A 71,267-nucleotide genomic window follows, 5' to 3' on the forward strand; every position below is an offset into this window, starting at 1 on the left:
CACAGCGAAGCAACAGTGTTGCCCTGTTGGGGTCAACATCCAGATGCACTCAGAACCTGCTTTATTAAACGCTGTGTTCAACCATTCCATGACGAATCTGAAGTCCCGTTACCATTTCTTTAAGATTCACTGCTGCCTAGAATTTTTTCCAGATACCATCATATGATGACATTCGAGTGTCCCTGGGTCTGTGGCACCCCGGCTGGCCCCTCACTCTCTGCCTCACAGCATTCAAAGTTGTTTTTGGAGAACTGTTCTCTGTCTCTTTCTTTCTTCTTTGTGTGTGTGTGTGTGTGTGTGTGTGTGTGTGTGTGTGACAGAGAGAGAGAGAGAGAGAGAGAGAGAGAGAGAGAGAGAGAGAGAGGGAGGGAGGGAGGGAGCGCAGGAACATGGGTGCCATGGCGTGTGGAGGTCAGAAGATTACTTCAGGTGTCTGTCACTGTCCATCTTGTTTGAGGCAGGGTCTTAGCACTCACCGCTGTGTACACCAGGCTAGCTTCCGGCTTTCTCCTGCCTCTACCTCCCACCTTACATATGTGAGCTTTTATTTGGGTGCTGGGGATTCAATCCTAGGTCTTCTTGCTCAAGCACTTACTCACCAGCCACTTATCTATCTGCACCCCTCCCCGCCCCCTCCTGCCTCTGCCTCCTGAATATTATAGTGGAAGTGTATTCTGGAAACGTAGCTGTGAGCACTGTGTCTGGCTTCTGGTCCTTGTTTGTTTGTTTTAAAGAATATTTTCTTTTTTATTGTTGCTTTTGTTTGTTTATTTTCTTCCAGACAAGGTTTCTCTGTGTAGCCCTGGCTGTCCTGGAATTCACTCTGTAGACCAGGCTGGCTTCAAACTCAGAGATCCACCTGCCTCTGCATCCCAAGTGCTGGGATTAAAGGCGTGCACCATCACCACCCGGCTTGAAGGATATTTTCTAATTACAGAGATGAATGAGTTCCCCTTTTCTAGGGATAACAACACATTTTCCTTTAAAACTGTTTATTGATAAATATTACCAAAGGGTGCAGCCACCATAACATTATGCAAAGTAGAAGCAAGACACGGAAGGCCACAGATACTCATTCACACTTTCTCTCCATCCCTCCATCCTCTCTCACTCCCTTCCTCTCTTTCCTTCCTTCCTTCCTCCCTCCCTCCCTCCCTTCCTCCCTCCCTCCCTTCCTAGATCTCCTGAATCCCAGGCATGTGGCCAAGGCTGGCCTTGAACCCTCTGCCTCTCCTCCCAAGTGCTGGGATGATAGGCATAGGAGGACATACCAACTTAAGTGACTCTGGTCCCCTGAGGTTTTCATCCACAGAGAGACCAGACATGGCTCGTTGCCTAGGGCTGGGGGTGGGGGCAGCTGCTTGGTGGGAGTCCTTTTGGGGGGGCATTGTCCTTCAGGGGGGCGATAAAAATGTTTTGTAACTAGTTGGATGTGGGGCTTGAACAAAGGCACCCCTACCCGCTGCCAGCCCCTGGTTCACGGAAACATGGTTACACAGTGCTATGTGGAGTTCGCCTCAGTAAATTACGCCCTAAAGACAACCAAACAAGACAGTTTCCTTAAGAAAAAGTATGATTGCCTCTCTAGGCGACTTTGAAGTGAGGTCTGAGAAACTCAGCTAGGCGCTCTGTGCCAGACAGGCTCATGTCCTGGGGAGCCCTCCCTCCTAACCGGGCAGCAGCCTGTGAATCCAGTCCTGCCAAGGACCTGAGGAGGAGACCCTTTTCTTGAGTGTGTGTCCTAACCCCCCCAAGCAGGCCTCCATTCTCCATCTGGAAAATGAGGCCTGCACAACCCTAAACAACCAGAGTGTTTTTATTTTGGTTTTGATTTCAAAACAGAGTGTCTCTATGCAGCTCAGACTGGCCTTGGCTTCCAGACTACCCTCCTGCCTCAGCCTTTCGAGTTCTGGGATTCCGGGCACGCAGCCCCACACCTGTCTCTCCTGAGGCTACTGTCTCACAGGTTGAACCCTCACACAGGAAGTAACCGGCTGCCCGGGCTGTGTTATGAATAATTAACCTGTTTATGTTCTCATTCCATTCTCCGGACAACGCTCGAGGGCTCGACCTCCGTGGTTTCGTATCCCAGGACTCATTCAAATGGACCGGGAGTGTCCATTGACTGACTTTCACAGGAACTCCCAGAATCCACCTCTTCTCTCTATCCCTGGCCCCATCCTGCATGGCTCACCTCCTCCCTGGTCTTCTGACTTCTGTCCATCTCCCATGCCCCACATCTATGCCCCCGAGAGCCCAGTGTGGGATCCTACAGAGGCCCAGTGTGGGCCCTGCCTCTCTTCTGCCCAGAACCTACCCTCCCAGGTCCCCACCTCTCCCACAATGGTAGCTAAAGCCACCCCTCGCAGCCCCCGTGGGTGGCCCTGCATAATTGTCCCCACCCCTCGCAGGGTGCCTTTCCTCTCCTCCTCTCCTCACAGGACAGTTTCTTGCTGTGGCTCACAGACATCAGGCCTCTACCTCAGGGCCCTTATCCTGGCTGTTCTCGTGCCCCATGCCACCCTCTGTCACCTCCTCCTCTTCCCAGGCCTCTGTGTAAATGTCGCTGGCTCCAGCTTTCTCTAGTCTCCCAGAAGCTGCTGGCCTCCGGAAGTCTCTTCCTTAGTAAACCTCTTGGCTGGGGTCCTGGGCCCAACCCCGTGACTCAGAATCTAGACATGCTTCCAGGATGCCTTTAGATTTGAGCCGTCAGCCGTGGGGGCAGGTGGTGCCCGGCAGTACCTGGCCCCGATCTGAGTACTGCTGTGGGAGGCAGCCATGCCCATTCTCCCAGTCTTCCGGGGTACAGGTGGGAAGACAAGACGTTCCCCCCACCCCCACCCTAGGCTCACCTGACTTCACTAAGTCAGCCTCTCACCCCTGACTGCCCTGCCCCAAATGTGAAGCTGTGGCTCATCTGGGCCACACACTGCCTCTTGTCACTGGCCCATCCTTTGCCGCTGGCCAACCAGCCTCCCCCAACCAGAGAAGGCCAGCCCTCTGCTCCCAGGGAGCTTCTCTAGCTGTGCTTCTCTTGGCCTCCAGAGGCCTCTCTGTTCCTGTCAGGCCCAGCTGAGAGCCACCTCCAGCCTGAAGGGGGACCGGGCAATGAGAGGTAACAACACATCAGGCCAGGGCAGGCATCTGTGCTGGGATAACGCTTGGCCAGCGGCCAGAAGGAGGATCTGAACGCAGTGCCTGAGAACAGGGTGGGGCCTCCAAGGCGGGAGCAAGGAGTGAATAGTGGTGTGGGTGTGCCATGTGCTCTGTCCCAGCTCTCCGCACAACTCTGTTGGATCTTGGGTTCCTGGGGAGGCACCTGCCACCTCCAGGAAAGCCTCTCCAAGGGAGGCCCTGCCAAGCAGGGATCTATTCCTGTGGAGCAGGCACCCCTGGTGGAATCTTAACCAGGGGGTCCCCAGCTCCTAGCTCAGGGAGAGAGTGGCTGGCATCTTTTGTACCAAGGAGATGAAGGCTTGGGGCGCCATAGGCCTTGTTCCAGGCCACAGACTGAAGTTACATCCTGCACTGTTCTGGTTTTCTGGATCAGAGGCCTCCCTGCTGTGTGGCAAATCAGCACCACAGTGAAGGCTGCTGACACCAGCAGGCTGGAGCCTTGCTCCTGGTCCCCCCCCCCCCCCCCCGGCCACGCGCTAACCTCTACCCACCCCTTCCTCCACTCTTCTGCCCCTCTTTCACCCACCACCCCCTCTGCCACCCCCAAGTCAGATCTTACCATCACTGTCCTTCTGTCTGTCCACCAGTGCATCCTTTCTTCTCCAGCTTTTACCTGCCGTCCTAGTTAGCTTTAACTGTGGACTTGACCTGAGAAGGAAGCCTCACTTGAGGGATAGCCCAGGTCAGAGAGGCCTGTGGGTGTGTCTGTGAGGGGTTGTCCCGATCATTAACTGATACAGGAGGGCACAGCCCGCTGTGGGTGGCAAGCGGTCTGTATAAAAGAAAGCTAACTGAGCATGGATCTGTGAGTGAGCCAGCAAGCCGCGTTCCTCTGTGCTTTCTGCCTCAAGCTCCTGCCCTGACTTCCCTCAGCGATGAACTGTGACCTGGAAGTGTAAGCCAAAGAAGTTGCTCCCATAAGTTGCTTTTGGTCGTGCTGTGACAGAAAGGGAGTCTAACCTGCCTGCCAGACATCCACCTGCCTATCAGTTCAAACGCTGTATTTCTGTTCATCCACCGTTTTTCCTTTCAGCCTCCATCCATCCTTCCATCCATCCACCCACCTTCTACTCATCTCCCTATCTACTACCATCCACGCATCTCTCCGGCCATTCATCTCTCCATCCACTCCTCCATCTACAAACACACCCATCTAGCCATCAACCCATCCTTCTATCCATCCACCCACTCGCTGGTCCACACATCCATCTGTCCAGTGGCCCATCCTTCCTTTCGACCTTCATCCGTCCGTCCGTACTTCCTCCCCTCATCCAAACACCCCTACTGCACGGCTCTCCCACCCGCCCGGCATCTAGTTAAGCAGCTGAGGAACTTTCCCTGGGACTGCTGCGGTGGAGCCAGAAGGAGCACACCTAATTAGGCCTTTATTTATTTGTTGTTCCAGGAAGGCTAATTGTGAGGTTTGTAAACAGCCTTTGATGGTGGAGAACTACTTAAGAGGACAGTTAAATAAACTGTTCCAGTGCACAGTCTGGCTACTCAGCGGGAGCTGGGGGGCCTTGAGGAGGGCAGTGGGGACACAGCCAGAAGGGAGGTCAGCATATGGACGGTGACAGTGACCGCATCCGCCCCCCCTGCCCAGTGCCTGGTGCCTGCTGGTCAGACACCAGGCTGAGCCATACCACAGGGCTTGGAAACATCACCCTATGTGTGCTCCGGTGCAGGGCACTGAGACACCAAAGAAGGGAGCAGGCACTCAGGACCGTATGCCTGTGAAATAGTCCAGACATCATACCAGGCTAACCCTGTCTGTGCGAACACAGCCATGACAGAAATAACCGCGCATGCTCACAGTGCGCCAGGAATAACTGCGCATGCTCACAGTGCGCCAGCCACTGCTCCCTGGCTGGGGTTGGTCCTGCCACCCTCCGCACTCCGTAAGTGAGGAAGTCCAGAACCAAATAGCCATTTGACAAGACTCCAGTGAGTAGATTTTACAAAATTAAATGTCTGGACACAAAGTCTTGCTCTCAATATGCTGCTCAGTTTCTGTGTGTTTAGCCTACAATGGCTCGCTCGTACACGGTTGGCGAAGCATTTGAAAAAAAATAATTTCCCTCCTCATTTGAATATTAAAAAAAATTCTTTAAACTGTAAGTTGACTATTAGTTTCTTCTGACTTTGTCCAGAGATCACAAAGCTTTTCCCCTGAGGAAGGAACTCTGCCGTGGCTCAGAGAACACCAGCGCTATCCCCAGACGGTTTGTGCTATGCCAATAGAATGTCATTTACCATAGGCGGCAGCTGCTGGGGCTTAGGGCTGCAGCCCGCTGACTGCTGACTTGGGCAGCACACACCAAATGCACCAGGAGCACCGAGTGTCACGACTAACGGAGACTTCAGTGGGGTCTGGGGACTCAGGTCTGCATCTCAAACACTATTTACTGAGCCATGTTCCCTGCCCGACTGGAAGACCAAGAAACGTTTCTCTTACAATTAAAAAGCACATTTTCTTATTTATTGATGTGGGTGTGCATGGGTGCGTGTGCATGTGCGTGCATCTACTCAGGGCACAACTTTCAGGAGCTGTTTCTCCTCTTCCAGTGGATCCTGGGGATTGAACTCCGGTCCTCAGGTTAGCAGCGTGCTCCTTTACCTGCTGGCCCACAGAAAACATGTGCAAAGAAAGATTCACTTGGGCCATTTGCCTTCTGAGCCTTCCATACACCACAGGCCACCTGCCCAGTTGGTAGGTTCTGAAGGGATTTACAAATTCCTTAAATTAATGTGATGGTTGATCTTGATTGCCATCTTGATTGAATTAAGAAATATCAAGTGAGATTGCACCACTGGGTATGTCTGAGGCTGTTTCCAGAGAGGATTAGCTGAAGGGAAAGGCCCATCCTGACATGGGCAGCAGCATCCATTCATCCTAAGGGACTTGGGCTGAGTAGAAAGACACACACACACACACACACACACACACACACACACACACACACTCAGATGGGAGCAAGCAGCTGTTCTCATGGCCCCGGCACTGCTGTTCTTCACACCATCTCTGCCGTGACGGACGGTGTTCCTGCAAACCATGAGCCAAAATAAGCCTTTCCTCCATGAAGTTGCTTTTTGTTGGGAGTTCGATTGCTTGGATGACAGAAATGACCTGACATAACCATGTCCTTCCTGTCGTGGTGTGAGGGTGGGGGAGGGGGCCCTCGGCTCGCTTGGCCCCTACCAGGGACACTGAGTGTGCCAACGGCCTCGGATAGTTTTTCACACCAAAATTCTGTCAACTTTGGGCTTAAAAAAATGACCATAAACCGGGCATGGTGGTGCAGATCTTTAATCCCAGAGTTCAGGAGGCAGAGACAGGGAGAACTCTGTGAGTTCAAAGCCAGCCTGGTCTACACAGTGAGCTCCAGGTGAGACAGAGTCACATGGTGCGATCCTGTGGCCTCCCCAAGGGCTGTTGAGTGACATTGAGATGGCGTGAAGCTGGGCTTGCTCTGGAGACTAGAACAAGGAAGTGAGAGGAGGCAGGGCAGGGTGTGACAGCGTGTTCTTGGGGCTGGTGGGAGCAAAGCTCAGTAAGGTCAGAAGGAGCCCTTTCCTGCCTGTGTCCACACCTCTTCCCCTCAGGGCTCGTTTCCCAGCCTAGAGAAGCTCTGGACCTACAGGAGCCGCAGGTGGCCTGTCTGAAGTTAGAAGGCAAGTGAGGGGCTGGCAAGATGGGTCACTGGGTCAAAGTGATTGCCAGCAAGCCTGACAACCTGAGCTCAGTTTCTGGGACCCACATGGTGGAAGGAGAGAACCAACTCCTGCAAGTTGTCCTCTGCCCTCCACATGTGCTGTGACGTATACACATCCCACACTAAATAAATAAATAAATAAATAAAAGTAATTTTTAAAGAATGAATGAAATCCTAGGGGAAAATATTCAAAATATAAAGATAGACAAAGGATTTGTTTTTATAATATGTAAAGAATACTTGCAGAACAATGAGAAACAAAACATACCCTCTAGAATAGAATAATGGGTAGGGCAGGCAGTGCACACCTTTAATCCCAGCACTTGGGAGGCAGAGGCAGGAGGATCTCTGTGAATTGAGTTGAGTTCCAGGACAGCCAGGACTATGCAGTAAAACACTGTTGAAAAACAAATAAACAAACAAAAAACCAAGAAACAGAAAACAAAAAAACAAAACCAAAACAAAAAAAGATTAATGGATAGTGGGGGTAAAGGGTTAACTCATGGGAAATGGCTTAAAGATAAGCTTGCAAGATGTTTGCCCTTGTGGATCAGGAGAGCACAAATTCAGACAGCGATGTGCAAACATTCCCTACAACTCAGGTCAACTCAAGTAAAAGACAGATGATTCAAAACGGCCTTTCTGGAAGACAGCCTCACAGGAAAACCAAAATGCATGTTTTCTGCAACTTGAAGCATCTCTTCTGTTTCCTCCTTAGAGAGACATCCACCCACAGGCACAAGCCATGCAGCCCAGGGGTACTCTGGGCTCCCGTCTTTTGAGCCTGCACACCTTCCTTACTGGCAATGGACCTGCTGGAGTTTCATGCTCACAAGCATCCCTTGCAGCTAGGTTTCCGGGAGCAGATGTTCAGGGACAGAGCCCAGAAGGTTCGCCAGTCAACCGCGGTTGGCTGACTGACTGACTGGCCCCGAGCCTGGCCTTCCAGCCTCCTCTTCTCACAAATGCCCTATTTTAGCTCAGATTTGTCAGTGAACCTTAGCACGTGTTCCAAAAATGCTGAGGTCACAAGCAGTTACTGGAAGAATCCCTCCACAAGTAAGCCTTCCTGTGTGACCAGAACCAAGGGACACTCTCCAGGTACTACTCCTGTGGGTGAGTGAGATGGCAGGTGTAGGTCTGTGTCCGCTGTGACTGTAGTCATTTGTGTATCTGTGTGTGTGTGCGCCTGTATGTGTGTGTGCCTGTCTGTGTGTGTGAGACTGTGTGTGTGTGTGTGTGTGTATGCCTGTGTCTGTGTGTGTGTGCCTGTGTGTGTATGCCTATGTGTCTGTGTGTCTGTTCCTGTGTGTGTGTGTGTGCCTGTGTGTGTGAGATTGTGTGTCTGTGTGTGTATGCCTGTGTGTCTGTGTATCTGTGTGTGTGTGCGCCTGTCTGTGTGTGTGAGACTGTGTGTGTGTGTATGCCTATGTGTCTGTGTGTGTGTGCCTGTGTGTGTATCCCTGTGTGTGCCTGTGTGTCTATGTGTCTGTGTGTATGTGCCTGTGTGTCTGTGCGTGTGCCTGTGTGTGTCTGTGTGTCCCTGTGTGTGCCTGTGTGTGTGTGCCTGTGTGTGTATGCCTGTGTGTCTGTGTGTGTGTGCCTGTGTGCCTGTGTGTCTGTGGTGTGTGTCTGTGTGTGTGTGCCTGTGTGTGTCTGTGTGTCTGTGTGTGTGTGCCTGTGTGTGTGTGTGCCTGTGTGTCTGTGTATCCCTGTGTGTGCCTGTGTGTCTATGTGTCTGTGTGTATGTGCCTGTGTGTCTGTGTGTGCCTGTGTGTGTGTGTCTGTGTGTCCCTGTGTGTGCCTGTGTGTCTGTGTGTGTGTGCCTGTGTGTGTGTGTGCCTGTGTGTCTCTGTGTGTCTGTGTGTCTCTATGTGTGTGTTTGGTAGGTTCTTGTCAGGAGCTGGTTACGACAAAGGCCGTGAGCATCTGTGCCGGGCCTCCTGGTGCACATCTGTCTGATCACCGCTGAGAGCAGCTCATGTGGTGAGGAGTCACCGTCCCTTGACTGGATCTGACTGGAGTCTCCGCAGGGCTTGCATGGTTTCACCTGACTGTCCAGAGGGTGTGACAGTTGCCTGAGGCAGCACCTCTGCACGGACTCTGGCTGTGCTCCATGTCTTCCCTTTGGAGGTCCTTGCGGGTGTGGAGGGGGCCTCTAAACACGTCCTAGAGTGTGCTAGTCTACGATCAAGGGTGTGAAGCCTGTACCTATGGCTGGTCCTTCACGCCCTGACATAAAGCATCCTGGTGTGGGTTCCGTCTTGTGCTGATTGGACTGCCCGTCTTTGGTCCTCCCCAGTGTTTGCAGTGATCCACTTCTGTTTGGTTACCGCATCTGCCAGGGCTGTCCAGAGACACAAAACCAAAAGGTGATGCTCACATCTGGGGATCTCTCAGTGGTCCGTCTGGCGATGTTGAGGTGTGCACACGTGTGCATGTGTGTGTGATGTCATGGTGTACACATGTGTGCATGTGTGTGTGATATTGGTGTGTGCACATGTATGCATGTGTGTGTGATGTTGGTGTGTGCACATGTATGCATGTGTGTGGTGTTGGGGTGTGCACATGTATGCATGTGTGTGGTGTTGGGGTGTGCACATGTGTTCATGTATGTGTGAATATTGGGTCAAATCCAGTTCAGAGTTGCAAGTAGCATAAATAACCAGGGTGTGGTGCTGGCTAGTTTCACTTGTCATCTTGGCTGGATAGTGGTGGCCAGTTCCTTAGTCAAAGGTGCTTGTTGCTGTGAAGGGCCACTGTGGGTGTGGTTAAAGCCTACACAAATGACCAGCCCAGTGCGGGGGCACACATGTGTTATGTCAGCTTTGGGACGAATGGGACAGGAAGATTGCAAATTCTGTTTTGGGGGTAGTAGTGAGGCCCTGTCCTGAAAACAAGAAAGAAGGAGGGCCTTAGTAGGGTGGAAGGGCCTCATCTGATCGGGGGAGGGCTTGAGAGCCAAGCTGTGGTGTCCTGTGGAAGAGTCAGCCTTGAGATAGTAACACAGGGAACTTGCTAGAGTCTCCAAGCAACTGCCTCACCCTACAAACAATGAAACTACATGAGCTCTGTCTGTCAAAAAATTAATTTAAAACACACATGGGGCCAGGTGCGGTGCACACCTTTAGTCCCAGCACTCAGGAGGCAGAGGCAGGTGGATCTCTTGAGTTCGAGGCCAGCCTGGTCAACTGAGCAAGTTCCGGGACAGCTCACACAGAAAACTTGTCTCAGAAAACCAAAACAACAACAACAAAACACACAGTGAGTTTGGCTCCAGTGAGATGGCTCAGCAGGCAAAGAAGCTTCCTACACAAGCCTGGCGACCTGGTTTTGATCTGCAGGTCCCCGTAAAGGTGGACAGACCCAATCAGTCTTCAGAGTGGAATTGAGGATTCCCATGGAAGGACCTTTCCTGTTTCTGTAGGAACTGTCCAGAGAAGGAAGCCAATGGGAGTTTTAACTAGAGCTTTAACATTAAAAATGATTTTAAAAAATATTATTTCAGGCACACTCCTTTAATCCCAGCATTAGGAAGGTAGAGGCAGGCGATAACTATGAGTTTGAGGCCAGCCTCATGATCATAGAGAATCCTAGGCCAGGCAGGGCTTACATAACGAAACCCTGTCCTAAACCACCTCTCAAAGATTTATTTTATTGTTAATTATGTGTGTGTTTATGTGTCCGTCTGTGTGGGAGCATGTGCACATGAGTGCAGGTGCACTTGGAGGCCAGAAGAGGGCGTTGGGTCCCCTGGAGCTGGAGTTACAGTCTGTCTTGGGAACTGAATTCAGGTCCTCTGGAAAGGTGGTGTGCTGAGCCATCTCTCTAGTCTCAGTAAAAAAAGATTTTTAAAAATATAAAAATGTGTTGTATAAATAAAATGAATTTTAGGTGGAAAAATGTTTAAAAGAAAAACCAAAGAGTCACAAAGTCTCCATTATTCACCCAGTGAAAATCTGCTGAGTGGCTGTTGTGTGCCCACACAGGAGTGGGGGAGAAGCCATGAAGCAGGCTCTGGCCTCCTGGGGATGAGGTCATGGTGCAGACAGGCCACAGAGACAGGCTGACCTTCACAGGAGACAGAGAGGAACACGCAGACTTGGGGGACAGACTGGGACAAAGAGTCTGCTGCTCTGGCTGGCCAGAAAAACCTCTCTAAGGTGACATTTGGGCTGAGCCCCAAAGGAGGGGACAGCTCAGGAAAGAACACCCCAGGGACCAGTTCTGCAAATGCAAAGGCCCTGAGGCCCCACGCTGCACACGCTGTTCCATGGAGGACACGGATGGTCTGAGTTCTTCTGGAATTCAGGTGACCCTGGGAGGCCCCCAGAACAGAGTGGGACCAAGTCCCGAAGGGAAACAAATTAAATGTGCTACCACCAGAGAACGGAACTCAGAATAGGTCAGCAATGGAGGGCTGATCCAGCGTTCTGGAACTTCAGGGGAAGTCGGTGGCCCCATCTGGCTAAGTGCTCAAGTGCAGATGTGTCCCATCTGGAAGGAGCAGGAATAGGGAACTGGGTGGGGTGTTTGGCAGCCACTACATGCCTGCAAACTCCTACTCACTCCTCAGAGCCCAGCATGCATGTCACCCTTACAGGAAAGCGTTCTAGCCAGTTCTGAGCTAGCGAGTCAGCTCCCACCACCTGATCCCTACAGGAACATCCAGTGTTTGCTTCCGTCTCCAGGGACAGCGATCCTGTTTACGCCCCTGGAGTGGACACGTAAGCACAGGGTGACATTCCAGGTCAAAAACAGAAGGCACAGGGCTGCCGCTGTTCCCGAACTAACTCTGCTTATGGAGTCTGTGTCTCCAGGGCCTGGCCTCCAGGACATGTCCAGGCAGAGGGACCAAGTGACATTTCTGTCTACTGCCATCTCTCCACTGAGGTTCTCCGAGGGACACTTGGGTCAAGCCTGCCCTTAAGAGGCAAGAGAGTGCTTAAAGGTACAGAGGCTGTGAAGTTCTGCCCCAGGGCTTCAGAATGAAGGGCTCCACTTAAGCTTTCCTGATATCGGGAAGTCAGTGAAAGTCAAGCCAGACACAATGCATGCTGGGAAGACTTGATCACTGTGTCCACCAAGGAAGAGAGACAGGAGTCCTGTGGTCTGCAGGATGAGAGGGCAAGAGAACGGGAATGCACAGGTTAGGATGACAGACAGAGCAAGGGAGGGGACAGGCAAGCCACCAGGGTTAGAGCTTCAAACACGGGAGAGAGACAAGACAGGGGAGTGGAGGGAGGTGCGTCAAAGTGTGTCCTAAGGGCCTCACAGCCTCGTGAGGCCTCATGTTCACTCACTGCCCACCACAGGCACCTGGAACCTCTGAGAAGCCAAGCCCAGACCACCTCAAGACCACTGCAGGACTAGGTGGTGCCTTGGTCCCCATAGTGCCTTTACACTGTAACCATGTTATCACAGCGAATGCGAGAGAGGACCTGGGAAACTGAGGCACTGTGCTGAAGGCTGTGCCTGAGCCTTCCCGACTCTATGGGGTAGAGCAGGCTTGTGCCTGGATGCACAGGTCCGGCCAGGGAACCCTTGGCTGCCTTCCACCCCTCTCCAGCGGCTCCCTCTACCCCTCCTCAGTGGCTCCCTCTGACACTCTTTGACCCACTCGGCCTGTTACCTTGAGCTGTTGTTTCCCATAAATCCCTCCAGGTCTTTTTTTTTTTTTTTTTTTCAAAACCTCAGCTCACAGACGGATTCCACATCATAAGACGGAGTGGCTTTAGGAGGCACAGGAGTGCTTTGTAGCAAAGGTCACAGCTGTCTCAGGCGTGTTTATTGGCGCTTAGTTTAAATTGCCCCTCACGTCCCATGGAGGTGGAAGTCTTGAAATTACTTCTCTCTAAATCTGGCGCCGCCCAGGCCCGGAAGCTCTGAGTCGCCTCGCATGGAATTATTAATTATGATTTCTTCTGTAATTGTCCACCTGGAGTCCAGGCTGGCAGGCTCTGACTTGCCTGTCCTTAAAGAAGAGAACCCAAAGGCTCCTGGAAATCAGTTGCCTTAGCCAGTGGAACTGCTGTGTGACCTTGGGCAAACCCATTTCATTTCCTCTCTGGGCTTCTTTTCCTAGTTACAGAAAGATATGTGGGCCCCATATCCCTATATCCTGGCCCACGAATGTGATGTAGAAGTAAAAGGTTTTGAGTTTTCTAGGAGGGACTTTTTCTTTTTTCTTTCTTTTTTCCCCCAAGACAGGGTCTCACTATGTAGCTCTGGCTGTCCTGGAACTCACAGAGATCTGCCTGCCTCTGCCTCCCTAGTGCTGGGATTAAAGGCGTGCACTACTACCACCTGGCTAGGAGGGACATTTTCTAAGTTGTATTTTTAATTTCAAACTTGAAAGTGGGACTCTGTGGTAGCATTGCAAATTTAGATGTTCCGGGGAGGAAGAGAGATGGCCACTCAGCCATCTTCCATAGGCCCCCCAAGATCACCTGGAGTCAATGTCTATTCCATAGCCAACAAGGGCACAATGAAGAGGTGGGCACCATGGAGAGCCAGAGTGAGAGGCAAGAGTGCCACTTCCCTTATAGTTCATTGGCCAGAGATGGTCATATAGTTCCCAGGTGCAAAGAGAGTTGGGAAATGTAGTCCCTGACTGGGCAGCTAATTACCTATTGCAACCTCTGTCCTCTGCTTGGTGTTCTCTGTCTGTCTGTCTGTCTGCTTGCCTGCCTGTCTGTCTATGTAGCCCTGGCTGACCTGGAACTCAGAGAGGTCTGCCTGCCTCTGCCTCCTGGGTGCTGAGAATAAAGGTGTGCGCCACCTGATTGCTCTTTTTCTTTAACTGCATTTCATTTGTGTGTGTGTGTGTGTGTGTGTGTGAGAGAGAGAGAGAGAGAGAGAGAGAGAGAGAGAGAGAGAGACAGAGACAGAGACAGACAGAGACAGAGAGACAGAGAGAGATAGTGAGACAGAGAGACAGAGTTCCTTTGCATGCCATAGCTCACGTGTGAAGGTCAGAGGAGAATTTTCAGGAGTCAGCTCTCTCCCTGTGCTGTGTGGGTCGTCAGACTAGGTGGCAAGTGCCTTTATCTGCTGGGCCATCCTGCTGGCCTCAGTGTTCTCTTTTTAAGTGAATTATCGGGAGGAAAGGAATTTTGTCTCCTGTTTATCAGTGAACTAAAACACAGCACGGGATTTCCTACTAGGGAAAAGGTTTATGTCAGGTTTATGTCTGCCGTGTGCCCGTGAGGGCATTAAGTGTGAGCAGAGGATGGACAGACAGAGAAGAGCACAGACACACAGATGAACAGAGCAGAGTGAGAGCCCAGAGCAGACCTGAGCAGATGAGCCCCCATGACTAAGACGAAAAAGCCTGTCAATGGAAGAAGAGAGGCCTTCTGAAAAACAGTGCCCAGGCCGTCGAGCACCCCGGTGGATGAAGATGGCTGGCCATCGAGCATCTCCATGCAAGTAGTTGTGTTGACCCAGACCTCACTCGGATTGAAGTACCAGGGCCTGGGAAGGTTGCTCAGTGGGTAGTGTTTGCTGTGTAAGAACAAGCACCTGAATTCAGATCTACAGTACCTGTGTAAATAACAATGTGTGATGGGGTTCAACAGGAGCCCCAGTGCCTGGGAGGAGGGGCAGAGATGAGAGAATCTCTGTCCTTTAAAAGCCAGTCATGGTGGTGCATGCCTTTGATCCCAACACTCAGGAGGCAGAGGCAGGTGGATCTCTGAGTTCAAGGCCAGCCTGGTCTACATAGAGTGTTCCAGGACAGCTAGGGCTACACAGAGAAACCTTGTCTCAAAAAAAAAAAAAAAAAATTAAATACCAAAATAAAAAAGAAAAGTCCCCCTATAAAGATGAAAAGGCAGAGGTTGAGTGTGGGGCTCCGTGTTAGAGTGCTAGCCTCACACAAAAACTCATCAGTTAAAAAAAAAAACAAAACCCAACTGGGTGCAGTGGTGTGCACCTGAATCCCAACACTCTGAAGTACAGGCAGAGGGAAGAGTCCAGTGAGTCTGAGGCCAGCCTGGTCTACACGAAGCCAAAGAAATAAAAAGCTGAACACTGCGGCACCGGCTTGTCACCTTAGCCCTGGGGAGGCTGAGGCAAGAAGATCACGTGTTCAAAGCCAGCCTGGGCTTCATGGAAAGTTCTAGGCCAGCTTGGCCTACCCTCCGAGACCCTGTTGCAAACAACCACCCAAATAGGAAGTGAACAAGACGCAGAGCAGAAAGGAGGGAGTGATGGGGAAGGGCCCGCCATCCTCGCTCCGGGACTCCGTGAAGTGAAAGTCGGCTAGCACGAGCCACGTATTTGACTAGGTTTTTTAAAAAGACGGGAACTCCAGCTCAAGGACGAGCGAGCAGCTGGAGACTCTCTCCTGTTTCTGGGGTGACAGTAGTATGGTTAGATGTTTCCAGAACAAAACAAGGGTTTAAGAATGGCCTAGAGGCATGGCAGGGGAGCCCTGGACACAGACATGGGATTTGTGTTCCCTCAAACCTGCACCATGATCAGCAAAGCCCGGACAGGCCGTGTCCTGTGGCCACAGGTGACATAGGGATGAGCTTTCTGTCAGGGCACCACTCAGGGTGCAAGGAAAATGCCATTGAAGTTCACAGCAAACACCAGCCCTCGGGATTATGCTGAGCCAAACAAGCCGAAACCAGAGGTTATACACTGTGTGATGCCATTTATAGAGCATTCTAGAAACCACACAATTATAGAAATGGAGAACAGATTAGTGGTTGCCAGGGTCAGGGTCAGGGTTGGGGTGGGAAGTGGGTTTGGTTAGGAGTGGAATGTTTTGTGTCTCCATGGTGTTACTGTAGGGGTCCTGGTTGGGGTAGTGGGAGGCCAGGGAAAGGGCACGTGGGTCTGCAATAATCTTGGAAGGGGGATTTCATAAAGACATGACATGACTCTTTCTGCCCAGGACGTGTTGAGAATCACTGTAACATTAGGACACAGAGGCATCTTAGAAACCTGAGGGGCACAGTGCTGGGGGTGATGGGGCCACATTGTATTCTGCCTGTCTCCTCCCCAGGCCTCAGTTCCCCCATTTGTGGTGAGGGTGTTATTGAAACGCACAGAGCACAGTGCTCGCCTCCTGCAACTGCTCAGGGAATGTACCTGATCCCTTCTGGGCCATAGATCAGCCTGTGACTACGGAGGCCTGACCTCAAGGTGTCCTTGGAGAGCCTCTGATGAATTGAGCTCCGGGGGCTCCGTGGAATCTTCCTCTGTGGAAAGGCTAATGAGAGGGTCCACTTCATGGCCCCTGCCTGCACTCTGGACTCAGGTGTGCGCTGCTGCAGGAGACTTCTCAGGGGCCTGAGCTGTGCAGGAGGTCTCCTCTGTGGTCTGTCCCCTCTGGGGCCATTGAGACCAGGAAAAGGACGACTCCCTGAGGTCCTCATTATCCCAACTGTCATGAACAATGGGTCCACTGTCCCTGCTTGATCCAGGGAAACAGAAGCTTTGAGAACTGGCGGCCTCACTGCTTCTCGGAGCTATGCCCTGGTCCTTTGATTAAAAAGAGCTTCAGCCTCACGGTGGGGTAGTGGTGGCGCACGCCTTTAATCCCAGCACTGAGGAGGCAGAGCCAGGCAGATCTCTGTGAGTTCGAGGCCAGCCTGGTCTACAGAGTGAGATCTAGGACAGGCACCAAAGCTACACAGAGAAACCCTGTCTCAAAAATACCAAAAACAAAACAAAACAACAACAAGCGAGCCTCGCAGGGTTGGGGACACAGCTCCGTGGACGAAGTGCTTGGTGTGTAAGCCCAAGGGCTGGAGTTCAGATCCCCAGAATCCACCCTGGGCAAGCATGGTGGCTGCCTTTAATCTTAGCAATTGGGAGGTGGAGCCAAAGACCCCACCACTTCTCCGCCCCGCCCCCTCCCTCCCCCGCCAGTCAGGCAGGCTGGCTAGACTGCTGAAATCTGTGAGCTCTGGGTCCAAAGAGAAACCTTGACCCAACAAACAACATAGAGAGCGGCCGAGGAAGAAACCTGGGCTTGCAACTTTGGGTTTCCACATGCACATGCACACATGTGCACAAACATTCCCTCTACCACAGGCACCTTTCCAGTTTGCAAACACACACACCAACAGACATGTATATGACACATGCATGTAAAATATAAATAAAGAAATAAACTGCCGGGTGGTGGTGGCACACGCCTATAATCGCAGCACTCCAGAGGCAGAGGCAGGTGAATCTCTGTGAGTTCGAGGCCAGCTTGGTTTACAGAACGAGTTTCAGGACAGCCAGGGCCACACAGAGAACACCTGTTTGGAAAAACCAAAATAAATAAACAAATAACACAATAAAATAAACAAACGTCCCCCTGACTGTGAATGACATCCACATTCCCCAGTCCCTCCTCTGTCCTCTGAGTTCCACCCAGAGGTGTCACCCCCTCCCCATTATGGAGATAATGAAACAGAGTGACCAAGGGGAGCTGGTGGGAAGGGAGGCCCCCCCCCCCCATCGCAGTGAAGCTACTGGGGGATGGCTGTCTCCTCTCTAGCTGTAGCTCCACCCACCAGAACCCCAATATCTCGGGGCTGGGGAGTGGGGGAAGAAGAGACTTTTAAACACTGAGTCAGCAATCGCTGAGGCGTCAGGTTCACGGCCCAGGTGGATCAAAGGCATCTGGGCCTCAGTGTCCCATGTCTGGATCCAGTAGCCAGAGCAGTCCCAGATGGCTGGGGGTGCCATTGGGAGAGGTGGAGATGGGGTTGTTTCCCTCCCCTGGGCTGAGACAGCAGTTGGGAGAGGCTGGAGGTGGTGGTGACAGTGGAGGGAACTTCCTTTTCCGGTGATGGTATTTACTGAAAAGCAGCTCTGCTTTTAGCGGCAGAAGTTCATGGCCCGGCCAGGCGCCTAAGCCAGCTTCTTCTCCAACCGCATGGAGGAGAGCCTCACGGCCGGTTTCTATTTGGTGTCGAAGGAAAACCAAATACCACAGCCCCTGCAGAGGGCAGGGGAAGGAGCTGAGGCCCAGGTGTCTCCAACCACAGTCCCAGGCTTGGTGGAGGAGGGGGCTCCTTGCCCTCAGTTACTGGAAAGAGAGTGGCTGGTTCAGAGTGAAACCTCCCTGACGATTCCTCTTTCTTTTACAAGAAATAGAAAGTGATGGCCTTGTGAGCTAGGGGACTGGAGCCGAGGCCCAGGGCCCCCTGTCCCTGCCTGCCTCCCCACTATTAGCCCCAGGGCCCCCTAAAGGGCTGTCTCTGTCCCACCGTTGAGAATCCACAGTGCACAGGGAGCGGGGTGTGGCAGGTGGTCTAGGGGGGAGGGGCAGGTGGCCAGCAGGACCAGGAGACTCCAGAGAAGATCTCTGAAGGCCTCCCCAGTGCCCAGCCTGGACTCCTGACCTATGCCTGCCTCGTGGGCACTTGCTGAATCTGGCTTTGGGGAGTCTCAGCGTTCACATCTCACCTCAGCCATGTTTTGTCTGTGTGTCCTTGGGTGAGTGGCTTTACCTCCCTAAGACTCTCACGTCTCCGATGAGGCAGTAAAGGGAGAAGCCAGTTTACAGTCTTCCTCTGCTCAGCATTCTTCCACGGCTCCCACCTTCTCTCTGCATGCCAGGCCCTTCCCAGGACGTCCTGGCTCCCACCCTCCCCCCTTTTCAGTTCCATCTCTGCCATTGGATCTAAGTTCTTCTCCTCAAGCCCACAGTGGCTCAACTTCGTTCCCCCAGGGGGTCAAGGGCACCCCTGCCTCGGGGCCTCTGCATCAGCTGCCCTTCCAGTTGCCCTCGTTCCTGAAGATACCCACCGGTCAGTCTTCTGCTCTCCTCTAACTTGCTTGCTTCCTACAGACTTGATCTGTTTGCCCCAGTCTGTGTTTTCCACAGCCGGTGGCCCCACTTGACATTACAGTTTTCGGGGAGACTGTTTCACACGTTTCTCTTGTGAGCGCTGAAGGGCAGAATCCAGAGTTGTGCCCAGTGCAGACTCGCCAGGGTTTGTGGAATGGATGAACATGGGTTGTGTGATGAGGAGGGAGATGGGTGTCGCTCAGCACAGGCAGGAAGCACCTGGGTATTCCCCTGCCTCCTCACCTTGCCTAAAATGGTGCATGGGTTTAAGTCACTTTGAAAGGTGAGGCCGGCAGAGAGCCAAGGCTACCAGCTGGTCATGGCTGAGGCTCTAGTGTGAGCCAGAGGGAGTCCTGGCCTTCGAGACGAAGGCCATGACACAGGACCCAGGGTCCGGCTGAGAGACTCGACCAAGGGACTGTCAGACCCTTGAGGGCCCCAGGCATCTCCTCATCTGTTTTTCCTCACATGGCCACAGCAAATAAATCTCCCTTCTGCACCTCCTACTACGACTGTGTCCTTATGCGGCACAAGGGGACAGGCAGCTGAGCCCAGCTGGGCAGGGCTGGCAGGGCTCAGGCTCTGACCTAACACAAGAGGAACACCGACCCCAGCACGGAGGACCCGGCTCCCGGAGAGGGGCTTTCTCCATGTCGCCTCTGGAGAGTTCTATCTCAGGAAGCACGGGAGCTGATGGAGCCCCGCACCACGGCACCCAGCCAGGTCCTGAAGAGGAGGGACTTTCCAGGGGGGCCTCTTGGCCCCAGCAGGCCTGGCCTGGCCTCAGTTTCCCTCTGTGTGTTCTTAGAGAAGTGCAGGTATCCGGCGGCACAGCCCCACAGTGAGCCCTGGCTTCTCCCCGCGGCCTCACCAGGCCCTGGCTGAGGCTCGGGCTCTGGGCAGAACTGTCTGGGGTGGGCTGGAAGGCTGGGCCGGCACACCTCTGCCCGTCATCCCCCGGCAGAGCTGCCGGTGGGTCGCTCCCAAGGCTGCTGCATGCAGCAGGATGGATGCGGGTGAGATGCCAGAAGGAAGTGCTTTCAGGAGCATTCTCAGGCCGACTTGATAATACTCACGAGGCCTCTGAGGTTCAGTTTGGTCCTGAAACAACTTTTAAAAATGTGAACGAAGCCGGGCCTGGTGGGGCACAGTCTTTAATCCCAACACTCCAGAGACAGAGGCAGGTGGATGTCTGTGAGTTCCAGGGCTACATTGTGACACACTGTCGCAAAAGGGGGAGAGGGGGGCAGAATCAGGGGCCAGCAGCATTTGAAATACTAGGTAAAACGGGCACAGAAGGGTCACTAATAGGGTCACAGGGTGGAGGGTGTCACAACGCCCTTGCAGAACAGCACTAATTGTCCCTTTCTGGTTCCTCAGTCGCTGCTTGACTTAGCTTCTTCTTCAGCTCCTTGTCGGGGTCTTGCAGTTTGAATAGGCGTTCGCTGGACAAAGATGAATAGGAAAGGGTTCCAGAAAACTGGAACATGTCAGTGAGATTAATCTGTCCAAGAAGTAACAAGCCATGCATTGACGCTTACTGTATGCACTGGAGAATCTAAAGGCCGTTTCCCAGCCAGGGGTTCTCAGTAGGGGACACAGGACATTGGGCTGTGAGCCTGGGGGATGAGGGTGCTCCTGGTGTTTCGCAGGGCACTGGATGACCACCATAGGGTAGGTGGAGGGTCTGTGCCTGGGTAGATGCCATCAGGACCAGCTGAGAAGGGGGTAAAAGAGCCAGGTTTCCAAGAGTTTCTGATCAAAGGACTTGCTGTGTGGATGGCTCTGAGGCCAGCTGCCTAGGGAGGGGCCATCTGAGCCCCTTGAAGGGTGCTCGCACAATGGGCCCCTCTGTCTGCTCCATCCCTATGTCCTGCTCAGGATCACAGATACCCCTCTTTAGTCCTGGTGGGATGTCACAGTCCCCGAGGGGCTGATCTCACACTTCAGGCCACTCTTAGCTGACATCCCTGGGTTGCCTGGGACCAGCAGAGGACGTCTCTGAATTGCCATCTGCTATTCAGTCAACAAACACCTTATCAGTATGTCAATGTGGCCCGGATGGAGAGAACAGCTTAGGGCATGCTACTTGACACCCATTGGATGGCATAGAGTAGGCCTTTGGCCTCGATGGTCCAAGGAGCAAAAACTAGTATGGAAGCCTCTGTCCTTCAAGATCACGACCGAGGTCAACATGAATTGAGTGCCTGCTGTCGGCCAGCACGCCAGTGAGTGACCACCTCTGAGAAGACTAGAAAACGGCTACCACTTCCAAGGCTAAGTGCTGGGATGGGAGCCCATTCTCCCAGGGTCTGGCGGTACCCAACACCTTTGCTCTGACTATGCTCTGACTGCCCTAAGCTACACACCAGATCAGAGTGGAGAAGCAATTAGCCCAAGGTCACACAGCATGGGCTTGTACGCAGGCTGTGTGATCCCAGCCCAAAGTCTGCTCATCAGCCCCACAGACCCTTGAGGAGGGTCAGTCAGTGCCAAGGAGTTGGGAGCGGGTGGCCAGCGAGAGCAGAGGTGTACAGGATGAGGCAGGGTGCTCTGAAACAGGGGGACCCTGGGCAGGCAGGAGGTGCTGCCAGCTTCCACCCCCGCTGGGGGCCAACCTGCCGGGAGCCTGTGAGGAGGTGCCCTCCCGCCCTCGCCAGGCTGACAATGGCTCCTGTGTGCGCCTCAGTGTGTGAGAGGCGTTGTCCTCTGGGAGGGCTGGCTGTGGTGGCCCATGTCCCAGGTCGCTTGGCAAGGAGAGGTTCCAGTGCCTGAGGGTGATGTGTGTGTGTGGGTCTGGCCTATGGCTCCTGTGTGTCTGTTCCAGTGTGCCCACGCAGGTCTTGCACACCTGTGGAAGGTGTGTCTGAGCAAGCCTGTGGCTTGGGCCCCTTTTGTGTCTGGGGCTGGCATGTGCATATGGCTGGCTGTGTGTGTGTTTCTGTGTTTTGGTCGTGTGCAGTCCATCAGGTGCTCATCTGCCTGCCTCTGTCTGGAGAAGACATCGGGGTCACCGACAGGCATAGCCCTACATGAGATGCAGCCACCGGAGGCTGGCTCAGTGACACATGAAGGTGTCTTATGACATCTAGCTGTGGGCCAGAGAGAGAAGTGAACTCACAGGGTAGCCAAGCTGTCTATAGCGAGCCAGGGTGCCCTGCTGCTGTGTGATGAAACTGCTGGGGAGATGCAACACGCTCATCTACTCCCCCCCCCCCCAGGGAGCCCATGACAGAGCAAAGTATAGATGCTATCAAATCCAACTTGGGGAGCCAATGGGTTTTATTGGGGTCACTTACAGGAATATGGGTCAGGGGTTACCCACAAGAACAGGAATGATTCAAAGACAGCTGTGTCACCAAAGCCCACCCCAGCATGGGTGACACAGCTCTCGAAGCTGGGAACCTGGAGCACAGTGCACAGCCTGCAGGCAGCTCCACAGGTGGCAGTGTCTGCTGTGGGATGTTCTGTATGGCAAATGTGTTGCTAATTAGTCAATAAATAAAACACTGATTGGCCATTGGCTAGGCAGGAAGTGTAGGCGGGACAAGGAAGAGAATAAAGCTGGGAAGTGGAAGGCTGAGTCAGAGAGACACTGCCAGCCACCACGATGAGAAACAGCATGTGAAGATGCCAGTAAGCCGCGAGCCATGTGGCAAGGTATAGATTAATAGAAATGGATTAATTTAAGCTGTAAGAACAGTTAGCAAGAAGTCTGCCACGGCCATACAGTTTGTAACCAATATAAGTCTCTGTGTTTACTTGGTCGGGTCTGAGTGGCTGTGGGACTGGCAGGTGAGAGAGATTTGTCCTGACTGTGGGCCAGTCAGGAAAACTCTAGCTACAAGTGTCCTTTCCAGGTGCCTCAGTTGGGCTAAACGTCTTCCAACAGCTTGACTGGTCTCAGAGTCTTTGTAGCTCAGCTTCCTTCTGAGGGAGACTCTCAGCTTTTATTTCTTACTCTGGAAGGGAGGGACCTAGTGGATCTGCTCAGTTTCAGGGACTTCCTGAAGTTGTCTTATTTACCCTCCTGCAGGGGCAGCTGCCAGGCAGGATAGAACGTTTCAATCTCAGATGAAACTGTTACACAACACCTGCCCCCAGGACAAGAGTGTCAATTGCCCATTTTGTAGAGGCTGCAACCGAGGCCAGGGAAGAGCCATACCCTCTGAGGCTGGAGGAGGAGCTGGCCCAATATTTCCACCTCAGCTGCCTACCCTACCCAAGAGTCTTCTTGTCCCAAAGTCCTAGTGAGGCCTGCACTAAAGACAGGACTGAGCCCTTTGAAGTCACAGGGCCTAGTTCAACTTTTGTCTTTGCTACTGAATGGCTATGTTACCCAGGTCAAGTCATTTGGCCTCTCTGTGCTGTTGTTTCATCAGCCAAATGGGAATGATGGTTTCACTGTTGCCAAAGTGCCTGATCACTGCCAGCCCACAGCAGCCCATTAGCTTTGGTGCTCTCCAAACTGTCCTGGCAGTGCCCAGTGGTGGTGGCGCACACCTTTAATCCTTGCACTCAGGAGGCAGAGGCAGGAGGATCTCTATAAGTTTGAGGCCAGCCTGGTCTACAGAGTGAGTTCCAGGACAGCCAAGGCTACATAAGAAACCCTGTCTTGAAAACAAAACAAAACTGTCCTGGCCTTGACCGTGGCGTGGCTCCCATTCTCACTGAGGCCTTGAGAGTGGTTGAGAGAAGGCTGACTGTGAGCGGAGTCCAAGGCCAACACAGTGAGTGATGTCCTGTGTGCTCGGGTAATGCAAGGCCAGGCCTGCTACAGGTGTCTGTAGGTGGGGTTTTTGTCGGGACTGCTGGCTCCCCAGTAAACGACATGACACAGAGACTTATTATTAATTGTAAATGCTCGGCCGATAGCTTAAGCTTGTTACTAACTAGCTCTTACAACTTAAATTAACCCATATTTCTTGTCTACGTTCTACACGTGGCTCGGTACCTTTCTTTAACATGATATCTTCATCTTCCTTCTCTCCGCATCTCCTGGCAACTCTGCCCTCCTTCACCCTCTGCACTCTTTTTCCCTGTCCTCAAGTCCCCCCTAACCTCTTTCTGCCTAGCTATCAGTCATTAGCTCTTTATTAAACCAATGACAGCAACATTATCTTCACAATGTACACAAAGATTATTCCATAACGAGTGTCAGTCAGGTGACACAGTGGATGGGGCTTGGAATGTGGTTGTCCACCTGGTGGTGGCTCCCACCATGTTGAATGGAAGCTGTAAGTCTGGTGAGGACAAGTTCTGGCTCCCTCTCCTCTTCTGGATCTGTTTGGGCTTCCTGGGCCAAGAGTTTGGCTCAAGCAGGTGATCTGAGGAAGCTCTCTGACCCTGTCTGAGGGATCCAGGACTCAGTTTACCCACCTGTCCATGCTGACCAGAGGCTTCCACTGTTATTGCTTTAGGGATATCTTGAGTCACTGGGAATATGGTCCAGCTGCCTGTGACAGCAGACGGAGCCCTGTGAGTAGAACAGGTGCCCTCAGAAGCCCTGACTAAAGGTCCCTCAGTTACCTCCCCATGCCACCTCATGCCCTTGCCTTCCGGTCCCTGTTTCAGGATTTCCTCCTCACCTGGTACCCTGTTCCCAAGAGGCACTCAGGTGGCCAAGCCCATGGTCCCCTTGCATCCTTCTTTCTGACCTGTCACTCTTCCTGGCTGCCACATGCTCAGATGCTGTGGGTGGCTCAGGGGAGGTGTCAGGGACTGATGAGGAGCTCAGACTCACTTTTTGATGACCTGCTGAGGCACAGGGCACACCTACAGGGGCCCCACTCAGGCACTGCAGCAGCTCAGACCTCTGTTCCCTGTGACCTGCTTGTGCCCAGCCTTGAAGGTAATGAAAGGCCTCGACAGCGGTGCTCCGCCTGATCTGCAGGTGGCATGGGGTTCATGGTGAGGAGAGAGCCATGAGGCTGGGAGGTGGAGATCACAGGCTAAAGGAATGCCACACGAGGGGCCAGCCTTTTCAGCTCAGTTGCAAGGGGTGAGCGGGTACTACTTGTGCAAAGGACCTGGGATTGCCTAGGGAGAGAGATGTGGTGGGAACTGAGGGAGTGGTGGGGACCAGAAGGGTGGGAAGAGGTGGAGTTCAGGTGTGTTTGGATAGTCCAGGCAGAGACTGGAGAGCTGGCTCAGCAGTTAAGAGCACTAGCTGCCCTTCCAGAGGACCTGGGTTTAATTCCCAGCACCCACATGGCAGCTTACAGATGTCTATAACGCCAGTTCCAGGGGATCTGTCACCTTCACAAACATACATGCAGGCAAAACACCACTGCACACACACACAAAAAATCTTTTAAAAAAATTTTTTTTTTTTTTTTTTTTAAAAGGCAGTCTTAGGAACAGGCTTCCGTGGTGGGGCTGGGGTGGGGAATGCAAGGAGGCCAGCTCAGGGCAGTTAGCGGGACTTTAAGATGCAGGGACTCAGCAGACATAGGACAGTTTGTGTCCTCCCACCTGTCCCTGTGATGGCTCCTCCTCTTCCCAAACTCCGGTCAGTGAGCTCCATCCTAGACCCCCACCTCCATTGTGCTCTAAAATGCTGGTGGCTCCCCACTTCCTCCTGATTAGGGGTGAATGCCTTGGCTGGGCCGGAGAGCCATCTGAGATCCATCTCACCTGCCTGCTGTGATCTTGGCCCCGTGTGACCAGCCAAGGGATGGTCCTTATTCCCAGAAACACACCCTGCCCCCCACTATGTCTCCCTTCTGCTTGCTTGTTCTCTCAGACACTTTTTTGAGTCACACTTATTTATCACCTCCCCTCCCCTGGTGGTCACACAGATGCAAGATTCGTTTCTGGGCCCAGAGAGGGTCTTTGCTGGAGTCCATGTCTCAGCCCACCCAGTCTCTGGAGATGGTAGTGTTGTTCTCTGAGGTGACGCCATCCCCACAGCACACCTTTGAGCCGCCTGAACAGACTCTAAATGAAGACCGGATATTTGAGAGTGCCCCAGGCCATGGCTCACAATGGCTGGTATACAACCCAGCACAGAGTCCCGTTCTGCCGAGCCCCTGAAAAGAAAACACGAGGCGTCTTGAGGCGGTGGCTGTGCTAATGCCAGGGTAGCCACTGTGCCACTGAGGGGAGATGGGTACCTGAGGTCACCAGCCACGCAGGAAAGCCAGCCCAGCCCACAAGCACTTCTAGAAGCTCCTGGATCCAGCTGTGCCTGAAGCAGACTTGTCTGAACACCTCAGAAGCACGCATCAGTACATTCTCTTACTCAGTCTCTCTTTTATTTTTTTATTTCGTAAGTGTTTGGGTGTGAACATGTATGTGCAGTTAGGCATGCATGTGTACTTAGGCCAGAGTCAATGTCAAGTGTCTCCCTCAGTTGGATTCCTCCTTAGTTTTTAAAACAGGGTCTCTCACAGAACCCAGAGCTCCCCGATTTGGCTAGCCTGGTTGGCCTGCAAGACCCTGGCATTCCCCCATTTCTATCTCCCAAGTGCTGGGATTTAGGCACATGCCACCACGCCCAGCTTTTCTCGTGTGGCTTCTGGAACTTAAACTAAGGTCCTCAGACTTGTGGGACAAGACCTCTACCTATGGCCCCATCTTCCAGCCCCTCACTTTCTCTATTTAAAACTCACCCTGGGTTGGATTTCTGGCTCGGCATTTACTATCACCCTGCCCACCCTGCCTCCGCCTCTTGAGGCATTCCCCTGTGGGAATACACTGGGAGTCTATTGCTGGGGAGGCCTGACACTCACCCTACCATCACTCACTGTGGACAATAAGAATTGTCTCCTCCTTCAGTTAACAAGATAGAGAGACAGAGACAGAGAGACAAAGACAGACAAAGACAGACAGACTGACAGATACACACACACACACACACACACACACAGAGAGAGAGAGAGAGAGAGAGAGAGAGAGAGAGAGAGAGAGAGAGAGAGAGAGAGAGAGAGAGAGAGAATGGATTCCTCCTCACACCTCAGGGAAGCGCAGCTCCCAGCAGACTGCTCTTCCAGTCTCTGCAGGATCCTGTAAAGCAGCAAGCTCTTCCTCAGCATGCTGGGAACACTATGTCAGGAGCCTTCCTTCCAGAATGTACCTCCAGATTTCTCAGCCTTTGCATCTGGACATATATCTAGAGCTGCCACTCCTGGCTTTCTCCAAGGATGGCTTCTTCAGTATCCCTGATCTCACCCAGCCGGATGTGAGTGGTACTGCTCGCCCTGACTGTGATAACCTTGAATGTCTCCATACCTCCCAAGACAGAGGCAGCCCTGCTTATGTACCCCAGCAGAGACCTCCTGTGTACTCATTAGATGCCCACAGTCATCAATTGGAGAGGACACCGAGGAACATTCAGGAACTTGGTGTTTCTAGGAGAGCTGGCTCCTTTGTGTAGGGAGAAAGGGAGCCACTGTAGGAACACGGGGTTGGGGTGGGGAAGTGGGGGAGCCTTCAGAGAGAGAGAAAGGGAAGAAGCAGATGAGAAAGTCTGGGTCGTGCTTGACTGCGAGGTTTGGAGCAGCAGCGGCCATTATGAGTCAATGAAGAGAACTATTGGGAGGACGGAGCCCAAGTCTGGGATCTATGTCCTTTCTGATCACCTAAACTTCTGACTTAAGTAGTCCCTAATTCCCTGTAGCAATCTAAACACCTGGTCTACTAGGTGGGTGTTTCCTAACTTCTAAAGCCCCCTTGGGTGGCGCATCTCTCCTGCAGTCAAAAGCACCAAAACCCCGTGGATTATATATATATATATATATATATATTCCAACTCACCTTTGAGGTCACATCTGATTTCCAATTGAGGGCAAAGGGATGTACTCTCCCTACCAGGGAGAAGGGCACCAGAGAAGAGAAGGCTAGAAAGATAAACCAGAAATTCTTTTTGTGAACTATGGTTTTTCTAAACAACTGAGTCTGCCTTGAACTCTCAACATTGCCTCCGCCTCCTGAGGGTCAAGATTATCACCACGCACCACTGTGCTCTGTTTACGTCCATGCTGGGGGTGGAACCTAGGGCCTTGAGCATGCTAGACCAGCAGTGTACCGACTGAGCCACACCCCCAGCCTGGAACTCTGTAGATTTTTTTTGTGGTTGTTGTTGTTGTTTGGTTTGTTTCCTTTTGTTGTTTGCTTGCTTTGAGACAAGGTCTTGGTGTGTAGCCCAGGCTGGCCTGGAACTCGCTATGTAGACCATACTGACCTTGAACTCACAGACCTCCTGAGTGCTAGAATTAAAGACCAGTGCTACCAGGCCTGGCTCGGATTCCGTTTTGTTTTTTAGATTTTATTTATTTTTGTTTCATGTGTATGGATGTTTGCATGCATGTATGTCTGTACAGCACGTGCATGCTGAGGTCAGAAGAGGGTGTCAGCTCCCCTAGAACTGGAACTACAAACAGTTGTGAGCTGCCATGTGGGTGCTGGGAACCAAACCTGGGCCCTCTGCAAGAGCAGCAAGTGCTCTGAACCACTGAGACATCTTTCCAACCTCCACAGAATTCTGTTTTTAACTTACTGGCTCATCTATCAAATACTTCTGTATTAGACTCTGTATGTGTGACCATCAGGAAGTCCCCACCCTTCTGGAACTCACCATTGAGAGATCATTGTCAATCAGGATAGATCAATAACCAGTCTGCCAGCTGATGGCGATCAGGTCCTCTCTGAGGTGGGCAGGCTGCAGACTTCTGGTCTTTTGGGATCAAAGGCAACACGGTTAGGAAAGAGCCCACATGCTGGGCGGTGGCACTTGGAAGCTGAAGCAGGAGAATGGTGAGGTCCTGGGCAGCCTGGGCTACAGAACGAGCCCTTGTTTCAGATAAACAAAGCGAGGAAAGAGAAAACACTCACTCTGCCTCGGACTGGGACATGAGGGGGAGTCGAAAGGACCTCAGTGGGCACTGTAACTCCCTAGCACACAGGGATGTGGGGTCAGTACTGGCCCTGAGTCCTGGGGCAGCTCTTGGCAGCATGTTACCACAGAGGCCTCCGCTTCTCTCTGGCAAGCCCCACCCCACAGGTCTGGTGCTCTCATGGTGGTGGCGATGCTCAGATATGATTGTACACGTCGGCCACGATTGCACCACTGTGTGTCCACGACAGCGCTGAGCTTCCACTGACCACGGGGACGGTCTCAGTGTAGCCTCTCTGCCATCACGCAGCAGTGACGAGAACTCCTGGGATGGGGAGGGCGTCACCCCACACTTCCCCTTTTGGTCCTTTTGAAAATAAACGACGGATTGCAAGTTGGAAGAGCTTGGTTAGTAACTTCCAGCCGCAAGTGGGAAGGGAACAGAGCAGGTGTTCGTGGTCCATCCAAGAAAGTTCCGGAATCCTGTGTGCCTGACAGCAGGAGCTGCTCTCCTCCGTCGCCCACCTCATCTCCGGGGTCAAGGGGAGGAAGAGAAGCCATGTAAGCCAAGGCAGGTGGCAGGTCTCTGGGAACAGGCCTGCAAACCCTACCACCCTCCTCCACTCCTTGCTCCTGGGTCTGAAGGGAAAAAAGCTCCAGGGAGGATGGATCATTAAGGAAGGACTGGATCCTTCCCTGGAGGCCAGGCAGGCACCGTGAAGGGACCAGTGTCCAGAGGGCAAGCAAGGCCAGGGGATCCTGGGGCCTGAACCCTGGCTAGTCTGTCCTGCTCACCAGCCACTGCCTGAGCACCTACTGTATGCTGAGCAGGGCCAGTACCAAGTAGACACACTGTGTACTCTCAGAATGGGGCCTGTGGGAGGGGCAGACAGTGGGTCGGTGACATGCTGGAGGTCCAAGGACCCCCAAGCTCAGTGATGATGTTGAAAGGGTTGGGAGGGCTTGCTGGGGAAGTGATCTTCAGTGGAAAGCTGACAGAGTGGTGTGGAGAAGCCATGTGAGCCAAGGCAGGTGCTGTGGAAAGCCGATGGAGTGGTGTGGGGTCTGGGATGGGAAGCTGGAGGTAACCTAACAGTGTGTACAAAGGCTCTAGGCAGCAACAAGCCTGTCCTGAGCCATAGAGGCCAGTACAACTGAAGCCAGGGAAAGGGGAGAGTATTATGGGGTAGGAGAAGGCCCAAAGAAGGGCCAGGGCAGGCCTGGCCTCATGGGGTAGCCCAAGGACCTTTACTTTATCTGAGTGAGGTGGGAGCCACAGGAGGCTCTGGAAAGAGGAGGCCCAGCCCCAAACCACATTGTAGGAGAGGAGACTGCAGGACAAGGACAGGGAGAGATTAGGACTGTGCTCACAGCACATCAACTGTGGTACACAGCCATGGACCCAGGGAGATGCACCCGAATCAGAAGCACACCCGTGGACCCTGTGCGGTTCAGCCCCTCCCCCACACACCCGCATGCTGCCATGCGGCTGGCATGCACTCTGCGTCCCTATTGATTCCAAATGTGTATTCTAGACGTATGTTCCACACCCGGGCTCTGCACATGTGGTGATCCAATGCAGTGCACAATCTACACACATATGAACACCCACAGGACACCTATGTGGGTGTATTTTATAAATATGTGTAGAGTTGACCCACGCAGCAACCCCCCACATATACCACACATGACACACCGCACACACACACACACACCACCTATAACACAGCACACACACCATGCTCACCCCCTACCTACTACAACACAACATGCCACACATACACACACCCCACATACTCACACATACTTATACCATACCACACACCACATACCCCCCCACCAGTCACACGTCATACATACACACACACACACACACACACACACACACACACACACACACGTACCTAGTGATCCAATGCCTGCATCATAAACCACATTGACATGCTTCTGACTTCAGAATAGGGAGCCTGCCACTTTGGATTTTGGGTGCAGTTTCTGCTTCCGCTGCTCGGCTTGGTCGGCCTCTCGGGACTCGGGGACCACAAACCTGCCTGGCCGCGTTGCTCATGCAAAGCGGCCACCTGCTTCAGGGGCAGACACAGGCTATATTAACTGTCATCACCTAATAACGAGGTCTGATCTGGAGCCAAGCAAAGCCCACGGGGCACCTTCCCGGAACAAGGGCGTGCTCACACGTTGGCACGCACACCCACACGCCCTCTGTCCCGAGCAGGGTGTGTGGGAAAGTGGCAGACCCATGTGGGAAGGAAGGACTGAAACTCTAGGGACCTGTGAGTCAGCACAGGGATGGGACAGTTAATGGGTGTGTCCCTCAGCTCCAGAAAGATGATGAGATGGAAGCCTAGATAAAGTCTGGAGGGCAGGTGGGTTAGTCAAGATTCCCCAACTCGACTCGCAAGGGACCAAACCCCAACACAGATCAGTTCAAGCCAAGAAGAATTCAGTGAGTCACATTAAAGACATCTTAGAGATGGGTTGCTTCAGGCACAGCTGGATCCAGGTGTTTGGATGACCTCTGCTTCCCACATCTCTGGAAGACTGAGCTGATGAGAGGTACGGAACAGCTCCGTGGATGTTAGCTATTATGTTCTGCTGTCGCCATGACAGTCTCCCAGCCCAGGAGCTGTAGGAAAGCCACGCTCTGCCCCCAGACCGGCTCCCACAGGAGTTGGGTCTCGGGCTGGAGACAGACTGCTGTCACCCTGTTTCTGCAAATTCCCTGCCAGGGAAGCCTCTGGGCCTGGATAGACTTGGGATTCAGACTCAGTTCTGTTCTTAAGTGCCATCATCTCCCCATGCCTCAGTTTCCCCACTCGTAAAATAAGGACAATGACACTCACTTTGGTTTTTTGTTGTTGTTGTCTTTTTAAAAAATAAAATTGATTTGTGTGTGTGCCTGTGTACACGTGAACATGTTCCTATGTATGTGCTCATGTGTGTGGAGGTTGATGTCAGTGTCTTCATCCCTAGAGTTCCACATTATTTAGTTCTTTGTGTTTGTGGGAGGGATGTGTATGTGGGCATGCGTATGTGAAGGGATGTGGAGATTAGAGGCTGACATGGAGTGTCTTTCTCTATTGCTCCGGATTTTAATTTTTGAGTCAGGGTCTCACTGAATCTTGACCTCACAGATCTGATAAAAGTCTCTGGCCAGCGAGCCCCAGGCCGGCGAGCCCCAGGCATCCCCCTGCCTTGGCCTCGGCAACACCAGGATTACAGGGGTATGCCACTGTCCTTGGATTTTTACATGGATTGTGTGGATTGAACTCAGGTCCTCACGCTGTGGGGTGACCACTTCACCCACTGGGCCGTCTCCCCCAGGTTCCAGCTGATTGTGTTTGAGACAGGGTTTCACTCTGTAGGCCAGGCTAGCCTCAAACTGGCAATCCTCCTGCCTTAGCCTCCTGCTCGCTGGAGGTCCCCAGCCAGTGAGAGCCTAGATTTGTGCCCAGGCATCTGGCCATGCAGCTCGACTCTGTGACTGGAAGGTAAGATTCAGGCTGTCCACGCAGGTATCTTGAGTTAGAGGCTGGTAAAGGGGCGACATCTACACTGCCTCAGCTTTCCTCCTCGGTGAAATGGCCTTTCAGCTATGGAACAAGGAGAGAGGTGGGCTAAAAAGAGACAAAATGACTCATAGATGACATCACATTTGTGTGTTGAGAGCCTACTGTGTGTTTAGGATGTTGGGATGGGGGCTAATGTTCCACCTCTGAGAGACCTCTTTCCAGTGTCTAGTCCCACATAAGTGATGGCCTGCTGTGGAGAGACTGCAGCAGAGAAAGAACAGTGATGGGGGACAGGAGACATCTGGGCTGTGACTGCCCAAGGTGAGGCGGAGGGCCTGCAGGGAGACCTAAGTGTGGGGCATGCAGTCCAGCCTGGAAGAGCCATCGACGCGAAGATCCTGAGGTTGGAGCGAGCAAGGCCTACTGATGCTGGCAGGAAGGCCAGGTCCAGCCCCACCACAGGCAGCTGGAGTGCAGCCTTGTCCTCCAGACTCCCCTCCTGTCCCCCTGCAGAACTGACCTCAGGCCAGCATCACCTTCCTGAGCCATCCCAGCTGCTGCGGAGGCAGGCGCTGCTGTCCTGCTTTGCCTGTTAAATGACAAACAGCGTTCTTTGTTCTCACTTCATTATGTATCAGATGCTCAGGGGGCTGATGCCATCCGTCCTCTTCCCTGGCCAACACGGGATGCTGAGGACCACCAGCCTTGGATCTGTGTCCTATCCTGCCTGGCCTCTGTGGAGTGGGGACAGTCCACGGAGGGTCTGTAGGTGATCGTGGCCCCCTGCCTGGTTCAGGACAGCCCTGGGCTCTGCCAGGGGAGTGTGAGGCCTCAGGGCAGGATGCTGTCCTTGCATGGAGAAGAGTGAGCCTGCAGCCATCAAAAGGCTAAATACATTCTTAAGGTGCCTCTGAATCTTCTTTCGACGGATCCACGTGAGCCCACACACCCATGTCGCGATATACAGTTACATAGAGGGCACCCGCTCCTGGAACCAGCAGACTGGGCTCCCAGGGGCCGGCCTCTGTGAGATGGGTGCACTGTTTGCTTCAGCCAGAGCCTCCTTCCACACCAGAGACCGCGATGTGTCTCAGGCTGTCATTGTGTGGGACCTGCACACAGTCACCCTCTGGGAGCTGGGTGTGTGGGTGGTGATGGTCTGGGAGGGCAATAGGGCTTCCTGTGGACTGAGAGCTCCGACGCCCCAGGGTCCTTCCTACAGCCCCTCTTTCTGAGTCCCCGCCTCCCGAGAGAGGTGTGGCTCTGCAGCCTGCACAGGAGCACTGAGCAGCCAGCCCTGGAGCTGGACCTGAACCCAGGCCTGCTGGGCAGGGCTGCCCACGCTGCAGGAAGTGGCGGTGTCTCAGAATGTTTGTGTCTTTGTCCTCTTCTGACCTCTAGGCATCCCGGGCTGCAGCCTATAGAAGGTGGCTGTTGTCCTGTCGCCCCTGACGGGTGTGTTCGGGCAGAACCGTGGTGGGAGCATTTGATGTCACAGACGCTCGCTGAAGGATCTGGGAGCAGCAGTGGAGAGGAAAGAACTTGGGGACCCAGGACCTAGGGAGCTGCAGTCTCTGAGAGACTCTCCAGAGTTCTGTCTCCACTGAGCTACGCTACCAGGCCACCAGGCCACCAGGCCGCCAGGCCTGCAGCCAACCCCATCCTGTAGTCCCCACCTCTTCCTGCACCCCTTGCAACTCCTGGCCTCCTCGTTCCTACCCTACTTGGACCCATGCTTCACGTGGTCAGGGGGCGCCTCAGAGCCAAGTCAGTGATGTCCTGCCCGGGTAAAGCTTCCGTTGTTCCTGCTCTGTACCCCAAATCCTGCCTGACACCTCCACTTCAACCGGGTGCCACCGCCTGGACTTCTCAGCCCTCATCACGCCAGGGGCTGCCTCCATCTTGGCCCAGCAGTCACCCGCTATGGAGGCTGGACCAACTCCCCACTCTGCCACCAAGCAAAAGCTGCTGCTCTCATATACCATGCTGACACCCCCAGAATCCAGTTCACACTGTGGCCAGAGAGTTCCTCCTGCACCCCAAGTTCTCCCTGGCTGTCCCTTGCCTAGACTTTCTCTAGTCCTACCTCCGGGCTCAAACTCCAGATAAGATCTCTGCAGGCCTAACATCTTCCAGCCTCCATGTCCCCTGAGCTCTCTTGCATCAGCACTTGGACTCTGTGTCATGCTGGCTGCCCGGGTTTCACCCTCCATGAGGGTACCCTGTGGACAGTGGGCACTGTCCAACACCCTGAGCTCCCTAGATGCTACAGGGCCCTGTTGCCAGTTACGTCTCCAACTGTTCTTCAAGCAGACTAGCATCTCTTTGGACCAAGCTGTTGGCTGGCTCTCATGAAGGACTGATGGGGGTATGTAGGGTCAAGTCCCACCTCCGCTGCTTTTTGGGTGTGTGTTCTGGGGTGGGTTGCTTGGTGTCTCTGGGTCTCATTTCCCCACTGAACCATAGAGACTTGTTGTCTACGTTTGTTCCCATCAGGCTTTGTGGACACACACTGCTGCCTGCCCCAGGGCCTTTGCACAGGCTGTTTGTACACCTCCTGGCTTTGCCTGGGAAGTCTAGTGCTGCCTCCTCCGGAAGCCCTCCTTGATCTCTCCAGAGCACACACACTGGTTTGAAGTTTTCGAGCTTCAGGATCCTGTCTGACTGATGGCCGACTCCAGCCAGGGTGCTTTTCACCTCTGTCCTTGTCGCTTACGCAGCACGAACATTGTTGGAAGATACCAGTCACCTGTGCTGTGACCTTTTCATCCTCCAAATGAGAAAGCTGAGACTGGAGTGCTCCCTCCCAGCAGGCCTTCAGCCTCCCTCCTCCACCTGCGCTGCACACTGGACCCAAGGCCAGGAGGCAGGAGACATCCCTGTGACATCTGTGTGGGGTCCCTGAAGGCTTGAGGGTCAGGCTCCCTCCCCCAACAGTTCCCTCCCTCCAGGCAGCCCCTGGAGGCAGCCACTGTGCTCTCCACATACTCCCTCTGCCCCCACACCCTGCTTCTCACCGTGGATGGCTCTGCCAGGATTTCCTCTCCCTGTCCGTCATGGCGGCTCCCTTTTCTCTCCCTTGTGTGCCGTTCTCCCGTGACTCCTCGCCCAGCAGCGGGGTCTTCAAGGCTGTACCTCTGTCTTGGCTGCACACACCACTGAAGTGACCAAGGGGAGAGGAGTGGACCAGTAGACTCAGCTTCTCAGCTTGCAGCTGCATAGAGTCAGCTCAGGGCTGCGAAATGGCTCACAGCAGAGTGTGCCCCACATGCACAGGGTCAGGGTCCACCTCCAGGGTGGGAAAAACTCAGCTCAGACTACCAACACAGAGGAGACTCGCTAGTCACACACAGAAACCTAGCAGCAGGCCGAGCTCCTGGCCCACCCACTTCCTCTTCTGTTCACGAAGCTCTTAGTCTCTGTGCTGGGTTGGTTTTTGTTTTTGTCTCAGCTGGCTTCTACTGTGTTCCACTGAGCACAGCAAAGGCTGTGAGGAGACAGGGGGATGGCTGTCAGTATGCAAATATACGCTAAGTCCCAAACACTGAGTGGCTGAATGTCCACAGACAGAACTGGTTTCTTGTAGCTGGAGGGGACATTTAGAAAATCATCGTGGCCGTGGAGCAGGACTGCAGTGGCTGGCCCCCAAACAGGAGCAGTATCAGGAGGAGAAGGCAGAGAGAGGCTCAACACCCCTGCCTCCTAGTCTCTGCATCGGAGTCTGAGGGGAGAATTCTCTAAGCAAAAAGCAGCCCAGGGGGCCGAGGGTCAAAGCCCCAAGTCTTTCCCCAGAACCTCGAGTTGAAGGCGGGATGGTGCCATCTCCACTGGGGCAGAGTGGCCTAGCCGCAGGGGACTTTGCCAACAGCTCTTTAAAGTGTTTGTTTTTCTGATTGTGGTGACAATGGCATGCTTATTGTTAAACCACCTCCAATAACTCAGAAAAGCATTTAAAACAGTGGCTCCAGCCCAGAGTGGTTTTTGTCCCTGGAGGAGCATGTGGCAGTGTCTGGGGACATTTGGGGTTACGTTGGGGGCAGGGTGTCTCTGGCATCTAGTGGGTAAAGACCCAGACTCTGCACCATTCTCCAAGCTTAAAGTGACCCAACCAACCCACGTCTGTGGTGCCAAAGTGAGGCAATGGGATTTAAAGATGTGAAAACAGCCGGGCGGTGGTGGCGCACGCCTTTAATCCCAGCACTCGGGAGGCAGAGCCAGGCGGATCTCTGTGAGTTCGAGGCCAGCCTGGGCTACCAAGTGAGTTCCAGGAAAGGCGCAAAAAACTACACAGAGAAACCCTGCCTCGAAAAACCAAAAAAAAAAAAAAAAAAAGATGTGAAAACACCTCCCATTGGCACACACCTATCATTTTAGCACTTGGGAGACTGAGGCAGGGGGATTGTCGTGAGAACAACGCATCAGGACCCTGTATCAAGACAGAATACATGTCAAGCCTGCACAAGCCTGAGTCACATCCCCAGACTCACGTCTTCTACGGGGCTGGAAAGACACTCAAAGGTTAAGGGCACCTGTTGCTCTTGCAGAGAACCTGGGTTTGAGTCCCAGCCCCTACATGGTGGCTCACACTCTGACCAAAAGTAACTTAGGGGAGGAAGAAGCTTATTCGGCTTTCACTTCCAGGTTACAGTCCATCATTGAGGGAAGTCAAGGCAGGAACTTGAAACAGAAACCAGTGGAGGATGCCCCTTCCTGGCTCGCTCTCAGGCTCAGGCTCAGCTCAGCTTTCTTTTAGAACCCAGGACCACCTGCCCAGGAATGGTGCCGCCTGCGGTGGGCTGGACCCTTCTATGTCAATTAACAACCGAGACAACCCCTCCACCCTAAACCTCCACAGACGTGCACGCTGGCTTTGCCTCTCGGCGGACTCCGGGCTGTGTTGGTCGCCAAAGACAACTGGGGGACCACCCGAAGCAGGAAGGAGAATCAGCTCCTCAGAGATGTGCCGTGGCATACCACATGCGTGTATACACACACACACACACACACACACACACACACACACACACTAATAAATAAACGCTTTTACATACCCCCAAGTCCTTCCACCAGGGGCACTGCTGGCAGCCTTCTGTACGTCCACTCTGGGGTTCATCTGCGTAGCCTGCACGCATGGTTTGAGACACCATGGGTTGTTCGGTCTCTAATGACACTTTATTATTTTTCTTTTGGCCATGGTGCTGGGGACCGAACTCAGGCCTCTTCTTCAGGCAAGTACTTGGCCACTGAGCTACAGCCCAACCACTTTATTTTTGAGATAGGGTGTCTCTGTGTAACAGCCCTGGCTGTCCTGGAACTGGCTTTGTAGACCAGGCTGGCCTTGAACTCATAGAGATCCTCCTGCCTCTGCCTCCTGATTGCTGGGATCAAAGGTGTGCACCACCACCACCTGGCTCCAACCACTATTTTTAATTATTGTTTTTTCTATTTTAACACAATATGACTTTGGTGTTTTTGTTTTAGAGACAGGATCGCACTGAGTAGCCCAGGCTGTCCTTGAACTCTTGACTATCTTGTCTCAGCCTCCCCGATGCCCAATCAGATGTTGCTGTCGCTCCCAGCTGGGTTAGTACAGTCTGTTTTTTCATCTGTGATGTCTATGTTTACTTAGTGACCCCCATAATTTAGTATTTCAGAATCTTGATGCTTTACTTTCGTGTCCCTGGGGTCTGTGGAGGGCTGCATGAGTGCCCCAAACGCCCCCAACATTTCCATGACACCTTAGAACTTCTGATATTGGACTGTCATGTGTGAGGTCATTCTGTGTCCCCCCCCCCGCCCCTGCCACCCTGTGCCATCCCTCAGCATAGAATGGGAGACCTACTCCCCGCCCCCAGCCCTGAGCCTGCCAGTCTGTGTATGTGCGGATCTGCTAGGTGGAAAATAACATCGTCGCAACATCTGTCAGAGCAAAACTTGTCTTCCTGTGTTCACCGCCTTTGGTAGTTTTTCCTGGGTAATTAGTTGGTTGATGTAGATCTTGTCTTATTGTATTGCAAGAACTCTTTGTGTATTAAGGGTATGAGCTCTTTCTGGGAGTTCCACACTTCACTAATTTAACTTCTGCCCTTCCTTCCAGCTTTCGAAGATCCCGCCTGAAGTTCCCTAGAGCATTTCACGTTGGGAAATAGCTCCGGTAAGCAGTCGCCTAACAACACCCTCGGTTCCGGCCTGGTGCTGTCAGCCTCTGCCTACCGTGGGTCATTAACCCCGGTCTTCTGCTGCCACACAGCAGATGGCTTTCCTGGCTGGAAGCGAGTTTCATTTTCACCTTCCCGCTGGCCCTGTGCCCTGAGACTGTTTACATAAGAAACGGTTTGATTATGCTGTGCAGCCAATGGCAGCCTTTCTCAGAAGAGGGGGGGCCCAGGAACATATAATCAAAGCCATTAACTGCACACAAAGCCTCACAGCCCACTCTGGGTTTCCCACCATCCCTAATGACAGTTTTCCAGGGAAAAAATAAAAGCAGGGTTATGGCCTCCTCCTAAAAACGTGTTAAGGAACAGGCTTTTAAAAGGAGACTGCGGCTTCAGCCTTTTTACCCTACAGCCCAAGCACTGGAGCTCACGGGCTCTGGGAAAAGTCGTGTCAATACTGGATCTCTTGTAAAAGCACCGCCTTTGAGGTCCACAGACAGGGTTCAAATACGGGGACCAGAAGCCCCCACTGAAAGTTCTCTCTCCAAAGAGCTAAGGAGCCATAGTTTCTCAGGGCCCTTCAGTCCCGAGGTGTGACGAAAACCAAGGACTCATGCTTTTTCCACTTTTCCTGTCCCATCCTAAGATGTTACGTACGGATGCTCTCGTGGCTTGAAGGCAGCTGCCACCACTGCAGGGATGACAGACACTATCCACGAAGATGAGGGTGGCTGTCCTTTCCGGGTGCCTCCTTTTCTGAGCCACGCTCCGCTCCCCCCACCTCCCCAAGACTTCCCGTTATATCACAGGTCTAATTCCCAACCAGTCATCATCGGGGAAGGAAACTGCCTCAAACTGGTTTATGCCTCTAGCAACCTGCTTGGGGGTGAGGGAGAAGAGGACCACTTCTCTGAGCACACAGGCAGACACCAACTTAACAAAAACGGATCCCTGCTAGGAAAGAAGGCGTGGGCAGGGTGAGATGTGGGCACAATTCCTGGCAACCATTGGGGGCATTAAGGACAGATGTGGCAAACTCCAGCCACCATGGGCCATACAGAACTCCATATGGGAACGCCATTGCTGTCATAGGCCAGAGGGTCCCTTAGCGCACCAGATTCGGGATCCAAGCCTGAGGCTTCTCATGTGGATAGCCCATGAGAACCTCACACTCTACAGCTCTTGAAGATCACACCCACCCCATCTGTCACATAACTTACCTGGGTCAACAGCAGGTAGCTCTGGAGCCTTCCTGCTGTCCCTACCCTCTGGGCCTGAACCCCCACCTCCACTGCCACTTTGCCTGGACCTTGGTGACCTCCCATGGCCTGTGTCACCCCTTCCCGCTCCATCCAGTCTCCTTGCTCAGGGAAGCTCCTCTGCCCGCCCCCCCATCCCCCCACTCACGTTAGACGCCACAGCTGCGGTCGCTGCCTCTGCCATTGGACTGGTCTGTGTGCGTGCTCGGCCGCCTCGCTGAGAACTCTGCCGGGCTCAGAGCCGGAGTCGGAGGTTTAGTTTTGTTATTGTTGCTTTAATCTTACTGAAGGGATGAACAGATGCAGGCTGGGCATGTGGCTCAGCTGGTAGAGCATTTGCCTGGCATGCATTAAGCCCTGGGTTTGATTCTCAGCACCCCATAAGCCAGGCATGGGGGTGCACCCCTGTAATCCCAGGAGAATCACAAGTTTGGGGTCAACATGACTACTCTGCCAGTAAAGGCCAACTTGGGCAAGAAAGAAAAGGGGGTGGGGTGGGGAGTCTGTGCACTGCTCTGTAGTCTGAACAATCTTTCCAAGAAACAAACTAACCACTGCACTCTCCTGCCTACAGTCTCTATGGTTCCTTTTACCCTCAAGGCAAAGTCCAGGGGCTTAAGTGGCTCTCCCGGGCCTCTGGGGGGACTGCCACCCATGCTGTCACAGCCCACCTGTCCGTGTTCCCTGCACTCAGTGCCCCGTCCCCCTGGGGTGCCCGTCCCCCTGGGGTGCCCGTCCCCCTGGGGTGCTCGTCCCCCTGGGGTGTCCGTCCCCCTGGGGTGCCCATCCCCCTGGGGTGCCTGTCCCCCTGGGGTGCCCCAGAACCTCATATTCTATCTGCCCCTGCTCCTGGCTGTGCCTCTCCTGGAGACCCAGCTTCCGTCCATCCATCTTCTCTGCCAGCCTCTCCTCACAGCTTCCACACAGGTTCAAAATGGCTGCTCTGGCCCCTCTGTCACTCCCTCATCCCAGTCAGTGGGAAGTGAGAGTCACTTTCATTTAGCGAAGGGCTGTGGAAGAAGCGGAGGGCAGGCCCCACATGCACATCCTCCGTGCCTCAGGCACCTTACGCTTAAGACTCAGGTTCACTGGGGTGTGGGTGGCCAGGGGCAGCCTGGTTCATTGTTCTGGCCAGCAATGCCCTAGCACTGGGAGGCCCGTCAGCACCCTCCTGACAGGGTGCCCCAGGAACTCAGAGACAGGGCAGAGTCCTCAGAGGGCCCCCAGCTATCTGGCCCCAGCCTAAGCACTTCCTGCCCTGCCCAAGGTTATACAGCCTGGACCCTGAGGGAGGTGCCCCTGCTCTGCTGAGGGCCTTGAGTTGGGTCCCTCCATGGGGTCCTCTGCCCTGTCACTCCACTTCTGGTCTCCATCTGGAAATCTCTTTACTGTTCCTAAACGGCCACAGCCCAGCCCGGTGTCCTGGTGCAGCTCAGCTGCTCTGCTGAGGATGCATAGGACTTTGTTCCAGCTCATTTCTCCCCAGGCTCTTCACCCACGGGGCTGCAGTGAGGCATCAGGGCTTGTCTGCCTCTCCCTCCTCTGGATTCAGAGCCCAGTGTGGGCAGGAGAGACAGGGTCCCAGTGAAGGATCCTTCCCCATGTTGGCCACACCCACCCACCCTTCACTGCACCTCGTGACTCACTGCCCAGTCAGAAGTATCATTCCCATTTCACAGCTGGGAAAAATCGAGGCTCAGAGAGATGAGGCCATTCTAAGCTCATGCTAAGAGGTGGGGGCGGAGGGCAGGTTTTAGATTTGAGGCCAGATTTCAGAATGAGGGAAATACTTGACTGCCAGGAAAAGGAATGATCTTGAACTTGACCATGGAAGCTTGGGTGTCCATATCTGTCAATCAGAGCTCCTTAGCCTGGGTGACTCTGTCCCCCAGGACATGTTTACAGCTGTCCACAGACATCTGTGGCCTTTGTGATGAGGGAAGGGCACAGCTCCTAGAGTCTAGCACAGAGAGGCCCCTGGGGTGCCCGCAGCCCCTTGAAGTGAGAGACTTGACTGTGATGGTGATTAAGAGACAAAAGTTAGTCTTGAAAAACAAACAACAACAACAAAGTTAGGCTTCGGTGAAGCTGAGGTTTCAGGATTTCTGTTGAAATTAGAAGACAACGAAGCCAGAAAATGAAACAAATAACTTGGGGACACGGTGGCCACATCATTTTAAAAGGCACATGGGAGATCAAAGCCACGCACAGCCAGGGAGGAAGTAGGGTTATCACGGTGTGCTCCAGGATGGGAAGGTGCTAGGGCTCCCATGAGAGGCAACCCTCGTTTTGTAGGAAACACCAGACTGCGGAGGGGGCTGCGGGACAGGCTCCCTGGACTGTGATGCTAACAGTTAAGATTTTGGCAGGAAAAAAAAAATGTAACTGTCCGGGGATGGGGGCAGGGGAGGAAAGGCTGGCACAGGCTGGTGCAGTCTGCTGTGATGTGAGGTGAGTTGACCCGGTAATGTGGCCTGGCTCCAGACGCCTGTCACGGGGTGAAGACTAAAAGCCAGCTGCAGAACCAGGTGATGTGGGACAAGCCCCAGGCAAATGCCAGTATGTCCTCCACTGCCCCTCCCTCTCAGCACGGGACCCTGACTTTGAAACTACCACCTTCCTGGCATCCTCTAGCCATGAGGATGCCATGGGTGGCAGTCAGTGAGATGAGAGCCGAAAGTCCCCAGGTGGGGCTCTGAAGAAGCCACCTGTCCCCGCTGGAGATCTCATCCGGAACACTAATCTTGCTCAGCAATCCTGCTAGGAGAAAGGCACATACCAAGCAGGGAAGCAGCCCTCCAGGAGAGTTTGAAAGTGACAGACCCAAGTGGGTCATCGGTGACAGCCCTGAGCATGTCCACCAGCTGGGACCTGTCCCCACACATACACAGGCCTCTCAGACCCGAGAGTGACGAGCACATGTTTGTACAAGCCTCTGGGGGCCAGTCCTTTTTCCCTGCAGCCAAACACTGTCCCTGCCATGTGGTAAACACATGCTCCTGTGTCCCTGGCCCTCCAGGACAGAACTGTGTCCAAGTACTGGCTATACAGCTAAAGGCTTTTTCAAAAATGTTTTTTTTAATGTATTAGTTATTTTTGCATTTGTATAAGTGTATACATATGTGTGCCTGTTGGAGTTTATGAGTGCCACCTGAATGCAGGTGCCTCTGGAGTCCAGAAGAGGGCGTCGGGTCTCCTGGAGCTGGAGTTACAGGAGGCTGTGAGCTGCCCAATGTGAGTGAGTGCTGGGAGTTGAACTCGAGTTGTGGAAGAGCAGTGTGTGCTTTAACGACTCAGCTAGCTCCTCAGCCATGGGTAAGGACTGGGAAATACAGTGGAGAGGTGGGCATGGTGGTACCCAGCTTTTACCACAGGATTCAGGAGGCAGAGGCAGGCAGATCTCTGTGAGTTCAAGGCCGGCTGATCTACAGAGTGAGTTCTAGGCTAGCCAGGGCTACATAGTGAAACCCTGGAGAGAGAGGGATGGAGGGAGGGGGGGGGAGAGAGAGAGAGAGAGAGAGAGAGAGAGAGAGAGAGAGAGAGAGAGAACGAAAGAGAGAGAGAGAATACGAGTTACATAGCCCACTGCTCAGGCAGCACTCTCCTGGACACAACTTTCTCAATTCACCCATTGACTAGCCCCCTGTCCCTTCTGGCCCAAGCCCACATGCCGAAGGGTACCCAGAAGGCACCCCAACCAGCTGCGGAAGAGCTGGTAGATTCTGAGGGAAGGCTCCACCTCCCAGCCGAGAGGCCTTGAATAGGAAGGGAGGCTGTGGTCAGGGCTATTGGCCTCGGGAAGCAACCTCTCTCTGTCCCTGTCTTCCAGCACGGACATGCGATGCCCCCCTCCCCCAGGAGGTAGTCTGGCCACTGTCCCTGCTGTCTGTCCTCTTCCCAGAAGTGGGAGGACGGCTCCCTTTATCTCCAGGCCAAAATCCCCCCCCCCAACCCCCCAGGGAAGAGGAGGGATGTCACCTGTCATCATGGGGCTGGTGAGTCACCTCCTGCTGGCTGGGGGCCACAGCCTGCCTGACCGATGCCTCCTGCCTCCCAGCTCTGGGGTGGGGGGGATATGAGAGTCTTGCTCTGAAGATGGACAGTGACACCCATCATCCCCAGGGTGCTGACCTGCACCTAGGTCACAGGGGTGAAGGATTTTGGCTTTCATGTCCTTACCTGGTGACTTAAGATGGCCATAGCCCCTTCTTCAGTCCCTATCACACACTTAACGTGCATATTCTGCTCTTGCTGGCCAGGTACAGGGCACCGGGTGTGCCATGAGGGGCATGGGAGGCCGTCTTGCTCCAGGAGGACAGCGGACCAAGCTGAAAACCAGCATGATAGTGAGGCCGCCTGCTTGTGTTCTCTGTGTGTTGTTACGGGAGTGACTTCAGGGAGGAACAAGCAATGGAGACCCTGGAAATGCAAAGGGGCTCCAAATAGCCTCTGGGCGCCGTCACCGAGGGTGGAGACTGGCCGGCATGGAGGAGGATGGTGGTTGCTGGGGAAGGGTCTGCACAGGGGGCTGGTGCGTGCAAAGGCCCCGAGGCTGCAGGAAGGCGGCATGAAGCTGACTCAGGAGCAGTACGGCCTAGCGCAGTAAATTCTCCCTAGCTTGTGCCGGCTGCCTCCCTGTGTGATTCTACAGGTGAGAAAGGAGACACTCAGAATGGCTAGTGACTGATCCAATTCATCCATCTTGTGCGCAGTACCCCCACCCCCACCTGAGGGCTGAGTACACAGTCCTGTTCTTGGCCTTGGCTTGTTGACGGTGCTGGAGCCGGTAGTCACCAGGCCAGGGTGGAGGAGAGATGGCCCCAAGAGTGGGCAGTGGGAGAGGTCAGTGGGAGCTGCTACAGTGCAATCGGGATAAGCTGGGCTTTGCCTCTCCTGGGGATGCGACTAGTCCCCGGTGTGCCTCGGTTTCCCCAATTGTGGAAGGAGGTGGTACAGGGTGATTAGAGGCCTGAACTGGTTAGTCTGTGGAAAGTCCTAGGGACTCAGTATGTGCCTACTACATGCAGGCTGAAGCTCTCGCTTAGTTGATCCAAGCTGAGGACCTGCCTGTGTGTGTGCATTGTCCTTGGGGCCTGCCTGTGTGTGTGCATTGTCCTTGGGGCCTGCCTGTGTGTGTGCATTATCCTTGGGGTCCTGGGGTCCCTTGGCTGCTGTGTCTATGGGTCTCTCACTCATCTGCCCTGAGCAGACAGTTCTTCAGCCCATATGGGGATAGTGGTACCTGACTTAAAGTCCAAAAATAGCCCCAATGGTGGCCATTATGGGTCCCCAGCAGGTCCTCAGTGAGCCAGGGAGTCACTATAGTCCAGAGCTCAGAAGCCATGGGAAGGTGAGGGACGAGTACGAAGCTTCATTAACAGTGTTCCATGTGGTCCCAGCAAGGGACAAAGGGACTGAGAATGTGTCAAAGGATCTCAGGCCTGTGGAGTCCCGATGACACCACACTGACCTGTGCTGTGTGGTGGGACTGGTTGGGGACTCCATCTTAGGAAACCTCCTGGCTTGGTTCTCAGTTAGAATTAATCAGAACAAACCCACATAGTTTGTTTTATTCATTAAGTTCAGCTTTAGTTTTTTCATTTTGTTTTTGTTATTTTAGACAGTTCTCACACTGTAGCCTAGGCTAGCCCGGAATTCTCCTGATCCTCTTGACTTGGGATTACAGGCATGAGCCATCATGCCCTGCTTTTCCACTTTTCCTAAAAAGCAAAAAGCTGGGGGCTGCAGAGATGGCTCAGTGTTTAAGAGCACTTGTTGCTCTTGCAGAGGACCTGGGTTCCAGTCCTACCACCCACAAGATGACTCACAGCCATTCGTAACTCCAGTTCCTGGGGATCCAGTGCCTCTTCTGGCCTCTGAACACTACATGCATGTGATGCACAAACACACATGCATGCAAGACACCCAGACACTGGAAATAAAAATAAACAAAATCTAGTGGGCCGTGGTGGCGCACAGCTTTAACCTCAGCACTCGGGAGGCAGAGGCAGGCGGATCTCTGAGTTAGAGGCCAGCCTGGTCTACAGAGTGAGTTCCAAGACTACCAGGAATACACAAAGAAACCCTGTCTTGGGGGGTGAGGGGGAGAGAGGAAGAAGATGGAGAAAGAAAGATAAATAAATAAGACCTAAAAACAATTTTTTTTTAAGCAAAAGTTTTTAATTGTTGTCATACAGACCCCTTTCTGGATCTCTCGGTGCCTGAGCGATCCAGAGTCAAGTCCGGTCTTTCCTGCCTTGGCACCTCAAGCCCAAGGAACGCTGTAGACAGACCCCGGCCCAGGGTGGAGCCGGCTCTGCCCTCCCTTGCTAGCTGGTCCAGTGTCACCAGGCCTCAGGCTTCTGTCCAGTGGGGCTGATGCAGCGCTGCTCTGGTGTCCCCTGAGCCCAACACAGGTGGGAGTGTAGAGGGCTGTGGATATTGGGGCTCACAGAAACAAGACAAATGAACCCCCCATGCAGATACCTGGAGACAAGCCAGCACAGAGGACAGGCTGAGGGCAGGAGTTTGGGGCCCTGGGGACTCTGACCCAATCTCACTTGTCACATGGGATGATGGTTGTTCTAAGGACTAAGTGACAGCTCCTGGTGTGCTCAGAATACCACAGGGCCAGGTCCTCTGTTCTCAGTCCTCAGAAATGCTATGGTCCCCCTGATGGTCGAAAAGGAAAGTGCTCCATGAACCCCTTCCCCTCCCAGGCCGTGCACCCTCCAGGTGATTGAGGGGACTGGGTCACCTCTCCTGTTGGCTCCTGTGGTAGAGACAGATTGCTTCCTTCCTTTCTGTGAGGTGCCAGGCAGGCCCTAAGCTGGCTGATGTCAGCAAGGCTGCCGCCCACGATGGGAGGAAGTGGGTAGGTGCCCAGGACAGCGCCAGCAGACATGCCCTGCGGCAGCTCAGTCAAGGATGACGTGGGTATCACGCACCGCTGTGATGAGTTGGGTCGAGTGTAGAGGTCAGGTTAAAGATGTGCCAGGGTCAGGGTGGGCGCCAATGAGGTGCCCTGTTCCTGATGTTCAGGGTCCCTCATGGGGGCAGTGCCCTGCAGAAGATAGGCAGACATCTCAAGAGGTGTGGCTGGGGAACATGGGAGACGTGTTATCGTGTGTGTGTGTGTGTGTGTGTGTGTGTGTGTGTGTGTGTGTGTGTGTGTGTGTACATTCAGGCAAAGGCACAATGTGGATTGTTGAGTGTGCCAACATGTTCAGGCATGAGGTCATATTTGCTGGGGCGTGTTCGGGAGAAGCTGGGTGTGTTTATTTAATTGTGTGTGAATGTGAGCCCAGGTCTGGAGCTCTGGGAGGGAGTAGGAGCGTGTGAGGATGGCATGTGTGTCCCTGTCTGTGGGACTGTGTGTGCAGTCACTCCTGAATAGGCGTGACCTGGACAGGCATCCGCGTGATGACACCAAGGAGCACCCCATCCAGCACGGCCCAGGAAGTGGGAGGGGCCAACACCCTAGCGGAGCCCAGGTGACAGATGCAGACACCTGGCTGCCCCAGCAGGTTAGTGACCCTGCTTCAGTCCTGCCATCAGCTTCTAAGAGGGCTCAGTCCTGGGGCAGGAGAGGCTCGATTCAGTCAGTGACAACAGCAATATTCACTCATTCACTTTTCCCTTGCTCACTCATTATTCATACATTCACTAGTGTATTCATTCAGTCATTCATTTATTTACTTCATCCATGCACTCAGTCCTTTGCTCATTCACACATTCACCCAATCATTCGTTCGTGCTTGCATTCACTAGCCTATTCTTTCACTCACTCATTCATGCATTCACCTACTCCCTCACTCATTCACCAGGATTTACTAAGCACCGTCATATGCTCAGCCCTTCTTGGTGCCGGGGCTGCAGCCCAGTATGAGAGAGTTAGGAGTCCCTCTGATAGGATGCTCACGTGCCACAGAGCACACGTGGGACCCCGGCATTTGCACCGTGTTGACTGGTGGTAAATGCTGCAGAAAACGGCAGAGAGGTGAGCTGGGAACACCACGTAGGCCTTTGTTCTCAGGAGAATTGGCCAGACGTGGTTTTAATGTGAACCTGACATTTGAGCAAAGACTGAAGACGTTAGGGAGCCAAGTGTATACTAGGGAAAGAGCATTCTAGCCAAGGCCATGCACAGCAAATGCAAAGGTCCTGTGGTGAACCCCGGTTTGTCATTCAGGAAGAAACAAGACCAGTGCAGAAGATAAAGCAAACGGTGTGGTTGGACAGACCAGAGACGTGAAAGTGAGGAGTTGAAGAGCCACAGTAACTGGGGTGCGGGAGGGTGAGGCAGGAGGCTATGGGGTGTCCTCTTCAGTTCACCTGCTAATCAAACCAACTTTGCGTCACCCTGCAGCTGTGTCCCAGCCACCGGCCAAGAGTCTGGCTTCTTGGCCGCTCTCAATGCAGCCCCAGCAAAGCCAGGCTGGCTGGGGAGCTTCTCAGCTTCCGGGGTCCCTCCAGGTCCCCCTGTCCTGAAGGGGTCAGAGGACGTGGACGCCACCCCAGTGAAGGGCTTGTCACTGCCGGAGCCCCACGGGCCGCGTGTGCAGCCCCACACAAGGCTCAGCCTCTCCCTCTCCCTCCTCCCTTTTATGAGCTGTGAGGGAGGCTTGTCGGCTTGCACAATCGCCCCTTAATTGCCGTTTCCTCCCAGTTATGTCACGGATCGGCCGCTCACGTTATTAAACTTCCCGGCCTTATCGTCTGGAGCAGCGCCAGCTCCAGCCTGACCTACTTTCCCACCCGGTTTCAAAATGCCTCCCTCAGCCTTAGGACTTTTCCTAAGGAGAGGGCTCGGCCCCAGCTCCACGCTAAAAATAAACTAGACGGAGGAGGGGGGCCTTCGAGGGCCCCATGGAAGTCCCGAGGCCGGAGCGAGTGGCCCTAGGGTGATGGCTGGGCCTTCCCTGCCTAAACGCCCCCTGAGGAAGCCTGTCCTGTCCTAGGGACCCAGAGCTACCACATGACGGGCTGTGCCACAAGTAAGAGCAGCCCAGCTCCCTGTTTTCTTGCTCATGGACACAGAGACCGACTTTGGAGAAGGGAAATCCAGGAAGTGAAGGCTGCCTCTGCCTCTGGCCACTTGTTCATTCATTCATTCATTCATTCATTCACCCCACTGACTCTGCCCAGTGCTGGGTGCTGACATATTTGAGTTCCCACCCTTGTGGAAATCTGGTGGCAAAAATGATTTTGAAGTGAGAGCAGTGAAGAAAAACGGACCCTGTGGCAGGGGTGCTGAGCTGAGTCACCACACCTGAGTGAGAAGAACCAGGGTCCGGGTAAATGGCAGGAGGCTGCAGCAGGGGCATGCCGGCTCTCTGATCCCGTGGTGACTAGCCGGCACCTGAGCCTGCTCACTCTTCACTCAGGCAGCTCAGTTGCTGAGCCTAGTCCCGGGCCTCTTGGAAAGCAAAGGAATTGGACATTGAGCAGTGTGCAAAGGTCCTGAGGTAGAAATGCTGGGACGAAGAGGTAGGAAGGGGTGGGGACAGGCCAGAGCGTCCCTCCACTCACACTTTGTTCTTCATGTGAGAAGTGGGGGGATAACTCCAACCTCTGGCCAGACAGAGATGCTGGCCCTGTGCCCCAGGACACATGGCTGCTGCCAGGGGCTGGGCCTCAGCCCACAGTTTTCCAGAAATGACGCCGCCTGGCCAAGCAGGCCTGGCCAAGCAGGCCTGGGCAGCGGAGGCGGAAGTTTTGATTCTGCTTGTGCTGTGCATGAGGCTGTTTATCTAACTTGGCCAGAGCCTGAGTGCTGGCCCTGCAAACACTCTCTCAGTTATGACACAAACAACGTGTTCACAGAAGAAATATTTGAAAAATGCAAATTGGCAAAAAAATATTTAAATGATGGCAAAAGAAAAAGCATGCAGCGGGAGTGGGGTTGGGGTAGGGGAGGGCCAGGGATCTAAATGAACTGGGACTCCCAAACTCTGTGACACAGTAACACACCAGTCACAGGCAGAGACCTCAGAACAGTCCCCTCCCCATGGTTTAAACTAAGTGATGTTTCCAATCTTCACACTCACTGAAGGCTGAGGCCTGTCTCTACACCAATCTGGTACGGCCAGGATGAAACACTGGCTGAGAAAGCAGGACACACAACAGAGAGGAGAGATGCAGCTGTGTGTGTGTGTGTGTGTGTGTGTGTGTGTGTGTGTGTGTGTGCCTGAGTGTGCCTGGGTGTTGTGAAGTTATACTGCTGCAACTGATTTAATAAAGATCTGAATGGCCAATAGCTAGGCAGGAGGTATAGGTGGGACTTCTGGGCAGAGAGAGAGGAACTAGGAGATGAATCTAGGCATGTGAGAGACACCAGGAGATGCCATCAAGAAGCGGAATGAATAGGACACACAAAATGGGAGATAATGCCACAAGGTAGAACACAGATTAATAAAAATATGGGTTAATTTAAGTTATAAGGGCTAGTAGGACAAGCCTAAGCTAAGGCTGAGCTTTCATAATTAATACTAAGTCTCTGTCATTTGTGGGCTGGTAGCCCAAAGGAAAGTCTGATTACACCTGGGTGCGCCCAGGTGTGCCCAGGATGTGTCTGAGTGTGCCTGGGTGTGCCCAGGATGTGTCTGAGTGTGCCTGGGTGTGCCCAGGATGTGTCTGAGTGTGCCTGGGTGTATCTGGGTGTGGTGGTTTGAATGAGAATGGTCCCCATAGGCTCATGTGTTTGAATACTTAATCCCCCGTTGGTGGAACTGTTTGGGAAGGATTAGGAGGTGTGGCCTTGTTAGAGGAGGTGTGTCACTGGAGGCTATCTTTGAGATTTCAAAAGACTCACACTATTCCTTGTGTGCTCTCTGCCTCCTGTTTTCAGATCAAGATGTGCGCTCTCAGCTGTCCCTGCTACCATGCCTTTGCTCTCTTTAACCCTCTGAAACCATATAAAGTCCCAAATAAACTCTTTTTTCTGTAAGTTGCTTTGCTCATGGCATCTCTTCATAGCAACAGAGAAGTAATAGAAGTTGGTGCCAGGAGGGGGCTGTTGCTGTGACAGGCCTGACCGTGTTGTTTTGGGGAGGAATGCAGAAGACTGGGATTTTGGACTAGGAAAGTGGCTGAATGCTGTAAACAGAGCTTAACAAGAGCTTCTCGCTTCTAGCAGGAGCTTGGAAGACAATAGCACTGAGAGCAATGTGGCCTGTGGAGACCATTCTCATTATATTTTGGCAAAAAATGTGGCTGTTTCCTGCCCTTGTCCTAAGAATGTGCCCGGGGCTAAAGTAATGAACTAATTTATAAGTTGCCTTAGTTGTGGGGCTCTGCCACAGTAATAGAAAAGGGACTACGACAAGGTATGCATGGGTACACACCTGTGTTTGTGCTCCTGGCGCAGAGGAAACTGCCTCTGATGATGCCCAGATGTCTGTGGGAAGACCCTGGCCCAGCAGCGTACCGCGGCCTGGCAGGACGAGAGGAGGTAGCTCCCAAACCTTCTCTGTGTCCCCAACACTCTGAGGACACCAGCTCCAGCTCTCCCCTTTCTGAGCCTGTGTCCATCACTCTGTCCATCTGGAAGGCTGGCAATGCTCTCCTTGGGCTTAGTGACGTCCAAACAGCCTAGAGACACCTGCTGGAGGCCTGCTGGATGGACCCACCTTCACTCAGCCACCTTCTTCCTCTAGTTCTACTGCTGTGACATCTCAGGCAGAATGGGCGGGCTTACCTTAATGCGGAATTTTTGAAAAGCTTTTTTTTTTTTTTTTTTTTAATGATCTTACCCCCTCCTACAAATGAGGAGACAGAGAATCTGGTCCCAGAGCCAAGCAGCCCTGGGTCCCACTTCTTCCTCCCTGAAACTTCCAGAAAACTAGACATGCTTAAGAAGGAACCCCTCACAGGGAACAAAAGTAGACCCAGCCCTGACCCCTTAGCCAGACCCCAGACCACAATAAAGCAGCTTGGCTCTCTTAAGACATTTCTCAAAACAGAAGAAGGGGAACCTCCCCACAGCCCCTCAAGCCCAAGCCTGGCTGATTCAGTTTCTAGGAGCTGACTCACCGCAGACTCCACTGTTCTAGGAGACTGCCAAGTCCTAGAAAGGAAAACCTGACTGAAAATGGCTTTGTCATGGAGGAAAAGGGTATCTCTGTCCAGAGCCCTCAGGTGTCAACTGTGGGGGACACAGACCCTGGCTGCGAACATGGGTGTTACTGTCCCCAGCTCCAGGGACAGGCACGTGGGGCCGCCAGGTGAGAGGATGCTCCAGCCCCTGGGTCTGCCCCAGCTTTGGCTCGGCCATCCTGCTGTGTGGTTTCTGCCATCAGGGAAGGTCCAGGTTCTACTTCAGCCATTCTGCCGCCGTGCTATCATCCTGGCTGAAGGTTGGGGGAAGGTGAGGGGCAACAATGGGGCTGACACACCTGTCTCCTCATCAGGACGCCTTCCCGGCCCTGCCTGGGTCATGGCCACCTCCAGCAGGGAGCACTCATGCAACCACCCCCAAATCTGAGAGGCACAAGGAAAGTGTGCTGTGGGCCTGCACTTGCCACACAGGCGTGGAGCTAGGGCTCCTGGGAGAGCAGCTCAATACAGGCGTTGCAGACGCTTTATCTTCCTTTTCTGCGCCACCACTCTCCCTCACGGGCTTCTGTCCTGACCCTTGTCTGTCCCTTCCTTGGACCAGGAGCCAACGTCTTTCAAACACACCTTTGAGGTGCAGCTCTGAGCTGGACCGTTGCAGGCAGGCCGTGCTGTGTGACAGCTCCGCTCCCCCACCTCCCCCACACTTGCCCTCACCACCAGCCTGTTGCCATCTTCCCAGGTGTGGCCGTCATCTCTGTCTGTAGGGTGGTGCCTTAAGCTCCACTGAGCCCCCAGCTCTCCTGCAGATGAAGTCAGCCTCAGATTGGCAGCCAGCACAGGCCTGAGGGGCTCAGTTCCTCTAGCCACTGTCCAGCCTGAGGCCAGCAGCTGTGAGGATATGGCGGGCTTGGCTTTGCTCCGTGGGTCTCTCATCCTTCTCCTGGGACTTGTGTGCCAGTGGTACAGCTGTCTGTTGTGAGACAGAAGCAGGAGGAGATGGAACATTGTAGTCCACTGACTCTCGGTCAGGAGTGAGCTGATTGGCCGGGCGGTGGTGGCGCACACCTTTAATCCCAGCACTCGGGAGGCAGAAGCAGGCGGATCTCTGTGAGTTCGAGGCCAGCTTGGTTTACAAAGTGAGTTTCAGGACAGCCAGAGCTACACAGAGAAACCCTGTCTCAGAAAAAAAAAAAAAAAAAAAAGACTGAGCTGATTGAGTGACACTGTCCCCTTCTTCAGGGGAGGGACCCCAGAGCCCGGGTGCAAAGCTGTTGTCCCCACCATGGCATCTTCTGCACCTGGCTTCTCTCAACACACATTGGGGTCCCTGGAGTCTTGCTCCGCACTAATCTTTCTCACCCTTTAGTTTCAGACTACCTTAGCCATTCCTCAGTATTCAGCTACCACTTAGCCCTGTTAGCACTCAGACCCGCATGCCCCACCCTAGCTGGTCTGCTGAGGCCAGCTGCCAATCAGATATACCTGGGGTCCATCTGGAACCCCAGTCTTTCTCCTACTCTGACCCCCAAGGCCTCAGCCTCTATCCCTCCTCATGTGTTCCCAGTGATACCCACACTCATCTAAGGGGCTGCGCGGTCCAGACACCAGATGTCATCAAGTGCCCTGGTCTTTAGGTCCCCTCCTGCTACTGTGGTCATGAGTAAGGACCTTAGCTAAGCATCTACCCATGAGCCAAACCCAGGACCCTCGTGGGACACTGCATCAAGACTATACCTCGCCCACAGTGTGTGACATCTCTCAGAAGCTACGGTGACTGTCACTAAGCCAGTCAATGTCCTAAGTCCCCAGTCTGAGGTACTTCTCGATTCTCATTGCCCTGAGCCTGGTGCTGAAGCCTGAGCAGACAGCCCTGCGGAGCCTCTATGCATCACTACACAGCAAGACTTGGCTGCGCTCACACCGTGTGCCAGGCAGCACCCGGGGACAGAGAAACCCGAGTCCCTGGGAACCGGGCTCAAAGGTAATAAACAAATACTGAAATGTGGTGGAAGGAAATGCTTTGGGGAAACAAAGCCAGGCTAGCCGCCGGCCTCAGCACGGGGCCACCGTGTTGTTTAAAGTCAGAGTCGGTCTCTGGTTAGAAGGTATTATGGGATGGGGAGATGGCTTAGAGGGAGAAGTGGTCACTGAGCAAGCCTGAGGACCCGAAAATGAATCTCAAGAACCTATATAGAGCTGGGCACAGTGGGGTACCCCTGTAATCCTAACACTCCTACAGAAAGATGAGAGACAGAGACAGGAGAACCGCCCCAGAAACTCTCAGGCCTGTTAGTCTCGAGAACAAGAAGAGACTATGTCTCAGGTGAGGTGGAAGGTGAGGTAGCTTTCTCCTGATCACACACATTCCATGGTACACGCACACCCACACTAACACACACAGGAACATACCGTATGAGCACACACAGGAACATACCGTATGAGCACACACAGGAACATACCGTATGAGCACACACAGGAACATACCGTGTGAACACACACAGGAACATACCGTGTGAACACACACAGGAACATACCGTGTGAACACACACAGGAACATACCGTGTGAACACACACAGGAACATACCGTGTGAACACACACAGGAACATACCGTGTGAACACACACAGGAACATACCGTGTGAACACACACAGGAACATACCGTGTGAACACACACAGGAACATACCGTGTGAACACACACAGGAACATACCGTGTGAACACACACAGGAACATACTGTGAGAACACACACAGGAACATACCGTGTGAACACACATAGGAACATATCGTGTGAACACACACAGGAACATACCGTATGAACACACACACAAAGATCAGAAGGAGAGGAAGAAACAACTGCCATGAAGTAAGATGGGAGAGAGTGCAAAGGCCCTGGGGCAGGAAGGGCTTGGAAAAGACTTGTGCAGGACAGAGGAGGGCATGCTGGGGATGTGACTTTGAGCTGGAGGGACAACATGTCCGGACAGGTTCCCACAGAATCCCTCTGGCTGTCATGGATAGACCAGAAGCAGGAAGTAGGGTTCGCTTGCCTCCTGACACTCCCATCCCGGAGAGGACTCGAGGTTGACTGACAGTCTCAGAAAGCTCAGGAAAACCAAACAGGATTTTCAGGTTGAGCAGAGGGAGAAGGTGCCAGGTCCTTCCCTGGCTCCCGGTTCCCGGCTGCCACCTCCCCACAGCATCATGGGTGCTGATGAGGCTTATGGCTGCCCCACCCTGTGCCTGGTGCCTGCTGTCTGGGGATGTGCTGTGTGGTGTGCGTGCGCCAACCACAGTGGCTGAGGGAAAGGATGCTGATGATTGTGGACCAGAGAATGACTCTGGCCTTTTTACTTCTGCAGAACCAAGTGGCCCCACGCACGCCTGCTCCTGCTGTGACCCCTGCCTAGGGTCACTTATCTCATCCTCCAAAGAACAGCTTATTTATGTCTGTGGTTTGAGTCCCAAAACCTGTGACATCAGATAAGACTTATGTTCACACACACACACACACACACACACACACACCAAACACCACCACAGAGAAGGGAAACTGAGGTAGAGAAACTCCAGGCTGCAGAGAGGCCTCAGATTCTCCAAGCCCTTCTCAGAGTCTTCCAGCCCTCTTCCCCACCCCCACCTGAGACAGAGGCCTGTATAGCCCAGGGTGGGGATAACCCCTGACCTCTCTACCTGGGCTTACAGGTGTGAGTCACCATGCCGGTTTATGCTGTCCTGGGGATGGAACTCAGGGCTTCTTGGATGCTAGGAAAGCACTCTACCAACTGAGCTACACGCCAAGCCCCTGCAGACCCCACCCCCACCTGCCTTCTCCTTGTCACACTGATGTCATCTGCATGAAACTTATACATTTTACCTCAAGACCTGTCACTTGTGGTCACCCTTGAGCTTAAGATTGTGGGGTGTGGGAACCCGGCTTCCCAGGCTGGCTCCAGTGGGCCTTGATGGATGGCCCTTTTCCAAACATCTGTCCACTTCTTTGTAAAGTCTGCTTTGCTTGTTAGATGGCCGCCCCCTGGGTTCTCTGGAATGTCTGAGCACCGAGAGAGTTGGTCAGGGCGTCTGCAGGAAGGTCAGCTCGGCTTATCTGGCCTGGTGTGCAGGAAGTGGGCACCCCGCTCCCCACAGCGCAGTCAAGCCCGGAACCCTCTAGGTTCTCAGCCTGGCCTGCTCTGTGGCTTCTGGCTGCCAAGACCTCCCTGCCTGGGACAGGTTATCTTTGAACAACAGGCTCCTTCATAGGGGAGGCACTCTGACCACAGGGAGTCTCGAGGAGCCCCTGGCCAAACACAGCCCACTGGAGGTGGGATGGTATCCATCCCCCTTGGCCCAACAGCTTAGAATTTTAAGTCATTTTTAAAAAGCTGGAGCCAGGTGTGGTGGCGCACACCTTTAATCCCAGCACTTGGGAGGCAGAGGCAGGTGGATCTCTGTGAGTTAGAGGCCAGCCTGGTCTACAGAGTGAGACCCAGGACAGCCAGGGATACATAGAGAAACCATATTTCAACAACAACAACAAGTTGGGTGGTGGTGGCACATGACTTTAATCCCAGCACTTGGGAGGCAGAGGCAGGTGGAACTCTGTGAGTTCCAGGCCAACCTGGTCTACAAAGTGAGTTTCAGGACAGACAGGGCTACACAGAGAGACCTTGTCTTGAAAGACCAAAAAATAAATAAAAAAGAAAGAACAGGGCCCATCCTTTGTGTATACTGAAAACAAAAAACCCAGCCCGGAGCTGGAGGGGAGCAGCAGGAAAAAGACACAGTTTAAGATCATCCTTGGCTGTATATCAAGTTGGAGACCAGCCTGGGCTATGTAAGACCCTGCCTCAGTAAACAAAACAAAATACACAGAAGTTTAACGTGAAATATCTGGCACTCTGGCTTGGCCCCCAAATCCTGGCCATAAGAGTCGCTCAGTCTGAAGGCGGCAGTGGCTGAGGTTGGGGCTTTCAAGGGTTACAGTCAGTCTGTTTCCAACACTCCCTGCCACCTGCAGCTTGCCTGAGGACTGGTCACCACAGTTCCTTGACCTCATTCCAGCCCATTGAGGAGCTAGATGATGTCTAGGAACTAGGGACTTGGGCCTGGGGAGGGGGACTTGTGCGGCCAGCCTCCTCTGTGGTGGGCAACCTTCTCCCCCTCACCCAGGGCTCCGACGAGCTTCCTAGCGGGCGAAGGAAGGAGAGCGGGAGGAGGTGCTAGCAGGTGACTGCTGGACCTTTCATCGGCTTGGTCAGAGGAGGGGAAAGGGGACCCACTGGACTTCTCTGACGTCATCACCCACCCACAGGCCTGCAGGCCCTGGGGGCTCTGACAAGAGCCTGATGAATCCACCCTCCAGCCCAGTTTCATCTCAGTCAGAATCTGGAACTCCCAAACTGGGCCTTTGATTTCCTTTTTGGTTTTTTCCTCTCAGCAAAGACCCAAGGCAGGTGGAGAAGGGGAAAATGTCCTCTGTAGAGAGTCCACCCAAAGACGCCACACAGGGTTTGGAAAGGGCCCCTGAGCAGGAACCCTGGCATGGGGCTTCTGGAGTGTGGAGTAAGTCTGAAACTCACCCTGGTAGGAAGTTTCAGAGGAGGCCATTTCTGCACCCAGAAGTACCCTGGCCGTGTTGGCTCTGGCCCTACCTGCTGTACCCTGTGACTTCCGACCACTTTCACTCTCCTCAGCTGTCCTAGCGTCTCCCCAAGAGGGTTGCTAAGGTGTAAACGGGGCCTTGCTAGTGAGGCCCGGTGCACAGTAGGCGTGTGCTTCCTCGACAGTACAGGGAGCCCCAGGGTAGCCTCAGGAGGGGGGTCAGACATGCCTGGGCCTGGAGTCCAGGAAGGCGCTGCCGTTGAGGGCACCCAGGGCCCTGCAGTGCGTGAGGTCAGGCAGCTGCCTGGGTCAAGCCAGGAGGTGGTAAGCTCAGGGCAGAGTTCAGAGAGAGCAGAAGGCACATCCTTCACGTACCGCTGGGGTGGGAGTTGTGGGGCGTACCGCTGGGGTGGGAGTCGTGGGGCGTACCGCTGGGGTGGGAGTCGTGGGGCCTGGCTGAGTGCTCAGACCCCAAGGGGCTTAGGAGGAAGTCTCTGGGGGTGTGGGAGGGAACTCTCCCAGCTCCGACCTTTCTGAACCATGTACACTGAGTCCTAGCCTCAGTTTTTCCACCTATGAATCGGGGCCAGGATAGAACCAGCTTGGGGGAGTAGGGGGAGTGGCTCCTTTGATGGAGTGCTTTCCTAGCAAGGCTAAAGCCCTGGGTTCCATCGTCCGTACCATATTCACGGGGTGTAGGGATGCCCGCCTGTAATCCCGGCACTAGAAGGTAGATGCAGAGAGATCAGAAGGTCATCTTGGGTTACATAGTGAGTTCAAGGTCAGGCTGGAATGCTTGAGACCCTGTATCCAAAACAAACCAATTGGCCAGCGGGTGCTCAGTGGATGGACGCCTCCAGCCACAGAAGGCTGAAGAAGTCATAGGATGGGCCAAGAAGTGTAGCCATTCCCAGCTCTCAGGAAGCCAACCTGACTCCAGGCCCAGCCTTGTCCACTGAAGATAGAGACTAGCTTTGCCTCACGTACCCCAAATCTCCAAGAACAGGACCCTTCTCTTGTCCCCAAAAGCATAGTGACAGATGGGGGTACAGATTGGCACAGCTAGTGAAGGACAGTTTGAGCTGGTAGAGGCCAGGGGGGAGGCAGGGAGGCCGCCTGAGGAAGGGCTATCCAAACAGAAGCTGAGGAGGGGTTGACTATAGGAAAAGACTGGGCAAGGAGGACAGCCCGGGGCATTCCCAGGATGCAAAGAACAATGGATATGGCACATGTGGCCCGGACTGAGAAGAGAGCACTGGAGATCTTAGCTGGGAGCCCAGGCTACCACTCAACTGTGTGACCTCACAACCCCTCTGGGCCCGTGGGATTTCCTCATGCATGTTGTCGTGCTCCTGGGCTCCAGACAGTGCCTGCCGTGCCCAGAGTGAGTGCTCATGACCCTCTGTCCTTCACCATCTGACCCTCGCCCCCTACGTCGCCTGCTTGAATTCCTTCCCCATCTGGAATTATGCCGTCTGTAATTTCTCTTTTCAAGTACACAGTGGCATCTTATTTCATGCTTTCCTTCATGGCACATGTCCCAAGAACGCCTCTCATGTCCCCTGGGCATTGGGATCCACCTGCAAACAGCAGGCTACCGTCTCTGGCTTCTCCGACAGACTTACCTTTTGGGGTGGGCAGAGAGGAGCAAACACCCACAAAATCTCCATCTGTCTCTTAAACATGTTGTACTCACCCACTCACAGCCACCAACTTAGGAATATTTATCCACTTTTCTTGGGAGGTGAGTAAAACAAAGCTCAGAGAGGGGAAGTGACCTTCTTAAAGCCACACAGCTAGGGAATGTCCAAGCTGAGCTTTGCTTTTCTTTGTTTATTTGGTATGTGTGTGTGTGTGTGTGTGTGTGTGTGTGTGTGTGTGTGTGTGTGTATGTAATTTGGTTTTTTTTTTGTTTGCTTTGGATTTGGTTTGGTTTTTTGAGACAGGATCTTACTATGTACTCCTGTTTGGTCTGGAACTTGCTATGTAGCCCAGGCTGGCCTCAAAATCACAGATATCTGCCTGCCTCTGTCTCCCAACTGCTGGGATTAAAGGCAAGGTTCACCATGCAGCCTAAACTGGGATTTGAACTCATACCTGCCTGACTCCAGAACCTTGCTTTCTGCCTCCCTGGAGACTTCTGGGTTCAGCCACAGTCATGTGCCAGCCAGCAGCAAGCTCAGAGGTCCAGCTGCTGGTGCCTGAGAGCCTGGTTCCTTTCTACCAGGCTCGGGCAGATTGAGCTCTGCCCTCCCTTCCAGCAGCCTGGACTGAGAATGCCAAGTACATGGTCACTCTGGCCAGAGCTGATGGGAACAGGACGTCCTGGTCCTCCTGCCTGGCGGGCCCTAGTGAGCTATTTTGGGCACGTTTATGGATGGGACATGGTGCCCAGCTGGACTCTCAAATCAAGAGGAGGGCCCGGAACTGGTCCAGGCTGGCTATGTCTCCATGCCCTTCCCTCCTGATGAACAGCCACTGTGAATACTGTCTACAGCCCATGCAGAGGGTGAAGGCTAAACTGGATGATCCAAGATAGTTGGGGGTCCCCCAGTACGTACAGATACTGGGGTTCACACAGACAACTGCATCCTCAAATTCTGGAGTTTGACTCACTAACTAGCTAGCAGAGCATAAGATATAAGAATAGCTTTCACACTTAGCCACCAGTGTCTCCTCTTCGCAATTCACCACGGCGTGTTAGATCAACTCCCAGAGACTCGGTTTCCCTGTGTGTCAATGGGTTGACAATAACCCTCACTCATAAAGAGGGAATGAGGCTTGGATTAACACACAGAGCTCAGCCTGGCACACAGCAAACGTTCAAATATTAAGACTCACTCTGCGAGCCCTAGTTGACAGGATCTGTTGAAAGCTTAGCACGGGCTAACACTGGCCAGCACTGATGGGTTCTCCTGTCTCTTCACTCCTAGCCATCCAGGGGGCAGGGGCACACTCTCACGGGGATCATTACTATCCTTTTGCACAGTGAGAAAATAGAGGCTCAGGTTGGGGATGTAGCTCGATTAGTGCTTATCTAGCATGCAGAAGTCCTGGGTTCTATTCCCAGCACCATGTAAACCAGAGGTGGTGGCACACACCTCTAATCCCGGCACTTGGGAGTTTGGGTCAGCAGCGGCAAGGTCATGCTTGACTACATAATGGCTTCGAGGGCAGCCTGGGCTATGTGAGACTCTGTCTCAAAACAAAACAAAACAAAGAACAACTTAAGGCTTGGAGGGCTAGCAAGATGGCCCCTTGAATAGGGAGCTTGCCACCATACCTGACGACCTGAATTCAAACCCCAGAACCTATGTTGTGGAAGAAGAGAACCGACTCCCACAAGCTGTCCTCTGACGTTTATACACTCACCGTGGTGCTTGAGCACACATACACATTTTTACAATTAAAGCTTGGAGAGGAAAAGACTTGCCCTCAATCAACCACACAGCAGGCATAGAGCGAGGAACCCGCCTTTGAGCCGGACTCACAAGGGGGCAGGCACTCATTCCAGGGCCAGGTCACAGAGCTTTGAACCCATGAGACCTGGCTACTGGCTCTGGGAGCACTGGAGTTCATGCCATGTTTATCAGCTCTGTCACCCCTGGGTCCCAGGAGGAGACTCTTGGGCCTAGCAGTCCCGAGGACAAACACATGTTGCAGGGTACCGCCCCCCTCCCCATACACAGCATCACCTTTGTCTCCCAGGCTCATCAACAGAAGGTCTTAAGAAGCGGTCAGAGACTGTGGGGCTGTGACTGGGTAGACGAGGTGCTGGCACTCCACAGGCAGGGAAAGGGCTCTTGTACCTGCTCAGCTCACCTGTGGCCTCCTTAGCTGAGGGCGCTAACCTTCTGTGACCTACCCTGACATTTTCCTAGCCTTCATTATTTTAAACAAGGGATCCTGTCCAAATAGCCCATTCCCTTGGGCTGCTCAAGACAGAAATCAGTAGAAGAGCCTGTGCTTAGTTTGCTGGGGAACCCCAGCATGTATACCCCAAAAACATCCTCCTAAAAGATCATATTTTCCCCGTTTCCGGGGCCTTTGCCCTCTCCATTTCTCCTGCTGATGCTTCTCTCTACACTCCAGGATCCCTCCCCACAGCAGCCCCTCCCAGCAGGATGCCCCCCCAGTTGCCATGACAACAGAGAATCATGGTTTCTACACTACCTTGTGCCCCTAGCCCCCAGTGCACATCTGGCAAGCTGACCCAGTCTCTACCTGTGACCCCAGACCCTCTTGAATCCCAAAGTCCTGCCCTGTTCTTACTGTCCAGGCAGGTGCTCAGGCTCCAGTGGGTGGGATAACCAGCTACACACACACACACACACACACACACACACACACACACACACACACACACCACTAGCCACAAGTTCCATATCTATGGATTCGACCAACCTGGGATGGCAGTGTTCCGAATAAGGGTGTCTTGTGCAAGAACTCCAGCAACTTTCCTCCTTTGTTACTGAGGAAGCGACACAATGTCGCAGCGTTTACATTGTAGCTGGAGTGGCAGTCTCTAGAGTGTTCAGAGGAAGAGCCCATCTCCCACAGGGGCTTGGGCACTGAGGACCTTGATCTCCACAGAGGCCCTGGGACCGACATGAAGACTGAGGAGTACAACCTGAGCCTACATGTCATTGCCACCTTCACAGCCACCATGGCACCCATGCCAGCTCCCTTATCTGCTCGGACGGTGGCAGTTGGCTTCACGCCTGGCGTCCTGGCTTCTAGCTCTGCTCCACTGTACCTACAGTGCGAACAGATGTTTGAAAAGACAAATCCAGCCTCCTCACTACTGGTTCCAAAGCCTGCATGAGTCCCGACCCCTCTTCAGATAAAAATCCTGCTCCTCTCAGTGGCCTGTAAGACTTTGTAGGAGCCGACCCTTGCCCACCTCCCCCATCTGTCTCTCACTCGGCCCCCACTATACAAATCCTTCCAATTCGGGAACCAACAGGCCAGCTCCTCACTGTCCTTTGTCCCGAGTCTTCTGCCATTGTTTGCCCAGTTCCCTTTCTCCCTTGCTGGAGTCTCTGGTCACTTCCCGGGAGATACCTTCCAGGACCTTCCCTCTCCAGTGCTGCCCGAAGCCCCCACCTCCCTGCCCTGCTTAGTTCCCAGTAGTCAGTTGCTAGCAGCAGGCACATGGCATGTTTCTCTGCACGCTGTTTTTGTCTGGTTTGCAGCTAAACATTTAACAAGCGGTCTTGGCGAAAGGGTGCCCTGGGTTTTACATTTACTGACTTCTGTGATGAAAAGAATCTGTTGTGTCCACCTGAGAGAACAAAACAGGAAATGTGGATTACTCAAGGGTGTGGGGATGGTGGGCGAGAACAGCGATGGTGTGATCAACAAAAAGAAGAGAGAGTAGAAGGAAGGGGGAAAAGAAAGCAAAGAGGTCGTCCACACATGCAACCCCGGCACTCGGGGCTGAAGCAGGAGGATTGAGCATTCAAGGCCAGCCCGAGCCAAAGAGCAAAAATCATGACTTAAAGGAGCGGACAGAGCCAGGCAGTGGTGGCGCACGCCTTTAATCTCTGCACTCAGGAGGCAGAGGCAGGCGGATCTCTGAGTTCGAGGCCAGCCTGGGCTACAGAGTGAGATCCAGAACAGCCAAGGCCACACAGAAAAACCCTGTCTCAAAACCCAAAACAAAACAAAAGACTTTGAAAGAAAATAATGTGATAGGTTTGTGGAGTAGTATCCCTGTTTTTAATTGTGGTTGATTTGACGTTAAGGGCAGACAGCGTTGTGTTTGCTGAGCACTGTGTGGGACAACCAGCTTGCAGACCCCACAGGCTAGAAGCAGAGGCCCAGGAGCCCCCTGGACCTGAGGAATGGGTCTCTGTCTAGTTTTCTCACTCTGGTTCCTGAGTCCCGGAACTGTGAAAGGAGTGCACAGAATCTGGGTTTCAGGACAAGGTTCTGGGCTGAGCCCACTCCACACATGAACTTTGCCTGGCTCTCAGAACATCTCATGTATTAAGGCTGTGGCTGTAGCTCTGTGGGCAGCGTTGCCTAGCATCCTCAGCACCAGCTTAACTGGGTGTGACGATGTACACAACCCTCAGATGGAGGCTGAAGATTCAGAGATCAAGAGTTCAAGGTCATCCTTAGTTACATAGGGAGTCTGAAGCAGGCCTGGTCCATATGAGACAAGAGAGAGAGAGAGAGAGAGAGAGAGAGAGAGAGAGAGAGAGAGAGAGAGAGACAGAGACAGAGAGACAGAGACAGAGAGACAGACAGAGAGAGACAGAGAGACAGAGACAGAGAGAGACAGAGACACACACACACACAGAGAGAGAGAGAGACAAAGAGAGAGAGACAGAGAGACACAGAGACAGACAGAGAGAGACAGAAAGACAGAGACAGAGAGAGACAGAGACACACACACAGAGACAGAGAGAGAGAGAGGGGGGGGGGCACTAGCTATATGACTCAGCAGATAAAGGCTCTTGCTGAACAAGTCAAAGACCTGGGCTTCATCCTCAGTGGAAGGAGAGAACTAACTCCACAAAGTTGTTCTCTGCCCTCCATGTGCACATGCATGTGTGTGTGCATGTGTGTGTGCATGTGAGCACACACACGAGTGCACATGCACACACACTGTGACACATCCCCAACCACATTACACACACGCATGCACATGCGCGCGCACACACACACACACTTTTTAATTTAAATAGCATTTTAAAACGTTCTCTTCTCTTTATTTTACAAGCAGGTGGTGCCTTGCCGGTTTGAGATTTGGAGCCTTCAGACAGGCGACAAGGTAAAACGGGTTGCCAGGTAGGCTACAGATGAAAGAAGTCTGAAACCCCAGAAGCAGCAGGATTCTGGTGGAGAGCCACCAAGTGTCACAGCTCTCCGGGCTCTGGGGGTGCCGGCACGGAGCAGTTCCCGGTGGAGTGGGTCTGTGTGTCGGCAGCAGGAGGAAAGTCGGAAGGCTGGAGTCACAGGTCTCTGGTGGCCGAGGTGGGAATGAGTCCCTCTGCCTGCAGCTCCTGGTCCTGGGGCTGGCTGGAGCGAGCTCCCGCCTGGGCAGAAAGCTTGGGCCTGGAGAGTTGAGTGTCCATGAGGCCAGCAGCAGCTGGAGCTGTAGGGGACAGTCCCCAGTGGAGCTGGGGCCACTCTCTGTCTTCCTCTCTTCCTCCTCTGCTGCATTCCCAAGCAATAATGTCCTTTTTCTTTCTTTCTTCTTTAACCATTTTAAAAGGTGGCTGGAGAGACGGCTCAGCAGTTAAGAGCACTGGCTGCTCTCCCAGAGGACAGGTTCCATTCCGAGCACCCACATGGTGGCTCATAACTGTCTTTGACCCCAGTTCCAGAGGATCTAACACCCTCTTCTGGCCTCCCTGTATGCATGTGGTACACAGACATACATGTAGACAAAACGTTCATATGTATAAACTTTAAAGAAAAAATTAAAAATTAAATGTTTTAAAGTTCCCACATTGAAAAGTCAAGATAGTCATTTTGCACAAACTCTGCTAAACTAGGCATGGTGTTGTGTGTCTGTAATCACAGCAGTAGGGATGCTGAGGCAGGAGGACCACGAGTTCCAGCAGAGCCTAACAACTTAGAAAGACAGTGTCTCAAAATAAAAACAAAAACAAAAAACAACACACAGGTCTAGGCTTGCAGATTCTCTGGGCTGCGGGCCCAGTACCCCTGGCCACAAGGCTACTACTGCCTGTCAGTCAGGGCAGAAGCTGCAGATTGCCACCGTCCCTACCCTTCCCTGGAGTCTCATGATGGCCCCCTTCATCACAGCAGTCAAGAGACCATGTAGACAGTTGAACTATCAGCTCATCCCCTATCTCCAGGCTGGACACTGTCCCTGTTAGACAGTGAGTGCCTTGGGGACAGACTCTGGGGGCCTTCCTCCCACATGAAGCCAGCACACAGTAGGCCTGCAGGTCCTGGGAGTCCATTAGATGCCTGCTGCTCACCAGGCTGAGCTCCCGTGGCTGCAGTAATTGGTGCAGCCCAACTCAGTCCCACCTGGAATGAGGCAAGAAGAATGGCCAAGGCCAGCATTTAAAATGACTGTGGAGTCTGGGAGGTGGACACTCAGGGACCTTGCTGGCATGGACAGTACCTAGCTTGACTGGGACAGGCCAGTGCCCAGCATGATCTAAAATGAATAAAAGCCAGCAGTCACCAGTGCTGGACCTCCCCCTGGTCCCCACACCAAAGTCCCAAAGCATAGGGAGCCTGGGCTGAGAGACCTCCCTGCACTGTAGCCCTAGGAGCCAGAGTGTGCCCAGCATGCCAGAGCCGTGGTTAAAAATAAGCTTGGAAGGAGCCAGAGCTGACCCAGCTCCCACTGGGTGCCATGCGCTTCAGAGGCCTGAGCTCATGAGACTATAATGGCTTTAGGGGGAGAGGAACTGTCCCAAATGGGGAAACTGAGGCTCAGGAGTGGTGTTGCCTCTGTTCCTGGCCTCCAGTGCTCACCTGTGCCTATGGGGACCTCAGCACCTAAGGCGATACATGAATGAGCAGGTGAACTAGATCCCTCCTGTTTCAGATGGCAATACCTGCTGGGGGGAGGTAATCCAAGGGAGGGCTGGGGTGAGAGAGGCTCAGCTCTGAGCCAGGGTGAGGGGTGCAGGGCAGGAAGAGCTCACTGAGCAGCATTTGAGAAGTGAGGGGGGGGGGGGCGTGAAGCAGCAAGTACAAAGGCCCTGGGCGCGCTCCTAGCGGAGTATGTGAAGAGGACAGGAGGGAGGTGGTGTGGCGGGCCGTGTGCACAGGGGGGAGGGAGGTGGTGTGGCGGGCCGTGTGCACAGGGGGGAGGGAGGGGTGTGAGCCTCGTAGAGGATGGACGGTGGGGACCTGTCTCTGCAGTAGGTGGGAACTGTGGAGAGTTCTGAGCAGAGTGGGGTATGGCTTGACCTGGGCTCTGAAGGAAGCCCCCTGGGGCATGTGAAGAAGCAAGGCTAGGGCTGGAATCAGGCACAGGGGGCACCTGTCACCTGCTGCTGGGCCAAAGTGACAGAAACAAAGAAATCCAGGTGGCTCCACAGTTCTCAGAAGCACTGGGGCAGTCTCCATCTTGAGAAGGCATTTAAGAGCACTTTATCAATAGCATGAGAAAGGGTGTGTGTGTGTGTGTCTGTGTGTCTGTGTCTGTGTGTGTGAAAGAGAGAGAGAGAATGTGTGTGTGCATGCATAATGTATGTGTGAAGGATGTGTATGTGAAGATGTGTGTGTGCATGATGTGTGTGTATGATGTGTGTGCACCATGCCTATGTGCATTTGATTGTGTGCATGACGCGTGTGTGTACATGTTCCATGGTACTCCTGTGGAGTCACAGGATAACTCTGAGGAGTTGGTTCTCTCCTTCTACCGCGTGGACTCCTGGGACTGAACTCAGTCTGTCAGGCTTATGCGGCAAGCCCCTTAACCCACTGAGCCAGCTCGCCAGCCCGGGAGCCTTCTTCTTGCCAAGCCGCCTGAGCAGAGGGGTTGCCCGGCAGTCTTTGCCCACCTCCCAGGACCTATACAGCCATGCTGGCCCTGTGGGGCCTCACTTCCTGACACTCCCTCCAGGTTTAGGTCCAGATTACACACACACACACACACACACACACACACACACAACCTGTCGTCCCTGGTCTCATAAATGCCCCTTGTAAATGTGTCATTCTGTGACTGAGGCAGCAATTCTTTCTTAGTCCCTGGAGAGCAGCACACTTGTCCATAGGCCTCGCCACGGTACCTGGAGGGACTCTGGTCCTTAATACTCATGGAGATATGATCACACAGGCAAGTGGTGGTCAGGTCTGTACCCCATCGATGAACAAAGGACAATGGTGTGATGACCTGTCTAGGACCGCGTAGTACGAAGGTGACGCAGATTTGGCCTGCAAGCTCCTAGCCCCACACTGACTGGGCAGAGCCCCTACAGCCCTGCGGAGCCTAGGTGGGCTTGGGGGTCTTGGATGGGAGGGGGCTTCTGTGGTCCTTTCTCCATGCTAGCAGCTGCTCTGAACTCTGAGCACCAGCCCAGCCCTGGCTCTTGAGTTCTGTACACCACCTCGGAGGGGACATTTTGATGATGGTACCCACTCTGTAGGTGGGAATCAAAACTCAGGGAGGGATCCTGCATGCTTATTGTCACACAGCCAGAGCATTTGGGTTCAGGGACCTAGACCCTCCTATAGGACCTCTCCATACTTCCTGAGTTGTCCCTGGCCTACTCCTCCATGAATGAATGAATGAATGAATGATTAAAGAGATCATCCACCATGTTGCAGGGGCTCCAGGCAAGAGCCATGTGGCCTTTTCTTCCAGCTGCCTGGCCAGAGGCAAGAGAAAGACCAGGAAGAGGCAGGGGCCATGACCAAAAGTTTATAAAGGCCATGGCTGCTGTTGGCTCTTCTGGAGTAGGCGGTGCTGGGAGATAAGATCAGTTCAAAGGAGAAAGTGTCCCAGAGAGTCCCTTTCTCTCCCTGGGCCTCAGTTTCCCCTCCAAGAAAGCTGTGTAAGATGGAAGACTCAGTGTCTCTGCACAGCTCATTCCTAGGCCAGAGTGACTTTCAAGCATGGAAAAAGAGTGACATTCTGTGAGGTGTCCAGTCCTAACCAAGGTCACAGTCAGGAGGAATGAAGTGGTGGGTGGCCTCAAGTTCTCCCACATCCTGGGCTTTTTCATTTCTGCTGCTAGTGGCCTGGGCTTGTGTTTTATTGATCACTTCCTGTGTGCTGGAATGATTCAAGCTAATGCAAGGATTAAACATCATTAATCAATCTTTAGCCAAGTGGGAGAGGTCCCTCTCTCTCAGAAGTAAAGAGGTAGAGATCCTGAACAAGGCCACGGAGCCAGTGGTCAGCAAAGCCACCCCCACCTTGGGTACACCGCTTGCATCTTTGGTTTTAAATCACAATACAGCTTGTCAAGCACTCAGTAAGCGCTTTCTGGTTGGTGAGAGCTTAGAGAAACCTCTGGAGATAGGCAGGGTTTTCCTGTTCCGGCCACAACGTGTAGTCCCTCAGGCTCTCTCTCATTCCTTCCCTCTGTCGCCCCCTCGCCTCTCCTGGGAAGAGTCTATCGGAGCAGAGGGCGGACGGCCAGAGCAGTGGCGGGGCAAAGCCACGCCAGGGTGTCAGGTTTCGTGGTCAGCCACCTTCGCCCCTGACCAGTCTTGTCTTTCCAAAACAGAACATTCAGTTACCGCCTGTCCCCGGGCTCTGCTGCCCTTGTTCCCTGACCTCGCTTCCTGCCTGCCGCCCTGGGTTTTCCCAGTACCTTGTCACTAGCTGACATCTCACAGGAGAGATGGGCAGATGCTGACAGAGAACAACAGAGGCCGGGAGACTGAATAAGAGGGACAGAAAATGATAGAGCATCCCACCATACCCCCTGCACCCTCAAGCTTCCTCTGTAGCCTTGTTTCCTTCAGCACCCCCCCCCCCCCCCCGCTTCCTCCAAGGTTTCAGCCTTTCCTCTCAACACCTCCCTGTCTGTGTCCTGATCTTCACCCAGGGCACTCACTTTACCAGCTCCTGATCATCCCTCCTCCTCCAGGAAGCCCTCCCTGCCTGCTAGGGGCCACGCTCCCCTCTCAGAGCCACTAGCCATTGTGGCTTCATCTCCTCCCCTGGACATCCATCTCTTAGGGGGAGACACCACAACGCCATGCTCACCCAGTACCTTCCCTGGCCCCCAGTAAATGCTAGAGCTCACGGCAGTCTGCGTTCCAAGATGGAACGATTGTGTGAGTTAGGGTCTGTGTCCCCTCGGCTCCCAGGAAGGCGTGATGAGTCTGTTGCATCCCCTGCTCCCTCAGTGCCTGGCAGAGTGGGCACTGAGACATTGCCACAAGGCCGGAAGGAATGGACAAGTGAGTGGGAGAATCGATGAACAACAGCCACCCCCGACCATCTGTGGGGCTGAATCATATTTTCATCCATCTACATGAGGTTCAAGCGCTCACTGCTGTCCTTCAGGTCTGAGTTCAGGCCCCTGCCAGGGCCCCCGCCGTGCCCGGGTGTCCTCAGCCAGGGTCATAAGTCATGTCACTGAGTTGTTTTCGTGGTGAGCAGCACTGTCAAGACAAACGGAACATAGTCACACAAACAACCTCAATGTCACCAGTGGACCTTGGTCACTGTGGGACAGTCTCCAAGGCTGGCGGCAACTGCCCAGGCCTTGTCCTGGGTTCTGGTCTCACTGCCTCACCCCCTCCTCTCCAGGACTGGTAGGGCTGGAAAGTCCCCTGGACCAGTAGCCAACTGACCTGTCCTGCAGAGGTGGAGAGAGGGGCCTAGGGACCCTGGGGGTGGGGGTGGGATATAGAACAGACCTAGATCATCACTTAGTTCAAGCTGGGCCCTGCCTCTGGAAGCTTCCTTAATTAGTCTGCTGCTGTGCTCAGGATTCAACAGCCGGGACTGTCCCTCTATGGGCTCAGAGTCAGTTAAGGAGCTCAAATAAAGCGACACCGAATGAGCGCCCCATACCCAGAGCCTGCAGAGTTCATAGCCATCCTCTGCAGTGAGAACCAATGCCACTACCCTTTCACAGAGCTCAGGGAGGTAACGTCACTGAGTCTAGGTCACACAGCAGAAGAGGAGGAGGCAAGGTTCCATCCAAGCTCAGTGTGAGTCTGGCCCCCTGGTGACTCTGACTGTTTGGGGAAGCAAGTGAGGTTGCTGGGAACCAGCTGATCAGGCTCCAGTTGGCTCTAGGCCTCTCTCTTCACCCAGAGATGGTAAAGTACTGTCACCAAGGCAGTGGACCCATACAGGCACTCAGCGCAGTGCCCCATGTGGCCAGACCTCCTCCAGCTCCCCAGTGCAGACAGACACTGTCCCTGCCTTCTGACACAGGGCTGAAGTGAAAAGGGGACAAGGCCACAGACCAAGGTCTACGCCAGGTTGTAGGGGCGACGTGAGAGCAGCCACACTACCCTGAGGGAATGCCCACGTGCATTCTCGGACATGGATGCCCAATACCACCTCGATGATGAGGACAATGTGTCAGGATGCCCCGCACGTGTGCCTGAGCAGGGTTGTACCACACACTCTGACCTGTGGGGTCCTGATCCACAGGGGTGTCCCTCCTGCCACTCAGAAGCTTCCTGGTTCACCCAGTCTGGACCAGTTGGGTCTCCAGACATTGCTGAAGGTACCTGAGGAGAAAACAGCCCGGCCGGGCTCACTCGGTGCCAGGCAAGGATGCTGCACCTGGCATGGACCACCCTCACTAGCACCGCTCCTGGGAAGGTGGCTTTTCCAGCAACTGCCTCATACACCAGCCCACGGGGAGTGCCGAGGTTTGCAGAACGGTGGGGCCTGTGATGAGTCCTAAGTGCCTTCTGCAGGCTTCTGCACATTCACAGTCCTGCCGTCTGAGACTGGAGAGTACTCCGCTTCTTCCTTTCCCACATGGCTGTCTCAGCTCACTGCAGGACGGAGCTCTCGTATCATGAACTGGATCGAAGTGGCCGTATCACTGCCCACCATTTCTTCCTCTCTCCCTCCTCTCCTTCCCTTTACCACTCCCCCATCTCCTCCTTTCTTTTTTGAGACAAGGAGTTCTTTCCTTTGGGAAATTAAGTTTACCCAATTAGATTTTTTAAAATCTGTAAAATTACCAAAGAATAAACTATAAGTCTTTAAAAGAAGGTTTGCAAAATAAAGAGCAGAAAGAAAAAAAAATACTGTGTTGCCTCAAAGGCCAGTTTTACCTTTGGTCATTTTCTCCATTTTGAATTTTTAATAATTTAAAAGTTTCTCTGATGTGTTTGGGTGTTTTGCCTGCATGCATGTCTGTGTACTGCATGATAACCTCATGTCTGCGGAGGCCAGAAGAGGGCGTCTGATCCCCTGGAACTGGAGTTACCAAAGGTTGGGTGCTGACATGCAGGTGCTGGGAATAGAACCTGGATCCTCTAGAAGAGCAGCCAGTGCTTTTACCGACTGAGCCATCATCTCTCCAGACCCCATTCTGAAATTTTATTAGAAAGTTACAACCATATTTATGATTCCCCCACACCCTTTTGCTCCCCAAACTACGTAGTAGTACCATGTGACTAGAGTCTTTGTAGATTGTTTTAATTGGTTCTGTCAAGGCTCCTGTTGCTCCCTCCCTGCTGCGCTGGTCTCTACTTC

This window comes from Peromyscus eremicus, chromosome 4 (genome assembly GCF_949786415.1).
Source record: "Peromyscus eremicus chromosome 4, PerEre_H2_v1, whole genome shotgun sequence".
NCBI classification, from domain to species: Eukaryota; Metazoa; Chordata; class Mammalia; order Rodentia; family Cricetidae; genus Peromyscus; species Peromyscus eremicus.